The sequence below is a fragment of the Dama dama genome, chromosome 23 (assembly GCF_033118175.1).
Source record: "Dama dama isolate Ldn47 chromosome 23, ASM3311817v1, whole genome shotgun sequence".
Lineage (NCBI taxonomy): Eukaryota > Metazoa > Chordata > Mammalia > Artiodactyla > Cervidae > Dama > Dama dama.
The window spans coordinates 72,062,710-72,132,735 of NC_083703.1; the positions used below are offsets into that span (position 1 = coordinate 72,062,710).

General features: G+C 48.8%; 3 protein-coding genes across 4 annotated transcripts; 2 read left to right on the plus strand and 1 right to left on the minus strand.

Annotated features, from left to right (window-relative positions):
* Positions 1 to 4,908: 4,908 nt before the first annotated feature.
* On the plus strand, positions 4,909 to 30,419 carry MYBL2 (MYB proto-oncogene like 2). Of its 2 annotated transcripts, none has more exons than XM_061127313.1 (14): positions 4,909 to 4,974; positions 8,572 to 8,665; positions 12,365 to 12,436; positions 13,266 to 13,358; positions 13,485 to 13,705; positions 15,933 to 16,095; positions 19,917 to 20,159; positions 22,971 to 23,384; positions 23,788 to 23,927; positions 25,238 to 25,337; positions 26,621 to 26,734; positions 27,849 to 27,941; positions 29,142 to 29,291; positions 29,882 to 30,419. In XM_061127313.1, the coding sequence occupies exons 1-14, from the start codon at positions 4,955 to 4,957 to the stop codon at positions 30,008 to 30,010; spliced, it is 2,046 nt and encodes a 681-aa protein (XP_060983296.1). In that variant the 5' UTR covers positions 4,909 to 4,954; the 3' UTR covers positions 30,011 to 30,419. The 2 variants fall into 2 exon arrangements, with proteins under 2 accessions (XP_060983296.1, XP_060983295.1); XM_061127312.1 differs by having other exon boundaries at positions 4,912 to 4,974; positions 19,872 to 20,159.
* Positions 30,420 to 39,972: 9,553 nt separating this feature from the next.
* On the minus strand, positions 39,973 to 40,443 carry GTSF1L (gametocyte specific factor 1 like). Its single transcript, XM_061125902.1, has 2 exons — positions 40,159 to 40,443; positions 39,973 to 40,083 (listed from the first exon to the last, which is right to left on the minus strand). The coding sequence occupies exons 1-2, from the start codon at positions 40,441 to 40,443 to the stop codon at positions 39,973 to 39,975; spliced, it is 396 nt and encodes a 131-aa protein (XP_060981885.1).
* An 18,671-nt stretch (positions 40,444 to 59,114) lies between these two features.
* On the plus strand, positions 59,115 to 61,139 carry LOC133045130 (uracil-DNA glycosylase). The gene has a single exon (XM_061127316.1). It carries the CDS (start codon positions 59,168 to 59,170, stop codon positions 60,104 to 60,106), a length of 939 nt encoding a protein of 312 aa, XP_060983299.1. The 5' UTR covers positions 59,115 to 59,167; the 3' UTR covers positions 60,107 to 61,139.
* Positions 61,140 to 70,026: the final 8,887 nt, after the last annotated feature.

The window sequence follows — 70,026 nt, forward strand, 5'->3', positions numbered from 1 at the left end:
GGATTGAATGCTGATACTTGGCCTTGAGAGCACAGAGTCCTAACCACTGGACACAGTCAGAATTCCATGAGCAGAAGTATCTGAAAAACATAACTTTGTTTCAAAATCTCTTTTGATGGTCCTTATAAGATACAATTCCAACCCTAACATTCCAAGTTCCCCTAATTCTGTTCTGTGCCTTCCTAACAATTCTCCAGCCCAAATGTTAGCTTTAATATTTCATTCATTCATTCAATTAAAAACATGTAAAAGCCCTTCTGTGAGTACCTGCCAAGAGCCAAACATTATGGTCAACCTCTGAAGCTAAAAAAGTGAATGTGGGGACTTTCCCAGCAGTCAGTGGTTAAGACTAAGCTTCCACTGCAGAGGGTGCACATTTGATCCCCGGTCCGGGAACTAAGATTGCACAGGCATGCTGTGCAGCCAAAAAGAATGTGAATATGGGGTTGTCCCTCATCTTGAAAGAGCAATAAAATCATGGGCAGAGGAAGTATGGGTGGGAGGACAAGGATGATGAGGTGCTCAGTGGATAGTCCCTAGGATCGCAAGGAGTTGGACACGACTGAGGCAATTTAGCACACACATAGTAAATGGAGGGGAGACGCCTGGCAAAGGGACTGTGATCCTACTTATCATTTGTGACCCCGTGGACTGTAGCCCACTGGGTTCCTCTGACCATGGAATTCTCCAGGCAAGAATACTGGAGTGAGTTTTCAGAGGATCTTTCTGACTCAGAGATTGAAACCAGGTCTCCTGCACTGCAGGCAGATTCTTTACCATCTAAGCCACCAGGGAAGCCCACTTAGTGACATGTTATCAGTCAGTGTTTGATTTGTGTCCAGCCTGATGCTGTACCCGGAGCATTTAATAAGTAAATTTGATGCTGTCTTCCCAAGCAGGGGCAAGCTCTGGGTCTGGAGCCCGAGGTGGGGCAGATTGTGAAATGACCAAATGACTGAAGCCGCCCTGTCCAAAGAGGCATGTGCAGAAAAAGCTTCCCGGTAGAGTGTAATCTGTATGTTATCAGTCCTGGGCCTAGCGACCACTCCCAGCTGTGGCTGCACCCAGGACACTCAGAATCCTGTCTCCAGGGGTGTCTGTTGGCAAGATGATAACTGGAAAAGACACACTTGTGCAGATAACCAGATTCCATCTGGTACCAGAGTGACCTCCCTGCTCACTGACTCCAGGCTTCTTAGGTTCTGGTGTAGACAAAGAATGTCACCTGAGTCACTTCAGTAAACAAAGGATGTTGTGGCCATCAGCCACTGCAGCCAGCCCTGACAGTGTACCCTGAGAAGATTCAGGATGGAGAAATATAGGATACTAGCCCTAGATAGTTAAGGTGCAAATCAGATGAATAATTTCAGTACACCTAGACTTTTGGATCTTCCTCTACGTAGAAAAGTGCTAAATTCATTAACTCGAGATGTCTTTTCTTTAATTTAACAATAATCACTTGATGTTCTGACCCCTTGTTTGTATTTTTTGTTTTATAAAACTCCTGTAATAGGAAATTCCCTGACAGACCAGTGGTTAGAACTTGGCACTTTCACTGCCATGACCCTGGTTCAATCCTCGGTGGGGAAATAAGATTCCACCAGCTGCGAAGAGTGGCCAAAAACAAAAAATGAACAATTTCTTGGCTCCTCCCTTACTTCTGCAGAACAGTTCCCTCAGAGCTATCTGAGAGGCTGTATGCCAGTCTTAAGTCCTTAGTAAGCCTGCTGAATAAAATGTGATTCTCGACTTTTAGGTTGTACATGTTTTCTTCATTCAGTAAATGTATTGGTCACCTGGCAACTCGAGACAGCTGCTTCCTATCTCTGTCCTTGCCAGTGTTACAGCAGGTAGGTAGCTAGGTAAGTGCAGAGAAACAGGGGCAGGGGCCAAGTGGCAGGAAATCGCGCATCTTGTAAACAGCGGGGGTCCATGGACAGACAAAGAAAAGCAGGAACCTCCAGACTGACAGGAAACCACACATTTTAAGTGATGTGTGTCCTGGAAGCAGACAAAGAAAGGTGCCTAAAGGCGGGTCAGAATGTAACCTGTTGCTCATTAAGCTCTCATTACAATAACATTAGCCTTATTGAGTTAGATAATGTTCCCATCACGCACCAACGCCATGACTCTTCGGATCTAAGCTACATAAGGACAAAAATCCCTCTTCCCCTTTGGAAAATGGAGCTGGGATGAGAATCAGGGAATATGACCCCCTTACTCCTCCTTCCCCAGAGAATATTCCACCCTTTCATTTGTATCCCCCTTAGAGCCAGCTTGCCAGAGAAATCCAGGGCAGTAGCTCCTCACCTGTCTGCCTGCTCTCCTTCGGAGGGCGTATTCTTGCTTAAATAAATTCTCACTTTACTTTCCGAATCTCCTTGCTTCATTTCTAAATTCTTTTGAGACAAAGAAAGAACTTTGACCGAGAACACTAGGTTCTTTTTCCTAAAATGAGACTAATTAGCCGTGTGAGAGTATGTGCTGTGTGCAGTGCAGCTTCCTAGACCTGAAAGGACAAGCATGAGAGCAGCTGAAGAGTAATAATAATAATAATAATACAATAACAACAAGTAATATAGAGCTTATCACATGCCAGGGATTGTTCTCAGGGGTTTACATTATATCAAATTATTTAATCCTACAACCACCTCATAAAGTAGATAACCAGTGTAGTGATCAAGAGCATAGACTCTAGAACTAGACAGCCCAGGTTTGACCCCCTGCTTTGCCATTTATTAGCAATGTGACCTGGTGGAGGCCTGTGTCTCAGTGTCCCCACCTGCCGAAAGAAGAGACTACTATTGTTAGCTCATAGGAATAGATGAGTTAAAATTTGTTGTTCAGTCGCTAAGTCACATCTGACTCTTCCGTGACCCCATGGACTGCAGCACACCAGGCTTCCCTGTCCTTCACCATCTCCTAGAGTTTACTCAAACTCATGTCCATTGATTTGGTGATGCCATTCAACCATCTAATTCTCTGTCACCCCCTTCTCCTCCTGCCCTCAATCTTTCCCAGCATCAGGGTCTTTTCCAGTGAGTGGGCCAAAAGTATCGGAGCTTCGGCTTCAGCTTCAATCCTTCCAATTGAATGTTCAGAGTTGCTTTCCTTTAGGATTGACTGGTTTGATCTCCTTGCTGTCCAAAGAGTCTTATAAAGCAATAAACCAGTGGCTGAAGGTGAAAGTGAAAGTCATTTAGTCATGCCCAACTCTTTGGGACCCCATGGACTATACAGTCCATGGAATTCTTCAGGCCAGAATACTGGAGTAGGTAGCCTTTCCCTTCTCCAGGGGATCTTCCCAACCCAGGGATCGAACCCAGGTCTCCTGCACTGCAGGTGGATTCTTTACCAACTGAGCTATGAGGGAAGCCCAAAGCAGTGGCTAGCACATAGTAAAAAGCTATCTAAGGTCTTGGTAAATATCACTTTTATAGATGAGAAAACAGAGGCACAGAGAAGCTACTTGCCTGTGATCCCACAACTAGTAAACATGGAGTTGGGAATCAAATCCTGGGCAGTCTGGCTTCAGAGCCTGGACTCTTAAATACTATGCTCTAGCAATGAAGAGGGGATGTCCTTGTGAATTACTTTATAAGGGAAGTAGGTGGGGGAAGCCCTGAGATAATTGCTGAGGAAGCTTCCAGCATGGAACATGTCAGTGTTTCCTCTGTTGTGGTAAGTAAAGTTTGCAGCTGCTGGCTGGACTGTCCCCAGGTGGCCAGAAGTTTCTGGAGAGTGATCTGAGGCATAAGCAGGGGCTAAGAGGCTGAGGTTCAGCCCTGTGTCCCCAGGCTCCCATCTCATAATTCATTTACTTTTCTCTCAGCACTCCTTCCAGGACATGGCATGAAACTCATGGTAAAATGGCAACTTAAAATGGAAAATCATTGCTAAGACTCTAGGAGTTTAAGCATTGTGGTAAACTGAATTTAATGCAACCGCTGAATTCTGGGCCTTGGGGATACTGCTGTGAATTGAGGAGCCGGTTGGACTTCAGCAAGCCCATAGTTCAGATGAGGACGTCCATAAGTCAGCAAGTAGATTGTGGGCTGTGGGCTCTTAAGGATCAACAGGAACTAGTTTCGGTGGGAGAGGTGGGAAGTGTATCCGCCCCAGCAAAGACCAGGAGGCTGAAGAGTTTCCTTTCGCGAGGGGCAGGGTGGTGATCTGGCAGAGTACTATAAACCTGATTGCAGAATATTTTACCCGGAGGGAGAGGACAGAGATTTTAAGTTCTGGAGAGGCAACATCAGGTTTGCTTTTTAGGAGGCTTGCTTTGGGCTGCCAGAGCAGGAGAGGGGCAGGAGCCACTTGAGTTCGAGGCTGGAAAGGAAGAAGGGAGTGGGTTCCAAGTCTCAGCCCTGGTCTAGGTCTAGGTGAGGAGGCCTCTTGGGGGTGGGGGGTGGGGGTAGGGACTTAGGAGCTGCTTGGACTAGCGCTGGGCTCTTTGCACAGGTGGTTTCCCCCGGCCTGACTCTCCCATCCTTGCGGCTCAGTCCCTTTTCTCAGTCTTCCTTCCTCCAGGCCTGCCCTACGGCTCTTGGCCGGGCCACGCCTCAGTCGCCGGGTTGCGGGGTCAAAGCCGCGCCGACGAGCTCTCAGCCCTAGGAGCTTCAGTGTGGTGCTCTCAGGCCCCGCCCCGAGCACGGCCCTCCCGCTGGCCCCGCCCCGCGTCGCTCGCTGGCCCCGCCCCCGCGCACCAGCCCGCCCGCGCGCTGGCCCGGGCGGCGCCGACGCGCTTGGCGGGAGATAGAAAAGTGTTTCTGCGAGCGCCGGCGGCGGCCGCAGTCCCTGTGAGCAGCGGCCGGACCTGCGGTCACGCTGACGCCTCGCCACACGGCCCCGGGGCCCGGAGCGGCCGGAGCAGCTCGCACCCTTACCCCGGCCCGGCTCCCGCTCCGGGCTCGGCCGGCGGGCGGGCGAGCGCGGCGCGGCCCGGGCCGGGGGGATGTCGCGGCGGACGCGCGGGTGAGCGGAGCCGGGCGGCGGAGGGCCCTTCCCCCCTCCCCAGGCGCCATCCTCCTCAGCCCTGACCCCTACCCCCACCGCCACCCTCGCCGGGGCCCTTCCGAGCCGGGCCGTGCCGGGCGCGGTTGGGGTCGGCAGAAAACTCAGGTGTCCTGCGTCGCTCGACGCGGGGAGACGCCGGGGGTGCGCGCGAAGCCGGGGGGCTCCCGGGGGCCCCTCACTCGGCACCCCCGGGCCTGCTGGGCCTCGGAGCTGGGGCGGGCGGGTCTCCTGGGACCCGGGCCAAGCCTATATGATGTCATTTTGTCTCCCGCCTAATTGCGGGGTGGGGGTGGGACGGTGGTGTCAGCTGGAAGGGCCTTTACCGGGGAGGGAGGCGACCCCTGGAGAAGAAAAATGATTTTCGAAGTCGCGGCGGGTGGGAGGCCAAAGCCTGGCGGACGCTTGTCTTTCGAGCCTTTGGCGGGGGTCTGGTTTTGCCGGTGGGCATTTCTTAGCATTCGGGGAAGCACGGAACACTCCCGGCTCTCTCCCCTGACCTAGGAGGGTTGCTGGGGCCGGGAGGGACTTTTTGGTCCCCCACCACCTGGCCTCGGGGCCTTAGGTCGGTCTCGCTCCGGAGACCTTCTTCCTGTTCGACATGCGGGGGTTGGGGCAGCTAGGGTTGAAAGCGAGGGGAAGAGAGACTGATCTGTGCCAGCAACCCCTGGGGCGGAGGCGAGAACTGCAGTCTCCATTTTACTTATCCCCCCCAGAGTTTGAGTGGCAGAGAAAAGCCAGGAATCAGGTCTCTGGGCTCCACGTCCCTGTCTTACACCTGTTCCTTCAGTGTCTCAGTTCTAGGCTTTTTAACCAGTCTGGGAGTCACAGTACAGAGTCACGAGGGGTTCTGACCTGTTCCCTGCCAGGATTCATGCATCCCAGATAGCCTGAAATCCGCTTCAGGTGGTGTCTGCCTTCACAGGCTCAGCAGATAGATCTGAGAGGCGATGGTTGCCGCTTTCCCTAGAATTCTTCTCGGCAAGGAAACATCTGATCCCTGGGCAGATCAGGCACAGGGTGTGTCTTCCTCAGGCCATGGTTTCTCAGGGCAGCTCCAATTCCCAGGAGTTATTTTCTGGGCAGGCACTTGTCAGGCCCTGAATTTCTGGTTCAGGAAGTGTTCACTCCAGGCAACAAACCCAAGGCCCCTGACAACCCCCAGGTCCTCTACCATCTATGCCCTGGGGCTCAGTGGAGGAATCCCAGCTCCCAGGTGAGGGATAGGTTCTGCACTCTGGAACCCCACAGCATTAAGTTTGATTCTTGGTCCCTTGCTGTAACTCTTCTGCACCAGTGCCCTACTTCCTGCTCAGCTTCTGACTCACCCCAGCTGGAGCAGAGCCCAGCACATGGAAGGGCATAGAAAGGGTGTGTGGGACCTCCACGTGGTTGCCACCACTGACTTAGCCTCTGCTTTTCCCGCTGGGATTATGAGAAGAGGACCTGCAGGTGCAGGTTAACCCCTGCGAGCTCCGTGTGTGCGTGCTAAGTCGCTTCAGTCGTGTCTGACTCTTTGCAACCTTATGGGCTGTAGCCTGCCAGACTCTGTCCATGAGATTTTCCAGGCGAGAATACTGGAATGGATTGCCACGCCCTCCTCCAGGGGATCTGCCTGACCCAGGGATTGAACTTGTGTCTTGTATGTCTCCCTGCATTGACAGGCGGGTTCTTTGCCTCTAGTGCCACCTGGGAGCTCAGTTTTCACATCTATTAAATGGGAATAGTGAGGATGCACGTGAAGTAGACAGTCATTACTGTGATGGTAATATAAATATATTCAACCTCACAGAATCCTCCCAACCATCTGAACTGCTGTCCCCATTAAATAGAGTATTGGAGCTCCAGAGAGTTCACACAGAAATTACTTTGTCCTTGAAAGAACATTTGCTGAGTGTCTGTTAGAAGCTGGGTGTCAGAGAACCAAAGGTAGTTTCTGTTGAAACAGAGGCTGGGGGCAGTTGATGTTAAAGCCAGCTTCCTTCTGTTATTAGTATCTTGTAGAATTTTTTCCTCCTATTTTGTGATGGTGGAGGACTCCATGAATTGGGTTGGGAATGACGAGACAAGGTTGAATTCCAGCTCCCGTGACTTGTGTTGCTGGGTTTCGATGACGTCTGTCCCTTCCTTACCTAATTCTAAAAGTTGACTTATGTTAGCATTTCTGAACGACTAAGAGGCGGCAGCTTTGCATGTTTAGTCATTCATTCCTATATCTGGCCATTTCCAGAGCAAACATTTCTTAGGCATTTTGGTGCCATCCTCCGAAGGCAAATAGGGAGGTGGAGGTGACCTCTGTCCTGGTTGTCAAGGAGATAGGCAGTTGCAACCTAAGAGCCTATGTTATATGACAGGATTTCTGAGGTGCTGTGGGGAGTGTGGGAGTGACTGGGGAGATGCTGAGAAGGGGAAAGGAGCGTGGCTGCAGAAGGAAGTCCTCTTCCTTCTTTCAACACCTGACCTCTGCTTGGAGACTCATAGACTTTTCCTACTTGAAAATTCATGACTGAAGAATGTCCTGACAGAGATCCACTCGAGTTGGAAGGGTGCTCCAGTGAGTCCCAGACATCCCTGGGGGTGGATAACGTGATCTTCATTTTTCTAACCACATAAATAGGAAGATTTTGGAGTGACTTGGAAAATTACTTGTTAGAAAATAAAAGCATCCAGAATTCAAAGTCGCTTGTATTCTGATTTTTTGCTCCATAAATTAGACCTGTGTGTAGGCAGGGATTGAGAAGGGGTATGCAAAAATGGACATAGTTACTGAGGTAATATATTTTATTTTTTAATATATATTTCTTTGGCTGTGCTGGGTCTTAGTTGTGGCACGCGGAATCTCTAGGAGCTCTGACTTGCAGTATGGGAGATCTAGTTCCCTGACCAGGGTTCAAACTAGACTCGCTTCATTGGGAACATTGAGCCTTAGCCACTGGACGACCAGGGAAGTCCCTGAGAATAATGTATTTTAAATGGTTTTCTCAGATAACCAATATTTCTTAAAATCCTGGTGTATAATGATTACATACATCTTTGGCTTTAATCCTTAAAATATCCATGCAAGTTAAAGTTTAGTTACTGAAAAGGAAATATGAAATGGGTGTCTGGTGTTGAATATCCTAATATTCTTGGTGAAATCTTTTTTCTTGTAGCTTTTGAAGTCATAAGGGTGTTGGTGAAAAGACAAGAATAAAAAAATAGACCATAATTCTATTTCTTCTTTTAATATTTATTTGTATTTATTTCTTTGGCTGTGGTTGGTCTTAGTTGCCACATGTGGGATTTTAGTTCCCTGACAAGGGATCGAACCTGGGCCCCCTGCATTGGGAGCTCAGAATCTTAGCCACTGGATCACCAGGGAAATCCACATAACCCCATTTCATCAAAAACCTTTTAGAAAGGGGGAGGGTGGAAGTACCTACATTTGTACCTACAGTAGAAGCCCGCATCCCTGAAACCTTTCCCTTGAGGTCACTGGCCTCTGTCCACAGTGTCCATCCATCAGGTGGCAGACCTTGGAGACGCATATCCTTGACCTTTGACTTTTTTCCCCTGCAGTGAGGAGCTGGATGAGCTGCACTACCAGGACACAGATTCAGATGTGCCAGAGCAGAGAGACAGCAAGTGCAAGGTCAAATGGACCCAGGAGGAGGTGAGTGACACTGAGGGGCAGTTGCGGAGTGGAGGAGGGGAGGGCAGACTGAGAACCGAACCTGAGGTGTGTCTGCCTGATGCCCCGACCAGTATGATGAAGGCGGGGCGCTGTGGAAAGAAGCCAGTGGGCCCTCTGTTTCTCTCTGATGCTTCTCAGAGCATTCTTGGACCCTGTCAGTATTGAGGACTCTGAGAGGGATGTGTCTCTGAGGACCAGCAATTGCGCTCTCTGGGAAGCTGGTGTGTTCTGTATCCTGAACTTTAATCGTGCTGCTTGTCCTGTAACTGCTGGGAGGTTGAGTCCAATCTGCCAACCCCTACTTTATTATCATTTAGAAAAATAATGATTGTATTGAGTCTGTAATACCGAGCTCTGAATTGATTTTATTCTTTAATCATGTTTATGGAGTGTGTGTATATATATAGTCAAATGCACCTTTTTAAAGTGGACAGTTCCATTGCTTTTAATAAGTGTGTATTACTTACATAAGTGCCATCTTTCTGGCTTCTTTTGTTCAGCGTAATGTTGCATGATTCAGTACTTTGTTCATTTTTTCTTGCTGAATAGTATTCCATTGTATGGTTAGACCATGGTATGTTTCACTTGTTGATAGGCAGTTTGGCTGTTTATAGAATTTGCCTATAGTGGCTAGAGCTACTATGAAAATTCTTGCCTAAGTATTTTTGAGGATTGTTTTCATTTCTCTAGGCGGGATACTTTGGGATGCTCATGGGGTAGGTATATGTTTAGTTTTATAGACTGTCGAGTCTTTTTGTAACTTGACTGTACCATGTTAAACTCCTATTGGCCTTATCTTTTTATTCTACGTCTGTTTTCCTGGATGTGTTTAGTTGTGAGTCTCCCCCCCCCCCACCCCTTCTTAACTTACTGTTTGAGTTGTGAAACACTCTTAAATCATAAAAGATGTTTCTTGACAGGAGTGCTAGGCCAGCCTTTTCTGTTCATCCCACTGTAGACGAGGGACTGTATTCCACTCCTGTGGTCTTAGGAGACCAGACAAGATGGGGTCCTTACCCCAGAGCATCTCTCTCTGCCTGGGATGGAGAAATAAGACTGCACTCAAGGCCCGTGGACATGCTGTGGCCATCACAGTGCTGGCAGGACCGACGTCCTTTATGTCCACCGTGGTGTCTCCTGTCTTACACTATGCCTCCTAGACGTAAGAGGTGCCTATCATTGTCTTAAATGCCTTTAGAAGTTGAGTTTACTGTTGTCTGAGAGGTTAAGGAACGCTTCATGGGTGAGGATTTGGAAATTCAGCCATCAGGGAGGTATGCAAAATGGTGGATAAGTCAGAACAGGAAAGGGGTTGTAGGTGGGAAAAGGCAAGTAGAGGGGCCCTGGTGTGGCTGGAAGGAAGAGTCCTTGAAGAGTTTTTGAAAAGGTTGATTTAGTCGGAAAGATGGAACAGGGTCCAAACAGGAAGGCCTTGAAGGTTGGGTTCAGAGACCGAGGCTTGCTCAGCTGGCAGGGAGGAGCCAGGGACGATTTTTAAAGCAGATGAAGGATATAACCGTAGCCTGGCTTCAGGGAGCCGGTCTACTGGATGTGGAGTGGATAAGAGATCTGGGGGCAGCCTGAGGCTGAATGAGCAGGGGAGGGCGCTGCGTTGTTCAGACAGAGGATGGCTGTGGAGGGACCAGGGCAGTGCAGGTAGGAGTTGACAGGTGGAGGGGCCCGTGGGGTCCGGGAGGAATTGGAGAGGGGGGAAGTTGTCCACCCTAGTTGTCAGGGAGGATGGTGGTGCTGGAGATGGACACAGGGAACATGGGCAGAAGGCAGGGGTTAGCCTGACCAGGTGGGATGGGCAGCATGGTGTCCGGAGCCGACTATGTAGATGTGTGCTGGCCCTGCAACAGGATTTATGGGGACTTTAATCTAGCTGGTGCTGGGCTGTGGCCAAGCTGCAGCTGAGGGTCTGGATGTCTGTGGTGGCCTTTTTTCCCCCTGCCCAGGAGAGAGAGAGTGTGAAAAAACACCTAATGTTAAACCATTGTAACTGTTTTTAAGTGTATGTTCAGTACATGAAGTATATTCTCACTGTGCAGCAGATCTTTGGAACTGTCATCTTGCAAAAAAAAAGCTGAATTATTAAACACTAATTTTCCCCATCACCTCCCCCTAGCCCTTGGCCACCACCTTGTTTTACTTTCTGTTTTTTGTTTCTTTTTTTATTTGGCTGCACTGGTCTTCGTTGTAGCACATGGGGTCATTTTTTAGGTGTCACATGCAGAATCATTAGTTGCAGCATTTGGAATCTGGTTTCCTGATCAGGGATTGAACCTGGGCCCCATGCATCGGGAGCACAAAGTCTTAGCCACTGGACCACCAGAGAAGTCCCTGGTTTTTATTTTTGACTACTTGAGATTCTTCATAGGAGTGGGCTTAGCCTGTCTTTGTCCTTTTGTGTCTGGCTTATTTTGCTTAGCATAATGTTCTCAAGGTTCATCCATGTTGTAGCTTATAACAGAATTTCCTTGTTTTGAGGCTGAATAATATTCCACTGTATGGATAATACTACATTTTCTTTATATATATAAAGTTTAAAAAAAAACAGTTCGGGGGATTCCCTGGCCGTCCAGTGGTTAGGACTCCAAGCTTTCACTGTGAGGGCCTCGGGGTCAATCCCTGATCAGGGAGCTGAGAACCTATAAGTTGCAGGGGTAAAAATGGTCAATTTGCTGGAGGAATATTTTACACACAGTCAGCTAAAATTGTTGAAGTACAATCTAATGAGTTTCAGTGGATGTGCTGCCGTGAAACTTGGAGCTACACCACCTTGTAGGGTGTTTCCATCACCCCAGGCATCTCTTGCTCCCTGCTGTTCATTTCTCCCTCCCACCAACCAACCCTGACCACAGACACCACTATCTTTTTGTCCCTATAGCTTAGTTTACCTTTTCTAGAAGTTCCTCTGCACAGAATTAAGCAATGTGTACTCTTGTTATGTCTGACTTCTTTCTCTCATCCTAATGATACTGTGATTTTAATGTTGTTGCGTGAATCAATAGTTTATGTTCAGGAGAACGTTCTAACAGGTATTGTTTTCCCTTCCAAGTGCCCACATTCCCGCATCTCCAGGGCTGGGTCACTCGCCTCTGGCCTGGATGACTGTAATGGCCTCCTCTCCTCCATTCTGACCTCCTGCAGCCCTTTCTCATGCAGTTGCCAACATGAAGGTCACAACAAGCACGTTGGACCGTGACCACCTGTCAGTGGTGATGCTTCAGTGCATCAGTGGCTTTGCATAACGCAGAGGCCTGAATCAACCCTGTGTGTTGTCTGGTCCCAGCTGCCCCCCTCCCCACCCCCGCAAATCCTCTTGCCTCCCTCTTGCCTGCTTCCTGCAGCCTAGCCTCACTAGAGTTCCTTGGAGTCTGTCCCTTGGTTCCCCCATAGGCCTCACCATCCACCTCTCCATCCCCACAGCACAGGGTGGCCCTCCTTTTGTTTGCAGCAGCCTTTGATTAGCATCTGCTTCCCTCTAGACTTTAAGTCCCAAAAGTTGAGCAGCTCTGATGCTGGCGTGCCTGGTGCGAAGTTAGACGATCGCTTCATGATGTGAATGGATGAATGAGGCTGTTTCCTTTATTGGGGGGAGCAAGGGTCTCGGTCCAGAGCAGCCACTTTCTGCCCATGTGTGAGCTGAGCCCTCTGTCTTCCTGACTTTGGCAGGATGAGCAGCTGAGGGCCCTGGTGAAGCAGTTTGGACAGCAAGACTGGAAGTTCCTGGCCAGCCACTTTCCTGTGAGTGCAGCCCCTCTGCCGCCCGCTCCCCCAGACAGGGGGCCTGGGAGAGACTTGGTGTCAGGGAGAAGAAAGGGGAGTTCCTTACCAAGCCCCCCACCCCCACCCCCCAGCTCTCCCAACAAAACAACCTTCCAGCCTCCTGAGGCCATTTCTACCCAAACTGGAATCAGAGGTGCCCTGACGTAAGCATCCTCACGTGGCAGCCTCTGGGTGCCTGGGGGCCTTAGGCTCCAGGCTCATGCTTCATATCAGTGGCATATTTGTATTTCTTCCTGCAAGTCACTGACGAATTGCTGCTCGGTCTCTGAACCATGAAACTGAACATGAGAGGAAATGATGCTTGAGCAGGCTTCATGGTGAGGCCCCCGCAGAGCTGACTGGAGCCACCATGTCCAGCATCTAGAGCCTCCTGGTGATGTGGGTCCCGCTAGGGTCCCCCACCCCCAGTTCTGCAGGTGGCCGACAGGGAGGGGATGTGGCAGGAGCTGCTGTTCTCTTTCCTGGCTCATGGGCAGCTCGGGGACCAGGTCACCAGACCCTTTGGCCCCATTCCTCACGCCCTGTCCTCTACGGGTTCTGAAACCTTCAGGGAAATGGCCCCTCTCGGAAGCAAGCAAGAATCCCTGATGTATCCCGCAGGCTGGCACAGGGCGGTCATGGGCAGTGGTCCCACACAGGGTTCTGAGTTTGTCTGCTTCCATCCAGGCCCGCTTGTAGCAAAGGGAAGCGTGGTGTCCTAGTCTGTGGGTGTGTAGCATGTGGTGGTTCTGGGAACGAGGCGGGGCCACAGGCCAGGAGTTCTCAAGGATGCCTGTCCTCTTCCCAGAACCGCACCGACCAGCAGTGCCAGTACCGGTGGCTGAGGGTCTTGAATCCAGACCTCGTCAAAGGGCCATGGACCAAAGAGGAGGACCAGAAGGTGAAGCCTGGGCCTGCCACACCGTGGCCCTCACCCACCCCGGGGAAGGGGGTCAGGGGACTGAGGATGACATCCCCGTGGTGGGGGGTGGGGGTCCCGCTGGCCTCACGGCGACTTTCCCCCAAGGTCATCGAGCTGGTCAAGAAGTACGGCACGAAGCAGTGGACGCTGATCGCCAAGCACCTGAAAGGCCGGCTGGGCAAGCAGTGCCGTGAGCGCTGGCACAACCACCTCAACCCCGAGGTGAAGAAGTCCTGCTGGACGGAGGAGGAGGACCGCATCATCTGTGAGGCCCACAAGGTGCTGGGCAACCGCTGGGCTGAGATCGCCAAGATGCTGCCGGGGAGGTGAGCCGCCTGCCGGCGCCAGAGCCAGTCAGGGCATCCCCTGGCCTTTGTGGGGAGGCCCAGTCCGATTTCTCTGGGGTCGTTCACTTTCCCCAGAAGAGGAGTCCTTCGGATTCTTGCCTTGGGCGGTGCAGGGACCTGGCTGCTGGGAGACGGTGGGGCAGGGCGGCCTGGGGGGCTCCTGTTTACTGTGCAGGTTCTCATCTGGTCGCGCTTTCGGCTTCGTGCCCTGGCCATGGTTGCGTGCGTGCTTGGTCGCTTAAGTCGTGTCCTGACTCTTTTGCGACCCCATGGACTGTAGCCCGCCAGGTTTCTCTGTCCATGGGATTCTCCAGGCAAGAATACTGGAGTGGGTTGCCGTGCCCTCCTCCAGGGGATCTTCCCAACCCAGGGATCAAACCCATGTCTGTTGGATTTCCTGCATTGGCAGGCAAGTTCTTTACCACTAGTGATACCTGAGAAGCCACGTGGCCTGGATTGCCTGGTCTTTGTCTTTTTTTTTTTTTAAAGAGAATAAGTCTCTTTCCTCCTGCCTGTGAGATCAGGGCCAGGATCTGGATATCCAAACCACTGTCTGTTTTCACTCTAGTCCTCACTGGGCCTGGCCTCTCCAAACACTGGGCCTCTGGGGTTCTGTAGGGAGAACTGGAACAACTTGAGACTTGGGCTACAATCTTGCCAGATCTTCGTCCAGGGTCAACTCCAGTCTCCTGAGTTGCTTCCCATAATTGCTTTCCATCTTCTGGAAACCTATAAAAATCTCCTACTGCCCACTGCCTTCTACCCTGCTCCCCTTGTCTGTATACGTTTTTTTCTGTGTGTGTTGACCACGTTCTATAGCATGCAAGATCATCGTAGTTCCCTGACCAGGGATTAAACCCATGCCCCCTGCCTTAGGAGTGCTGCATCCTAATCACTAGCCCTGTCCATGTGGATTTTTATTTCGCTTTATTTTTAATCTTTCTTTACCATGGCATTGTGGTGCCGTGGTAGATGGCATGGAGAGAAAGGAGATACCAAATGGCCTTTTTTCCCTGGAGTCTGAAAGCATCTGTTTCCAAACTCTGACCCAAGTGTGTTAATCCTTTTGGTGCTTCCTCTAACCCTTGGAATGGAGACTCTTCCCCGTGTGGCCAGCCTGACCTGGCCGATGCCATGAGCCTCACCTTGATCCGCAGTCACCCTCACTCACCGTCGGCCTTCACGCTACTCTGCTCCCCTCGCCCCCACAGCCACGGAGCCTGGACGCCCCCTGCCTCGTGCCCACTGTGTAGCCGGCTCACGCTCGTCCTTTGGTTGTTGGTGGGGAAGGTTTGTCTGTCCTTCCCAACTGTGGTCAGTCCCTGGCCACCTCCCCGTAGTGCCCAGACCCTCCTCTGAGACTGGTGGTTCAGTCGAGCTGTTATTCTGGTGGAAAAGCACTCAGCTCAGGGCCCCGAAGAAGGCATTGTCTGTGTGTCCGCGCTTCTGCACTGCTGTGACCCGTGTGCTTTGAGGATGTTCACGCCGATGCCGACGTGTGCTTCCACGGTTCCATGTGTCTCCATGCCTTGTCCTGCCTGCCCACCACACCTGCTTCTCTGCTGCCCTGTCCTGCTCTCCTGCGCGCCCATCGGCCTATCTCCATCCGCCCTTCCCTGCTCTCCTGTGCCGCCATGCTGCTCTCTGCTTCTACAGGTCACTACTCTGATTTATACAACTATACGTGTTTCCTCTAATCTGTAACAAGTGATGGAGGAGGAAGTGATCTGATTCTCCAGATTAAAACGCCACAGCTCAGAGTAGTCAGAAGGGGACCCTTTGTCCTCTTGCTCTGCCCTCTCTGGCCATTTTCTATCTATGGGAGGTGATCAGGGCTCGTGTTTGAGGTCCCCTGAACCTCTGGACAGGTTCAGGGGCCGGCAGCCAGCAGCTTGCTTCCAGTTTCTACAGATGCCCAGTGAGCCGGGAAGGGACTAAGAGTTGCCAGAACACTTCAGTGTTAGGATTCTTACCCTGTCGACTGAATAAGATGTTTGCTTACTTCACAGAGGTGTGTGGGAATACTCCGTAAATCATGCCAGGCTGCGGGCCTGTCAGACTTCATCTTAGAGCGGAGAGCCCTTACAGGTCCTCAGGTTGAACCCTCCTTGACAGAAGCCAGAGCTCAGTTCAGGGAGGCTAATGGTGCACCCGGTGGGGCGCGGGCCACGGGGCTGGGGTCAAAGGTCCTGGTTGGTCCCTGCAGGACGGACAATGCTGTGAAGAATCACTGGAACTCTACTATCAAGAGGAAGGTGGACACGGGAGGCTTCCTGAGTGAGTCCAGAGACAGCAAGCCCCCCATGTACTTGCTGCTGGAGCTAGAGGACAAGGACGGCCGTCAGAGTGCCCCCTCCTCGGAAGGCCAGGTGAGCAGCAGGGAGTGGAGCTTGGGAGGACTTGGCCACGGCGCTTGGGGTGCTTGGGTGGGTTGGCTTGTTTTCACGTGTATCCTATGCCATCCCATCAACACCTGCTTCTCCCTTTTCACCCATTCCCACAGCTGTTCTTTAATCCTACAGGAAGGTCTCTGTGGCCACATGTCTCACGAGGGCCTTTCCCTGTGAAACCTGTGTCCACGCTTGGCACTCACCTGCCCAGAGATGCAGGATGCAGAAGCCAGCATCAGGGAGGGTCAGGCGGGGAGGTCTTCAGCGTCATCAACGGCTTCCTTCCCACCTGTTGCTCTCTCCAGCTTTTTCATAGTAAAAGCATGTGTACTTTAAAATCAGATGTGTCAAGGTGCAATCACAGTAAAATTCATCGTTTCCTGTGGAGGTCAGGACCGAAACAGTCATGTCACCACCACCGCAGTCAAGATGGAGAAGGTTCCCATCGCCCCCCAGGCTCTTGTGCCCCTTTCAGCCCAGAATCTCCCATCCTTAGTCCCTGGGACCCTTCATCAATTTTTTTAATCTCTGTAATTTTCTAAAAAGTCATATAAATGAAATCATATGGTGTCACATTTATCATTGTTAACATCTCACATCCCTTGTGGCTCAGCTGGTAAAGAATCCGCCTGCAATGGGGGAGACCTGGGTTGGATCCTTGGGTTGGGAAGATCCCCTGGAGAAAGGCTACCCACTCCAGTATTCTGGCCTGGAGAATTCCATGGACTGTATAATCCGTGGGGTTGCAAAGAGTTGGACACGACTGAGCGACTTTGACTTTCACATCCTACACCCTAGGGCACACTTTTTTAAAAAACTGACATTTCAGTTCAGTTCAGTCGCTGAGTCGTGTCCAACTCTTTGCGACCCCATGGACGACAGCACACCAGGCCTCCCTGTCCATCACCAACTCCCAGAGTCTACTCAAGCTCATAGCCATTGAGTCAGTGATACCATCCAACCATCTCATCCTCTGTTGCCGCCTCCTCCTGCTGCCTTGGTAGTAAATGTTGGCATATGCATTAAACAGTATATCTGTTCTCTCTGGAAGTTGGGATTTACAGGCTCAGTCTTGAGCCTTACAGGCTTGTTTCTGACCCTACAATGACCATTGTATTATTTTTGAAGCACGGAAAACATTTGTAATTGCAAGCATTGACCAGTGAGGTAATCCCATACACACAGAAAAGGCGAGCGTTTTCTGGCAGGCAATCTAGCAAAATGCATTCAAGTTTTTAAAGCATGTGTCTGCCTACCTCAAGGAACTTAAGAAGTGAGCAAATGAGCAGTGATTTAGCTACCGGGACAGTCATTAAAGTTCTGTTTCTAACAACAAAAAGTCGGATGTTAACCTTAGTTAAATAAATTACCAGCACAATAGAATCATTAAAATAACAGTGGAGAGGAATGGGTGAGGCTGGACCTGTGAGGTCCAGATCCAGGTCTAGGCACCCCCTTGGGCCAGCTCCCCAGACACAAAACATCAGGGGGTGTTTTGTGTAAAATTAGACCTTCAGTTTCAGTTAAGTGCTCAGCCGACTCTGCAACCCCATGGACTGCAGCACACCAGGCTTCCCTGTCTATCACCAGCTCCCAGAGCTTATTCAAACTCATGTCCATTGAGTCAGTCTTAGAAATGGGCTTCCCTGATGGCTCAGTAGAGCCATCTACCTGTATTGGAGACACAGGAAATGTGGGTTTGATCCCTGGGTCAGGAAGTACCCCTGGCGGAGGAAATGGCAACCCACTCCAGGACTCCAGTCCATGGGGTCACAAGAGTCGGACACAACTTGGTGACTAAACCACCAGTTTTACAAACATCTTTTTCTCCTTATATCTTCCCCTGTCATTGTGTGTATACAGACCTTTACCCCATTCTTGAATCTGTTGTGCCATCTGTCGTATCTTGTATTGATGAACATCTTGTTACCATGTATGCTGCAGTGAACGTCATCGTTCACATTCCTCGTACATGTGCCTTTTTATGTGTGTGGAATGCTTTGACGAACTGTGTAGACATTTGAAATTTTCTTAAAGTGAAAAGTGAAAGTCACTCAATCGTGTCTGACTCTTTGCAACCCCATGGACTAGACAGTCCGTGGAATTCTCCAGGCCAGAATATTGGAGTTGGTAGCCTTTCCCTTCTCCAGGGGATCTTCCCAACCCAGGGATTGAACTCAAGTCTCCTGCATTACAAGCAGATTCTTTACCAGCTGAGCATCAAGGGAAGCAAATTTTCATAAGGCATTGCCAAAGTCCCATCAAAGGGCAATGTCATTCTGCTGAAGCAGTAAGTGGAGCTGCCTGTTTTCCCACACTGTGGTCACAGCTGGCTCAGATTTTACAGAACGTCTCTGCCAGTTTTATGAGCAGCTGTGCGGTATCACTGCTTCACCTACATTTCTTTTGCTAGTGAGGTTGACCGTTTTCTCTTTTTTAATTAATATTTTACTTTATTTATTCTATGTTAGCCACAGTGTGCAGCCTGCAAGATCTTAGTTCCCCAACCAGGGATTGAACTTTTGCCCCTGCATTGGGAGTGCAGTCTTAGCCACTGGGAGTCTCACCCGTGCTGTGTTCACGGCTCCTCGGGCTGTCAGTTTAACCTGTCAAAGCTTGTTTCCAGATTCTGCAGGAGAACTGTTGCCACAAACAATCTTTGTCTATTTCTTTTTTCTTTTCCTGTCACAAAGTTACTATTCACTCCTTCTACAAACCTTGGTTTTGAAATAGTACTAAACATACAAAGAAGTTGCAGGAGTGCTCTCCTATACCCTTTACTGGGTTCATTCATTTTTAACATTGGTCAGATTTGCTTTTTCTTTCTTTGTATGCATATATATATATTTTCTAACCTGAGCTATGTGAGAGTTGGTTGCATACATTGTGCCTTTTATCCCTTAATACTTGAGTCATATTTCCTAAGAATGAGGACATTCACCAGTGTACCTTCAGTACACACTTGGAATTTAACTACTTTAGGAATTTTAACTAATCTTCCATACAGATTGCGTTTTTTTCCTGCCCAGGATCCAGTCGAGGATTAGACTCTGTTCTGTTGTCCTGTCTCTCTGATCCACTTTAGCCTTTCGTGGTACTGATACTTTTGAAACGTAAGGTTAGGCTTTGTTGTTGTTGAGCTGCTAAGTTGTGTCTGAATCTACGACCCCATGGATGGTAGCACGCCAGGCTTCCCTGCCCTTCGCTGTCCCAGAATTTGCTCAAGTTCATGTCTGTTGAGTTGGTGATGCCATCCAACCATCTCATCCTCTGCTGCCCCGTTCTCTTCTTGCCCTCAGTCTTCTCCAGCATCAGTGAATTATCTCTTCGCATCAGGTGGCTAAAGTATTGGAGCTTCGGCTTCTTTATCAGTCAGTCCTTCCAGTGACAATTCAGGGTTGCTTTGCTTTAGGATTGACTAGTTTGGTCTTGCTGTCCAGAGGACTCCCAAGAGTCTTCTCTTAACTCCACAATTCAAAAGTATCAATTCTTCAGCACTCAGCCTTCTTTAAGGTACAACTCTCACATCATTACCTGACTACTGGAAAAACTATAGTTTGTGACTAGATGGACCTTTGTCGGAAAAGTGATGTCTCTACTTAGTTATGTTATAGACCGTCTTTAAATTGCGGTTCACTTGAGTTTCCTTATCAAGTGATAAGGTTGATAGGCTTCAGATGGTGCATTTTTGCTGAAACACGGCACAGTTTGTATCTCATAATGAGAAACCCAAACTGCATGCCCTGTGTCCCCAGGGAAGTGTCGTGACCAGCTGGCCCCCGGCATTCCCTGCCCTGAAGGAAGAAGAGAGCAGCGAGGAGGAGGTCGCGGCGGCCGCCCCGGCCCAGGAGCAAGAGCCCGTCCCCACGGAGCTGGACGGAGTGCAGACCCCGGAGCCCCTGGAGGACTTCCCCAGGCATGAAGACCAGGAAGGCTCCTCGCCGGAGACCAGCCTGCCCTACAAGTGGGTGGTGGAGGCTGCCAACCTCCTCATCCCGGCTGTGGAGTCCGGCCTCTCGGAAGCCCTGGACTTGATCGAGTCGGTAATGTTGGTTGCAGAACTTCCTGGTGGGCCCTGAGCACCTCTGGCAGGGAGCACTTGTGCCCCTAGACAGATGTCTTTCCGTCTGCTCATCGTCTCGCTGACGTGGTTGAGCCGATGCCGAGCGCCCAGCTGGGGCCTGGCAGCCCCAAGAGAGTGGCGGTGCCGTCCCTATCTTCAGGGAGCTCCTGACTCACCCGTGAAGCCCGGGGTGGTGGGGGAGGCTCCCCAGCAGAAGTGGGGCGACAGAGCCCTCGGGGGATGGGGAGGGGGTGGAGTCCATAGCAGCACCACAGAGCACTGGCGTTCATGGTGGGGCTGACGGTCGGGTTTCCTGGAGAGGACCCCGGGAAGGGCGGGGGCTTGGGGCTGCGGCGGTGAGTGCATCCTGGTTACTCGGGGAGAGCCGCCCCGAGCCACGCTGGCTGTGGGCTGTGCCCCTTGGGGAGGGGCTCCGGCGCGGGCTGCACTTCGCAGTGTGACTTCACTGCTCCGTCCGCCAGGCCTGAGGCGTGGAGTGGGTTTCAGGAGGTGGTGGGCAAGAGGCTGGTGACTAGGCAGGCAGAGGGGTTCAGTGGGCAGCGCCCACACAAGCCTTCCCACTTATGCTTCCTCTTATTAGCTGAGCATAATGATGCTGTTGATTGAACATCAGCTGAGTGTCGGGCTATGGGCCTAACAAGTAGTCCACATGGTATCTTGGGAGGGGTGTCTTGTCTGTGTTTTTATAGATGAGGGTGAGGCTCAGAGATCAGATAGTGTACCCAAGTTCACACAGTGAGTAAGGTCTTAACCATCGTGCCCAGGGTCTTGCCCAGTGAGGGGTTAGACTGTGAAGTCGGTCTCAAGGGGCTGCCTGCTCAGACCCTCTGGCTCTGGGTTTCCCCGCTTGCCACGGTGGCAGGAACTCTGGTGTCTCCTCCACCAGAAGGGACTTCAGAGTTAGCTGGGTGTGTCAGTCTGTTGAGCGAACTGCCCCGGGGCCACCGAGGGCAGGCTGAGATGAGCGCTGTCCCGCCCTGCTGGTGCTGCCTCGGTCCATCCTGACTGTTCTTTCGGGCACCTGTCATGACCCCGTCCTGGTGCTCCTTCTGTGATGATAGTTTCTAACCCGAGTGCCTGCCACGTGCCAGGCGCACTGCTTGCTGCCTCTGTATGCTCTCCGTCCTTAAACAGCCTGTGAAGGGGGTTGGGTGGTGGACTCAGCTCAAGCTCAGAGAGCTTAGGAGGCTCATCCAGCGTCACATAGCTGGTGAGTGCTGAGCCGGGCTGTATCCATGATGACCTTCAGTGACTGATGGGGGGTCACAGTAGCTGCAGAAACACTGCTGTCCGTCCCGCGGGCCAGTCCTTGGCACATGTGCTCAGGTCTGTTAGATGCTGTGTATTCCGGGGCCCCCGCAAGGTTGGCGTTCGTGCTGGGAGGTGGCCCTGGAGTCAGCACTGCCCTGAGCCACCCTCCACCTTCGGGAATGGACTTGCCAGGTTCCTGCGAGCTCCGGGGACCGAAGTGGAAACTTGTGTCTCCAGAAGCCCTAGGGCTAGGTTGTAATTAACTAGACAAAGGCAGAAAGGACCCAAGTGTTCCTCTCAGAATTACTCTTAGAAACTTGGTGACCTTGGCAGGATCACACCCTCTCTGACTTGGCTGCCTCGGCTTGAAAGGGAGAGAGTAATATCCCTCAGGGTGGCTAGCGGGTGGATGCAGCTTAGCTGAAGCACCCGGTGAGGCGCCATGATGGACAGGCTCACGGAGCCCGGGGCCGCCTCCTCCCTGGGAACATGACTGGCAAGTGAAGACCCTTCATCCTGCTCATGGCCTTGGGCCCAGGTCTTCACTTCCAGGTGTCTATCAAGAAACAGATTTATGTCCAAGATGTTCATAAAGAACATCTGTATTTAATCTTTAAGAATTAGGAGGAAGAACCCAAATGTCCAACAGAAGGGGATTGAGTAACATATAGAGCGCCGAGCGCTCTATAACGCTCTATCGTTATCTAACGTTCTATAACGATAGAACATGTTTCAGCTGTAAGAATTATTATAAAAGTTAATGTTTTTATTATAACAACTAAAGTCTACTGATGGTAAACATTAAACTTCGGTAATAGAATGAGGTGCCTGCATTATTCCAGCTCTACTGAAATTTTAAGTGGAAAAAGAAGTGAAATAGAAATGATTTGTACTAAAATTAGGAACATTGAAAATACTAAATATTTAGGGACACATGTAAGTGTTAATTGATAAAGAAATGCGTAAAGATGGTCAATACTTAATTTCAGCACTGGTTTCCTGCATGCAGGCAGAGGTTTGCCAGGTAGACCTGGAGCTTTAGTGATAAGGTTTTATTTCTTACGCTTCTTGATGGGCATATGAGTTTTCTTTGTTTTCTTTCTCGGTGTTTTTTGTATATCTTAAAAACACATAGCACATTTTTTTTTTTTTTTAATAACAGCGAGCAGCCATGTGCATGATAGGATTTCAGTAACGTTTATAAATACAGATATACAGACATCAAAGAATCTTTGAGCAAAGGCAAAGAAAAGAGTGATTGTTCCTGGGCTATGGAATCAGGGTTTTTTTGTTGTTGTTGGTTGTGCCACATGGCATGCGGGATCTTGGTTCCCTGACCAGGAATTGAACCCATGCCCCCTGCAGTGGAAGCGTGAAGTTTTAACCACGGGGCCGCCAGGGAGGTCCCCGTGGGATCATCCTTGACGCTCTGTTATTTTCCAGTAGCACATGAGCCCTGTGGTTTATTAGCCACTGGGAAAGCCAGTTACTCCTAACCCTGCCTCCCGCCTCTGGGCAGGATCCCGACGCGTGGTGTGACCTGAGTAAGTTTGACCTCCCTGAGGAGCCATCGGCCGAGGGCAGTCTGGTGGGCAGCCCGGGGCAGCCCCAAGCCTGGCAGCAGCAGCAGCCCGCGCCACCCCGGCCAGCCGCCGCCACGGCGCCCAGCGTGACCGAGTACCGCCTAGACGGCCACACCATCTCCGACCTGAGCCGTGGCAGCCGGGGCGAGCTAATCCCCATCTCCCCCAGCACTGACGTGGGGGGCTCGGGCGTGGGCACGCCGCCCTCTGTGCTCAAGCGGCAGAAGAAGAGGCGTGTCGCCCTGTCCCCCGTCACGGAGAACAGCGCCAGCCTGTCCTTCCTGGACTCCTGCAACAGCCTCACCCCGAAGAGCACGCCCGTCAAGACCCTGCCCTTCTCACCCTCCCAGGTGCGTGCACCCCGCTCCAACCGCTCACTGGGAGCGGGTGACGGCCCCCCGTTGCCCAGGACAGGCCATTCACTGGGTGTCTGCAGGCCCTGTGCCTGGTGCTGGGGACGTGGGACCCTGGACCAGGTCTGGCCCTGCCCTCGTGAAGCTTAGGAAGACCATTTCAGAGCTACTTTTGTTTTTTCCTTCTGAAAAGAAGCTGCTCTCAGACAGCCAGCTTGCTTTGCCTTAAGTTCACGGCCAGCAGCACAGGGGGGTGGGAGGTGGACCTCCCGTCAGGCTGGCAAAGGGAGGATTGGGCGATGCCAAGCCAAGGGTCCACACGGACCTGCCTGCCTGTCCTGGCCTTTGCTCCCTGGCCCTGAGCTCATCGCCTCGCCTGGTTTCCTTGTCTTCCTGGCAGTTTTTGAACTTCTGGAATAAGCAGGACACACTGGAGCTGGAGAGCCCCTCGCTGACGTCCACGCCCGTGTGCAGCCAGAAGGTGGTGGTCACCACGCCGCTGCACCGGGACAAGACGCCGCTGCACCAGAAACACGCTGCGTGAGTGCCGGGCCTGCCCCTCCGCCCCGGCAGGGACCGGCTCTCGGGGCGAGGGACACCTTGGGAAAACACCTGGGACTCTCGTTTCATGAAGGCAGCCTCCTCCTGGTCATCACACCTGCTTCATCAATGTAGTCTGTTGCTTCACCTTTGTTCTAATTCTGTTTTTTTTTTTTTTCTTGTTTTGTTCTTTTGGCCACATGGCTTGCGGGAACATAGTCCCCAACCAGGGATTGAACCTGTGCCCTCCGCAAAGTGCCGAGTCCTAACCACTGGACCACCAGGGAATTCCTCTTTTTTATTTTTTTAATTGGATGGTTTTCTAAATTCAGAGATTAGACATGTGGAGAGTCTGCCTTGCCACGAAAAATGTAATGTTTGCGTCACTTTTGTAAGTTTCGAGTGCAGAGATCCACTGTGCTTGCGCAGCTCTGCGGGAAGGACCCAAGGCCCCCCCAATTCCCCCCGTCTTTCTGGTGCTCAGGAGGGACGGCTGTGTTTTGCCTTCAGGCCTCTACAGGTTGCTTGCCTGCTTCTGTGGAGGTGCTTTCACAATGTTTTCTTGTATCATCATGACCCTTGAATTCCAGGTAGAGTTGCTTAACTGGTCTTGGCCTTGGTACATTTGCTGGGTTGGGGAGAAGCATTGCTATTTATGTTTCAGGAGTCAAGCTGTAATGCAGGGATCTGTTCAGGAATTTTGGTTCTCGTAATGATAGATAATTTCAGATAAGATGTATGGATCCTTTCAGTCAGAAATCAGTCTTTCAACGACAGATCTAAAATTCAACTTAGATAGGTTTCATGAGAAATGATTCTCCTGTAAGGTTGAAATCTTGGTCTTCAAATCTTAACTCTTAGACATCTGGCACCACAAAAGGAGTTGCTGCTTCTCCGGAGAGATGTGGGGGAGGGGTGTGGTCTTCCTGGCCCCTCGCCCTCCTTGCCTGCCCCTTCTCCCGCTGGTGCTGCAGTCTGGCCACAGGCCGCCTTGTTTTATGGAAAATCCTAGTGACGGCAACACCGTCAGCCGTTCTTCCACCCATTCGGGTCTCCCGGCCTCCCGCAGGCTCTTCCTTTTCTTTGCTCTTTCTGAGGAGGGCCTTTCCTCTCTGCCCCAGGAAGTCCCCCTTGCAGATGGGGAGGTGTGTGGGTGGGCAGATGGGATGGGAACAGACCACCTCTGGGGGCTGCCTTTCTGCCACTGAGACCAAAGGTCAGTTGGGGGTGTGGGAGTCAGGGGCAGCCCACGGCAGAGCCCTCGCCGTCGCCCAGCGCCGTCGCCCAGCCTCCTTCTCCGTGCCCGGCAGGTTTGTAACCCCAGATCAGAAGTACTCCATGGACAACACTCCCCACACACCGACCCCGTTCAAGAACGCCCTCGAGAAGTACGGACCACTAAAGCCCCTGGTAGGTGGTGTGGCCGGGCCAGGCCTCCAGCCGTTCATGGTCACTTGTCCTGTCCTGAGATCCCATTAGCGTCTCCCGACTGCCCTGAGAAGTCGCGATTCCCTAGTTTGATAAACAGGGCCCCCTGTTACAATGAGTTACCAGCTCGCCAGACGTCTCTGGAGCAACCACCACGTAGGCGGTGCTGGCACCACAGCGGCATCCTGGTGGAGCTGGAGGTGGTGGAGGCCGACATCCAAGTGACCAAATAACTCAGCTCATGGCCGTGCCAGGCAGAACGCGGGCAGGCGTTGGGATGGAGAAGGACTTGCTTGGGTGCTGCGAGCTTGTTGGGGAAAGTGGCGAATTGCTCTTCAAGCCTAAGCCTGTTGACTGGCTAGAGACAGCTGGCCAGTGCAGACGTCTCCTGGGTTGCTTTCCCCGCAGTGTGAGGATGGCCCTTCTCCCCCGACTCCTCCCAGTTCATCAGATGGTCCTGCTTTCTCCCAGGGCAAAACAGGGCTGGCACCCTGGGATTTTCTGAAGCAAGCTGTTTCTGAGAACCCAGCTGCAGGTGGGAGGAAGGCAGGTCCTGGAGAAGAATCCCTGCAGCGATCTCCCCTCCCGGCTCACCACTGGGGGCCCAGGTGGGGGGCCGTGGTCTCCCCGTCCTGGCGTGGAGCTGGCGGAGTTGCACAGCCCCGGGCCAGGCGCAGTCAGCCCGGCCGTTTCCCGACCCGGACTCAGCTCCCAGATGCTGAAGTGTCTGTGCTCTCGGGACACATCCAAGAGGGCGGGTCTGACCTTGGCGGGATAGGTCAAGTAGGCGGGGGCTTTTAGAGCGGCCTCCCCGGTTTCCCAGTGCCCTACACCCCCTGGCCTCTGCCACCTGAGCACCCAGGCCCAGGAAACGGACGTGGAACTAAGACCTCTGTTAGCGTGGGGCGGAGGCGTGGAGGAGTTGGGCTCTGAGCGTGTCCAGGTTCTAAGCTCACAGCCATGTGGCCCTGGGCCAGCTCTCGCGCTCTCTGAGCCTCTGTACCCAGCGGAGGTTGCCAGCTGATTCCTTGGGCTGGGTGAGGGTGGCTGTGATGAAGTGGAGTGCTCCCACCCCTCAGGGAGCTGAGGACAGTTAACGGCCATGGACGCCGTGTGTGAGGCCAGCATCCCAGCTCCAGGCTGCCTCCGGCATCACCCAGGGCAGCAGAGGTGCGGCCTGTCTGTCCTGCCGCCCCCACGAGCAGTCTCAGCTGGTGTCCTCTGGCCTGGGCGCGGAGCCTCACCCTGGCCATCCCCACCCGCAGCCCCAGACCCCCCACCTGGAGGAGGACTTGAAAGAGGTGCTGCGCTCCGAGGCCGGCATCGAGCTCATCATCGAGGACGAAGTGAGGCCCGAGAAGCAGAAGAGGAAGGCCGGGGTGAGCGGCTGGCAGGGCGGTGGGGCGGGGGCCCGGCCATCCGTTCCTGCAGCCTGGGGGTCCGCAACATCGGCCGGTGCAGCTGCCTGCCACCCTTCCCTCTCCCCTTGAACTGGTTCCTCGCTTATTCCACGTTGTTTGGACCCTCCTGAAGTGGGCTCTGGGCCGGGCGGGGTGGGTAGAGCAATGATTAAGACCCAGAGCGGGTCGCTCCTGGAGTTGAGTGGGCAGAAATGGCAAACACCCTCAGTGACTCAGTACACGCAGCATTCGGGGACAGAAAAGGCCCAAAGAGGATTTCAAGGGGCATCCTTCAGACGGAGCCGCCGGCCAGCTGTCGGGGCAGCGTGAGGAGGTGGGGCCAGCCGGTTCAGGTGAGGTCGGGAGCGGGTGGGGACACTGCTCCGGACGTCTGGGTGCGGAGGGCCAGGCCGCGCTGGACAGGCCTGTCCCGCCCCCAGCCCACGTGGTTTCCTGACCGCAGGCGGCTCTGTGTCCCCTGTTTTGAAGCCCCTTTCTTCCCAGGCACTCTCTAAGGAGAAGGGAAGACAGGAGTGGGCCAGGGTGGTACTGGGTGGGGAAGGTGGGTGGCCAGGCTGGGAGGGGACCCTCCAGCTGGGCCCCCGGGTGTGTGGGCAGAGCATGACTGGGGCCCTCCCTGGCCTCTCTGTGTCTGAAGGTAGTTCCGAGCCAGGGTAGCAGCTATTTTGGGCACAGGGCTGAGTTCGGGGACAGGTGTCAGTCTCAGAGGCCCTCCCTGGGGTCAGAGCCACCCCCTGATCTGCTTATAGGGAGGCGCAGGGCTTGCGGGGTGGGCATTCCCATAACAGCCTGTGTCCCACGCGGTCTTGTGTGTCTGTAGCTCCCCAGCAGGTGGGTGTTCTAGTTGTAACTTGCCTGTGTGGGGAGTGTTCAGTGTGGTAGAGACTTGGGCTGCACTTGGTCCCCTTGGGGATGAGGTTGGGTGGAGGTGGCTTGGAGGTGGGGTTGCTCACCAGTGAGCAACTGGCAGGACAGCCTGCTCTATGGACAGAGTCTGCGACAGGGCCAGTGTCATCAGGTGCTGGGGGTGACGGGAATCCAGGCGTGTGACTTCACCACCACCTCCCCCCAGATGCGGCGAAGCCCCATCAAGAAAGTCCGCAAGTCCCTGGCTCTCGACATTGTGGATGAGGACGTGAAGCTGATGATGTCCACGCTGCCCAAGGTTGGTAAGGGGTCTGGGAGAGAAGCTGTCCTGTGAGGCCACCCGCTACTCCCCACCCAGCTGCAGGAGGCTGAGAGTATGGAGTTGCCCTGCGCCTCTGGGGCCCTTTAGCCTGGAGAGCCCTGGAGGTGGAGTCAGCGGGGCTTTCGTGTGCCGGGCTCAGTGGGGAGGAAGGGGGCAGGTGGCACTGGGCATCATTCCCCCACTGGTGTCGATCCAGGCCGCCCTGCTCTTGTCCTTCACAGAAGGTTCGGTTGGCAAGCGCTGGCTGCTAGAACTTGGTGGGCACGTGTGTTTTCTGAGTCCCCTGCACCCTCCCTTGTATTACACTGCTAGGGAAGACCCCGGTCAGTGAGGTGCCTCGGGGCCCCGCCAGGTGATCGGGGCACCTCTGCCCTGGCATGGGTGCTGCCCTGTTCCCAGGCCAACCTCTGGAGGGGCCACTGCTTCCACAGAGCCTGGGCCCCAGAAACCATGGCGGGCAATCGATCCCTTGCAGCAGGCAGTGGGGTGAGCTTGTTTTTTGCTGGTGGCCGGTAGCAGACAGTGAAGGCTGTGGAAAGGCCCACGAGACAGATCATTGCTTGGAAGCTCCTATAGGTCCGCCTGCCACTCTCACAGTCCTGGCAGAGAAAGCTCCGTCTAATGAGGCATCCATGGCAGGCCAGGAACTTGGTGCTCTCCAGCCAGACCCTTGAGTGAGTGAAATAACTAGTGGAAAGAAAAAAAAGTCAGGTGAAGTGGTTAAATGCAGAGGAGGTGGAGCGGAGGGCCTGGTCTCTGGCATCTCAGCTGCCTGTGCCTCAGGTTCTTGCCTGCAGGGTAAAGGCCTGTCCGGGAGGCGGCCCAGGCCTGGGGCTGCCTTGACCAGCCCCCCCATGGGTGCTTCTGGTCCCCGGAGAAGCCGGAACACCCTTGTCTCCACCTGAGACGGGGAGGAACCAGTTCATGTAAAAGGAGCCTGTGTTCCTAGGTGTTCATCAGGTGCCAGGCCCTGAAACAGGCACTTGTAGCTGTTTTCCTCCTTCATCTTTAAATGAAGCGGAAGCTGAGGCTCAGAGAAGTATCATCTCCTGCCCACATCTTCTGCCCAGACCTCCCGGAGGTGGTGGCGCTGGGATGTGCCTGCTCTTTTATGTTCTCCCTCCCACGGAAAGCCTGTGGCAAAACGCTGAGCCTCTGACTTGGTTTTGCTTTCAGCCGACCAGCATCCTCACAGCAGGCTCCTCAGGCCTCACCCCGTCGGGCAGCAGAGAGGACAGCAGCCTGCTCAACGAGGGCTTCCTGCAGGCCAAGTCTGAGAAGCCAGCGGCCCCGAGGCCCCGCGGCCACTTTCCCACCCCTGCCCCCGTGAGTGCTGCCCCTCGGGGCCTCACTCTGTGACCTCCACACCACAGGGCCTTTGCACCGGCTTTGCCTCTGCATGATGCCCTTCTGTGGCTCTGCTGACTGATGAATGTGGGCTTCACATCTCTGTCCCGATGCCACTCCCTCGGGGGACCTGGGTACCAGAGATCTCCCTCCACAAAGCCACTCCTTCACGATGTGGTCTCACTCGTAATTAAGACATATCTCTGTGACTTTGTCCTTGAAGACAGGGATCCCCTGCCTGTTTTCCCAGCCATCTGCAGCCTCTCTGCTGCTCTCCAGCCTGCAGAGCTGTAGCTTTTTTTCCTTCCCTGGGGGCTGTTGCCACATGATGGGCACTGGGGAGGGTGGGGGCTTGTGTCCTGGTCCAGCCTCCTTGCTCTATCCCTGAGGACGCCCAGAGATGGCACTAACTCCCCAGGTCCACCAGGAAGGTGCAGTGAGCACAGATTGTGGCTTCTAGAGGGAGGGAGCGTGATAGAAATGTCCCCACCCCACCCCAGCCAGGGTCTCCAGGCTTCCCTAGGAGCCCCGGCCACTGCCTGGATGGTAACCCCCTTTCCTCCTCCCAGATGACCAGCGCCTGGAAGACAGTGGCCTGTGGGGGCACCAGGGACCAGCTCTTCATGCAGGAGAAAGCCCGGCAGCTCCTGGGTCGCCTGAAGCCCAGCCACACGTCTCGGACCCTCATCTTGTCTTAGGGGCTTGGCAGTCACGAGCCCATTCTCATGTTTACAGGGGGCTGGGGGACCGATTCTGGGCTGTGAATTTGAGAATCACACTCAGACGATCGCCTGCAGGGAGCCTTCTGCCACCAGCCCCTCCCAGACTGCTCAGGTGGGGACAGGCAGGCCCACCTACTGACCTGTCTCCGAGCCCGGCTGTAGCTGCGGGCAGTTCCTGGTGCTAACAGAACAAAGTCCCACCTCTGAGCTGGCCTGGCCCTCCCTGAGTGCCATAGGGAGCCCCTCAGCTTCTCCCAAGCCCTGGTCAGGCCTGGCCTCATCTCAGACTCCTGCTTAGGACGGGGGACCTACCTAGCCAGCGTGCTCCTTCTTGCAACTTGTTGGTGCATTTTCTTCAAAGAATAAAAGTTGTCTTTTTCCTGTGCTCTGGACTCCACCTTCCTCCTGGATCCTGCTTGCAGTTACCTGGTGACTGTCCTTAGGGCCCTGAGGGATGGGGGGACCTGACTGTCATCCTCAGAGTGCCACCTTGTCTGCACAGCCCAGGCCTGGGGCTCTGGGCCGTATTGCCCCTGGGAACCCAAGGTGCTGGGAGGCAGTTTTCTCTGCACCCAAGTGTCTCAGGGCTCCAAGGTCTCTTGGCTGTTGGGTGGGGTTGGGGGAAGGTGGGACAGTGGTGGGCCTTTGCCGTAGGTGGCGGGACTGGCCTGTGATCAGCCCCACACCCAGATCAGGCTGGTAAAGCAGGAGTAACCATCAGCTGGGTGGAGCCTGGCCAGTGGTCCTAACTTCCCGAGGCCGTGGCAGCAGCTCCAGCCTGGACGCTGGCCCTCCCTCGTCATGGCCCAGTGCACAAAGACTGGGGCCCTTGGCTTGTAAGCTGGGAAGAGTCCCTGGGTGGGTAGACGAGGGGCAGGTCCCAGGTCCCAGAAGGTCTATATTGAGGAGCGATGTTTATATCAGCAGGATCCCTTGGATGGGGACTTGTGGCCATCCCCGGGGACTGGGATCTCAGTTCACCACAGGACAGCCTGGTATCCACAACCTGCTTCAGCGCCTCTGGTTCCCCAGGGAGACTTGGGGGCAGGGCATCTTGCCTGGGGTCCCCATCCTCTAAAGAGAAGAGGACGAGTTAGCAGGGTTCAAGTCTGTCTGACACACCGTCTCGGTCGAGGCTGTCACCCAGTATTGGCAGTCTTCCCCAGGTGGCCCCCATGTGCTCACACATGGTCAAGCCTGGCTTGAACCCTGACCTGCTGTACCTGATGCCTGCTTGAGACCTGGGACCGGCCTTCACTCTTCCCACCTGCCTCCCACAGTCTCACGTGGCCCAGCTGGACCAGCCAGGCTGGGCCATGCCTGCTTTCCACGCCGTCTGTGACTTCGCTGATTTCTGGGCTTGGATCACCCCTCTGCCCACTGCCAAATTCTTTCCCTGGTCACCTGCGGGACCCTGACTGCCCCGAGCAGGGCTGCTGGCTTTGATGGGCAACCTGCCCTGCAGTGAGGTGGGGGTGGGGCTGTCTTTACTGTGACTGGAACACCCATAGCAGACCCTGTGTGCCTTGGGACAATTTGCACACCATTTCCCCCACTCCAGGTGCATTACGGGGGGAATGGAGGTGGCGCCAGCGGTAAAGAACCCGCCTGCCAGTGCAGGGGATGTAAGAGACGCAGGTTCAATCCCCGGGTCAGGAAGATTCCCTGGAGGGCATGGCAACCCACGCTAGTATTCTTTCCTGGAGAATCTATGGACAGAAGAGGTTGGCAGGCTACAGTCCATTGGGTCGCAGAGTCGGAACACAACCGAAGCGACAACACGCACACACAGGTTCCTCATAAGCTCCCGGGGGGTGGTTCATAGTGACCTGGCCTGCAACCTGTCAGGGGCTTCTGCCCAGCACCCCCTCCCCGCAGTCCTGCTCACCCACTCTGGCTTATCCTGAGGTTCTTCGCTGTCCCCTGAAGGAGGTGGCCACAGTAACTGCAGATCTGTTAGCTTGCCCAGGAGCTGTTCGCTCTGCTTGAAATACACATCCAGGGTTTTTTCAACTCTTCCTACCACCCTCTGGTGAGGCATGGTTCTGCTGCTGAGCAAAAAAAGAAAGTACCCCCTGCCCCTACCACGCTACCCTCAAACAACCTCACTCTCCTGGGTCTTAGATCTTACCAGGGGCAGACAAATCCATACATAACATGCTGGGGGCAATAGGGGCTTAGAAGAAAAATAGCAGGGGAGTGATAGCATGGGGGCTGGGCTGTCTGCTGTGAGGTAGGGGGAGGATTGAGACGTTTGTCCACCGTGTGGAAAGGGAGGAAAGAGCCCACTCAGGAATGGGGGTATTGGGTGCCACTGAAAGGAGGCTGAGGGCCCTGCTTGAAGTTTGACCATGAGATTTGGGCCGCAGAGCTCCAGGGGGGCCTGCGGCTTTGGGGATCTTGACTATTCCGGCTGCTCCAGAGCCTGGTGTTTTCCAGGCCAGAGTAACAAGCCAGGAAGGAACAAGCCCGCAGAGGCCGAGCTGCTAATCTATATACCCAGAAGCAGGAATAATGGAAGAATGGTATTCCTATTTTTTCCTATGTTGAATTATGTTTTGCTCCAATTAGGTTTCTGGTACCTTGAAAAAAACTTCTGGATTAGTAGCACTTTTGCAACGATGATGCAACTCTATCGCCCCCTGGTGGCCATTGATGTGTTTGCGGCAGCAGGCAAAATGCGCCCATAGGAGTTTCTAGGTAAATCCTTGAAGCGTTTTTCTGATTTTTCAGACCCCTTCTTGAATATCTGCATCAAGCAGTTGTCTGGCCTTTGCTTGAACACTTCCACTGATGAGGAGAGGTGACTCTATTACTCAACAGCCAGTTCCATGGTGGACAGCAGTTGTGAAGAAAATGATTCTTTACCCAGAGAAAAAAATTTCTCCCTTGTAATACCAAAGCAATAGGAAAGCTGATTGGGGAACTTCCCTGGTGGTCCAGTGGCTAAGACTCCATGCTCCCAATACAGGGGGCCCAGGGCTCCATCCTTGGTCAAGAACAATCGAAGAGGCCACAACTAAGAGCTTGCATGCCATAACTAAATATCCCACATGCAGCCAAATAATTTTTTTTTTTTTTTTAAAGAAAGAAAAGTGATTGGTGGGGAAATCAGGCTCTCGGAACAGGTAATTGATAGGCCATATTAGCTTGGGACTGAGATTGTCTAAATGAGCCACTTTCTCAGCAGGCCCCAGTGTGAATCATTTCTATATTCCATCTATTTCCAGAGATCACCAAAGCTCTGATGAACGGTGATGGCAGTGATTTAACTCCCTGTAAGATGGATTTTATGTTTCCACTCTTGGCTGGATATGCTCGAAAGCAATTAAGTTGAATTTAGATATGAGCTGAAAATCGAACTTTTCACTGATACAGACCATGGTCTCAGCTGCGCAGGATGAGGGTGTTTTACGTGTTTATTAACTAGGGCTGGCCTATACGTATTTAGGTTATAGTCCATGATGAACGGGACAGTCTGACAAGGACAGGTGCAGACCCTGAGTCTCAAATGCCCTGCAGAAAGGCATGGTTGGGGGATGTCCTTCTGAGAGTAGCAGGCTTGGTACCCAGTAGTTGCTAACTAATATCTCATCCTGCCATGATGTGACGTGGCAGAGAGAGAAGCCTAGGGCAGCTAGAACTAGAAGGGTAGGGAAGGCTTCACCATTTTTAGTGTGAATTCTTAGCTTAATCCTCCTGTTGTCAGGGAGCATGGTCCGTGTGACTTTAAATCTTTGAAGTTTGTTGATATTTACTTTTTTGGTCAAGCATAGGATGGATTCTGTCAGTATTTCTTATGCTTTGGGAAAAAAATGTGAGGTCTGCTAGCATGGGCAGCAGTGTTCCTTTTGTTTTGTTTTGTTTTTGTCTGCTCTTTTTTTTGTGGGCTAGATTAACCAACCCCTGAATGACACATGGTAAGAATGTTGTTGGGACTTGCCTGGTGGTCCAGTGGCTAAGACTCCATGCTCCGAATACAGGGGGCCCAGGTTCAATCCCTGGTCAGGGAACTGGATCCCACATGTGCAAATAAGAGCCTGAATGCCACAACTAAAAATTCCAAGTACCGCAACCAAAACCCACTGCAGCCAAATAAATAAACAATTCTTTTTTAGAAAAAGAATGATGTTTTGTTAAACAGCATTAATGCGGCAATAACTAGCTCATAGGAAGGTCTGCTGAAGAACCTCGAGGAAAATGAAAAATGTCATGGTGGGCTCAACAAGGTGGAAGAGGAACTTAGAAGACTCGGAACTTTGTGGAAATGAGTGGGAGGCAGGATTCTGGAATCCAGAGCTACCGGGAGGCTGCTTGAGTCTTGACTGTCACCCAGGACATCTGGAAAACCTTCCAGGGCTCTCCTGGCAGCCATGGATAAAGCTCTGACTTTGCATCAGACAGACCCAGATGTGAATCTCAGCTTGTCTCTGAGCCTTGAAGTCCTTGGCTATAAAATGGGAGAAGCCTTAACCTTCCAGAGTTGTTGAAGAAGTTGAATAGAACACTGGCACACCCTTGGGGGCTCAGAAGACAGAGGCTCTTGTGATGTTATTACAACATGCTTGTTCATTTCTTTCTTGTGCACAAGAACCCTACAAAGGAGAAGTTCATGTCCAAGTTTCAGTTGACTGTTCTGAGTGGAAGTTACTAGAAAGTGGTCAAGTCAGGACTTGAGCCCAGTCAAGGCCAGCACTTCAGTGCCCTGCTCCATATAACCCATCCGTTTTGTAGCCAGGGAATCAGAGAGAAACAGTAGAGAAAGTATCTGCTTTAGGTATAAGTTCAGTTTTTCAGGACTTTTCATGGAAGTTCAAACTACAGGACAATACACAGATCCCAAGTGAATAGCTGGATGAATTTTCACAAATCGGACACACTAGGGTAACCCAAGTTAAGAAATAGACCATGACCAGCACCCCGGAAACTCCTCCTCCACCTCACCAAAGGTAACTACCATCCTGAATTCACACACCATCAATTTATCTTGCTTTTTAAAAAAAGTTTATGTAAACTGAATTTCACTTTACGTAGGATTTACCCTTGTTGACCAGGTAGTTACAGTCAGTTCATTCTCAGGACCGTAGCATGGTCCGTCATGGATCTTTTCTATACTATACCCATTTCTCCTGAAGGACAGGTGGAGTATTTGGAGACTGGCATTACAAATAGTAATATTCACTGAATATTAATAGTAATTAATAAAGTTTATCAATAGTAACATTCATTGGATATTCATTGGCAGGACTGATGCTGAAGCTGAAGCTCCAATACTTTGGCCACCTGATGAGAAGAGCTGACTCATTTGAAAAGATCCTGACGCTGGGAAAGATTGAAGGCAAAAGCAGAAGGGGGAAGCAGAGGATGAGATGGTTGGATAGCGTCACCAACTCAATGGACATGAACTTGAGCAAACTCCGGGAGACAGTGAAGGACAGGGAAGCCTGGCGTGCTGTAGACCATGGGATCACAAAGAGTCAGACACAACTTAGTGACTAAACAACATTACAAATAGTGCTGTTGAGAATAGCTGTCCTCATCTTTTGGCAAACTCATGTACACATTTCTGGTTTCTACAAATTTAGGAGTGGAATTGCTGGGGATGGGTTCATTAGGCTACTCATCACTTACTAACTTTATGAACCAAGGCAAATTATTTAGCTTCTCTTAGACTCACTTTTCATATCTGTATATTGGAAACAAAAATACTTTCCCCTCAGGATTGTGGCTGGGGCTTAATATCGGCAAGGCAACTGGCGCCAGGGTAGCTCCCCCCAACTTTTTTCCCCCAACCCTGCTGGGTCCTTGTTGCCTCACAGAGGCTCCTCTAACTGTGGTGTGTGAACTTGGCTGCCTCACTGCATGTGAGATCTTAGTTCCCTGACCAGGGATCAAACCCACATTCCCTACAGTGCAAGGTGGATTCTTAACCACTGGACCACCAGGGAAATCTCTAGCCCCCCTTTCTTTTTTCCTTCCTCTGCTGTGCCAGAGCCCCCTCTGCCTGAGCACATGGCTTTTCATGCTAGGCTCTGCCTTTGCCAGGATCCTCACCCGGAACTTCGAAAGTTCACCTGCTGCCCAGGGCTCCTGGGGCTGCCTTTACACCCAGCCCATTCTCCTCTGTGATCCAGTTGCTGGCACCCAGCCCAGCACTGGCTTGCTGCGGTCACTGTCACTGCTAACATGTGTTTTAATGATGGTCCCTGCTAGAGGCTGGCTTGCCTGGATGTCTCCCCTGGAGATAGGCCCAGCAGAGGTAAGGGATGAGGAGACTGAAGAGCTGGCTGAGATGTAACTCGGGAGTTTAGAACAGACATTCCTCTCTTGCCTGGTCTTTCCTCTAGATTTCCAGGTAGGATGTTTTCTTAGGCCCCTGAATTTCTTTATTCTTTCTGGAACACGAGTTGGAACATCAGAGAGCATCAAGTAGGGAACCTGCCTAGGGGTGGATGCTGTCAAGACAGAGCTGACGTCTGTGTAATAGCAGCCTGGAGCCTTGTGTTGAGAAGGATTCCGAAGGTATTGTCCAGGCTCAGGAAAGAATGCCACGATCGATTGGTTATGTCTGTTAGGTGTCTGCGAGGTCGTGGTGGAGGTGGTGGTGGCTGAGTCACTAAGGCGTGTCCGACTCTTTGCGAGCCCGTGGACTGTAGCCCGCCAGGCTCCTCTGTCCGTGGCTTCTGGCAAGAATACTGGAGTGGGTTGCCATTTCCTTCTCCAGGGGATGGGAGCTGGTGGCAGCATGTATTTCTTAAAATCTCTGTTAGTTAGTATTGATAAAAAATGGACATATATTTGATTTAGAACTATAAATAGGATTTTTAAATTGGTAAGCTAAATCCTTTTACATCTATATGAATATTGATATATTTGGGTTGGTTTCTACCACTCAAATTTTTGTTTTCTCTTTACTATCTATGCCTTTTTTCCTTTTCTTCATTGGATTTGTGAAGTTTCTGTAATATCCTGGTCTCTTTTCTCCTCTTGGCTGGCTTGCAACATAGAAAAAATTATTTTGGGGGCTACATAAACATTTTTAATATACACATTTGCTATTCAGTGTTTCTTTCCCTCTGAACAATGCCCCTTCCTAGCTTATTTTTATCATGTTAAATGCAACATTGATGGTTTTTCTGAGTTGATTAAATTTGTTTATATATTTTATAAATTGACTTGCTCATCATTTTTTCCCTTACCATATGGCATTTTCTTTTTGCTGAATACCTCCACCATTACCAGCACTAGCAGTTAACATTAATCCAGGGCTTCCTTTGTGGTAGACACTGTCCTAGTAATCCTGCATGTGTTAAGTCCGATAGTCCTCCACAACATCCTGTGAGCGTATCATCTCTGCTCTGCGGATGAGCAAACAATCGCAGAGGTAGGCAACAGTTGGACATGACTGAGCGACGAACCATGAGGCAGCTGCCCAAGGTCAACGGGGTTGCGGAGAGTCCAGAACTGTGCTCACTGTGTTGCTCTTTGCTCTGTGTTTAAATTTTATTATTTTAAAACCATTTTAGATTTACAGAAAATTTGCATGGGTGGTACAAAGAGTTCCCCTAAACCCTCCAACCAGCTTTCCCTAATGTTAACATCTTGAAAGACCATGGTGCACCCAATAAAATGAAAATTCACACCAGCAGAATGCTGTTAACTAAACTACAGACTTTAATTGTATTTTACCACGTTTCCACTAATATCTTTTTCTGTTCCAGAAGCCAACCCAAAATACTATATTGCATTTAATGTGTGTGTATATACATCTCTTTATCTTACTATTTTTATACAAACTTGAAATATTCATAATATAATACTTAAAATAGTGCATATAAATATATTTATATATTTAAACTTTTTAATTAAAAATGTAATATATAATACACATTTATATGTCATATATAATATATGGTTTTTAAGTTAAAAAATTGAAGTATAGTTAACTTACAATATTGTATTAGTTTCTGTTGTAACAGCAAATTGTTTTATATATATATAATATATAGTTATATTACTTACATTATTATATATTTATATTATTGTATATATTATATACATTATTACAAGATATTGAATATCGCTAATATATTTATATATATATTATTACAAGATATGCGCTATTCAGTAGGACCTTGTTGTTTATCTATTTTATATATAGTGGTTTGTATCTGCTAATTCCAAGTTTCTATCCCTGCTACCTCAGAGGGGGCAGTTGCCTTTGGGCTTCCTTTGTGGCTCAGCTGGTAAAGAATCTGCCTGCAATGCAGGAGACCTGGGTTCAATCCCTGAGTTGGAAAGATTCCCCTGGAGAAGGGAAAGGCTACCCAGTCCAGTATTCTGGCCTGGAGAATTCCATGGACTGTATAGTTCATGGGGTCGCAAAGAGTCAGACATGACTGAGCGACCTTCACTTCACCCATTAATATATATATATATTTATAATATATTAAGTATATCATAAAATATATTTAAAGCTATTTTTATTATGGAAGACTTCAAGTTTATATATAATACATATTTTTAAAACTTTTTATTAAAACATATAACACCTAATATATATAAAATATATAAGATTGTATAATGTATTTATATTAAAATATATTATAAATATATTAAAATACATTTAAACTATTTTTATTATGTAAGATTTCAAATTTATACAAAAGTAGAGAAGGCAATGGCACCCCACTCCACTACTCTTGCCTGGAGAGTCCCATGGACAGAGGAGCCTGATGGGCTACAGTTCATGGGGTTGCAAAGAGTCAACTGAGTGACGTCACTTTCACTTTTCACTTTCACACATTGGAGAAGGAAATGGCAACCCACTCCAGTGTTCTTGCCTGGAGAATCCCAGGGACGGGGGAGCCTGGTGGGCTGCTGTCTATGGGGTCGCGCAGAGTCGGACACGACTGATGTGACTTAGCAGCAGCAGCAGAGAATAATAAAATAGTAAAATAAACATTTAAATAAAAGTAGTATTAAAATTTATTCTTTACTCAGCTTCAAGAATAACTAACTCATGACCAATTTGTTTCATACTCCAAACCATTTTTTTTCCTTGTCTTGTTGACCTGAATTTCATAGATATATATACCTTACATACCACTTTCTTATTTTACCTACTTCCTACTTCCTACCTACTTCTCTAGTCCAAGTATTTTATTAACCATAGAGTTTCTAGGGCCAACACTGGGAACTTCTCTTTTTTTTCCCCAAGAAGTCTTTGCATACCACTTTGTAGAAACAGTTGAAGAGGCTAGGGGTGACAAAGTTACAAGTACTTAAAAAAAAACAAAAACAATTTAGCACCAAAGGTTAGGACACGTGGCCTGGGGACTGACTCATCTCTGTCCTTTGCTTTAGGTTATATTCCCCTGGCCATGCCATTTCTTTTGTTTAAACCCCAATCTCCTAATTTACAAAGTGTGGATACTTAATCTACCTCATTGAATTCTTGTGGGGATACCATTAAATAGTATATTTTAAAGCCATTTTAATATTGCATAGTTTCTATGCACATATAAAGTCTTGTACATCCCTGGTGGTCCAGTGGTTAAGAATCCGCCTGCCAGTGCAGGCGATGCAGCTTTGATCCCTGGTCCCAGAAGATCCCACATGCCGCAGAGCAAATAAGCCTGTGCACCACAACCACTGAAGCCCCTGTGCCTAGAGCCTATGCTCCACAACAAAGAAAAGCCACTGCAATGAGAAGGCTGAGCACAGCAATGAAAAGCAGCCCCAGCTCGCCGCAACTGGAAAAAGCCCGTGTGCAACAAGGAAAACCCGCGCAGCCAAAAATAAATAAAATGAATGTTAGGTAGGTTAAAAAAAAAAGGCACCCCAGTGTAGTTTGCTTTGTATGCCTTTTATTCTGGTGAATTGCACCTCCCATCATGCATTTAAGAGGCTTGTATCTTCTTTCTGCTGCTGGCGGTTCACTCTCCCGGTCTAATGATCTTCTGGGGGGCGGTCAGGAATGGGGTATAGTCGTCTGTCTCTGACTGTCTGGTGTCGCTTTCACAAACAAGCTTCTGGGGAATGAAAGACTTAAGGACAAACATGGGGTGGCAATTTGTGCTATCAACATTCCAGACGTCGGGGCTGGGGAGACGGGGGGACACCGGAGAGGCGTTTCCGTTGCCCTTCTGCCCTGCATTTGGAAGGTTGACCTTCAGGGGACTCAGGCTGTCCTCTTCCTCCACTGTGCTTCTGTTGACACAGGCAGCCTCGTGCTCCTCCAGCTTCTTGATGGGGACCACGTGGCAGGCGTTGTATTTGCAGCTAGCCATCTTTTTGGCTTTCTTGGGGTTCTTTCTCCGGCATGATGCCAGGTGGTACTGAAATCTGCTGAGTGGGATTCGGTGGTGAGGGTTGTAGGGGCAAATTTCTAAGGCTTCTGGCTCCATGGGAACTAGTTCTTGAAGTAGGGTCACCCACTGCCTGGAGTCACAATGAAATGCCCTTCATGGAAAAGCCCTTTGGTAAGAAGGATGGAGCGGTCCTCCGTGCCAGCACTGCCCCTTGGAACTCTGGAGCCGCAGGTCTGAACAACTCGGGCTGCCTATTCTCGGGACCACGAGCGGTGGGTCGGAAGAGGGACAAGGGGCTGAGAGGAGCCACTGCACAGACAACAGGCGGTCATCAAGTGGCATGTGAGACGGAAGGACCACTCAAAGCAGATGCCAGAGCCCAAACCGCAGTGGCTGCTCAGGGAGCTGAAGAACGAACGTGCCAGCCGGCCTTTGCCTTTAACTCTCACTTACGTGCTGCTGCCGGGCAGACATGGACAGTCACAATGGGCATTGTGAGTCACCAGCCGAATTCTTGTTGTCCTTTACTTTCAAGGCGTGAGGTGGGCTTGGGGAAAGCTGCCATTTACTACTATTGGTGACATGTCATCATCTAGCTGTCTATTTTGTTTTTTTGTTCCAGTTGAAGTCTATGTTAGTTTCTGGCACACAGCCAAGTGATTCAGCTATATACACACATATATTCTTTTTCAAATTCTTTTCCATTATGGTTTATTACAAGGTGATGAATATAGTTTCCCGTGCTGTAAAGCAGAACCTTGTTGTTTATCTATTTTACATATAATAGTTTGTATCTGCTAATCCCAAACTCCTAATTGATCATTTACCTGTCTTTAAACCTACATGTTTAATATCATTTGTGATACATTTGGGTTTAAATCTACGATCTTCTTTTGTGCTTGGTTCCTCTTCTTCTATCTTCCTTTAAATAGACTTTTAAAAGCTCCATTTCTTTCACTAGTTTGTAAGTTATACACTGTAGAACTAATCATTTCGTGGTTACTCTACAAGTGAAAACAAAGATAATTTATCAAGGCTTAAAGTTAATAAGTATTAGCTTCTTTCTGGATAATACAGAGCTTTTTCTTCATTTACTTTCCTCATGACTTATTATGTTATTATTCCCTGTATTTTTTTTTTTTTTTTTTAGCCATACCACATGGCATGTGGGATCTTCCTTCCCTGACCAGGGACCAAACCTGTGCCCCCTGCAGTGGAAGCACAGAGTCTTTAACCTCTGAACCACCAGAGAAGTCCCTGTTCCTTGTATTTTAAGCCTAATTTTAAAAAAAGCTTTGCAAGACAGCATTGCTATTATCAAAGTTCAATTACACTTATGTTCACATTTATTTCTCTCTCCTTTTGCACTTCAACTCACTATGTGGGATCACTTTGTTTCTGCTGAAAGTTTTCAATTTTTAGAATTTCCTCTTGACACATACTTCTGATTTCATTTGTCTGAAACCATCTTTATTTCACCCCCATTCTTTTTTGTTTATTTATTTTTAACTTTTATTTATTTATTTTGACTCCACTGGGTCTTCATTGCTGCACGGGCTTTTCTCTAGCTGCCGAGAGCCGGGACTGCTCTCTAGTTGCAGCACGTGGGCATCTCTCTGCGGTGGCTTCTCTTGTTGGGGTGCACAGGCTCTAGGGTGCTCAGGCTTCAGCAGTTGCAGTTCCCGGGCTCTGGAGCACAGGCCCAGTAGTTGTGGTGCATGGGCTTAGTTGCTCCCCAGCAAGTGGGATCTTCCCGGACCAGGGATTGAGCCTGTGTCTCCTGCATCGGCAGGCAGATTCTTGACCACTGAGCTATCATGGAAGCTCTCACCCTCATCCTTGGAAGGTGTTTTTGTTGACAGTAGTCGTGCTATTTTCTTTCTTCGTATTGAATCAGAGCCCAATTTCTTCTAACTTCCGTGTTTGAGAATTCAGAATCTCAGTTACCTCACTTGTTTTGAAGCCCATCTGTGTCTTTTCATAGGTCTGTTTCAAAGAACTTTTATCTTTGATTTTCCTACAATTTCACTAGGTTGTCGACCTGTGGATTTCGTTATACTTAGTCTCTCCTTATGTTTATTGGCTGCACTTCTGGGTTAGTGTCTTTCATTCAGTTTGGAAAATGCTCAGTCATTGTCTCTTCAAATATCTCTTCTACTTTATGCTTTTACTCCCACTGAAATGACAATGTTTTCATTCTACTGACATTTCATGTCTAACGTGAGTTTCATGTTCATACCTAACTACAGGGATCAAGGAAGTCCAGGCTTGTCACATGCGTAGAAGGGGGAGAATAGAAACTTTGACAAGAGTCCTGACAATGTCCCCATTCTGTCTTTTTCGTCACCAGTAATTTTTCCCCCTTTTCTCTACACATGCAGAGTATGCTGCCTCCTCCCCAAGGAAGAAAACCCCCCAGACTGGGAGAAGATGCTCAGTCAGTGCCCACTGGGACCTTCCCAGGTTCCAGGCAGGACCTTACTCTGCATGGGTGGGAATTCTAGCACCTCCAGCTAAGCTATCCCCTATGAGGAATGAGAGGCTTGCAGAGTTATGCTCACTGTACCCCCGCCACCCACTGGAACATCCTCTACACAAGGACAGCTCCTGGTATATTTTGCTGAGAAAGGGTCCTTGGAAAACTGTAACTTCCATACCATATGCAACATAGAGTCCGTTTTCTCTAAGCCTGAAACCCAGTGTTGAAGGGCCCGCGGGGAGTTAACAGATGGTTCAACACATGCTCTGATGTGTCCCCAGAGCCCAGCAGGGTGTGTACTGATGATGCTGACAATGTTTGTTTTTTGTTGTTGTTCCCATTCCCATAGCCTCTTTCATGCCCAATCCAGAGGTAGCGGAGACTTGAGTGATTTAAGCATCTATAAGTCTGTGAATGAAATTGAAAATGAAAGCATTTCTCCTGTCACTGAAATTCACATAATAGGGAACAGGGCATTAGCTGTTGTAGGTTTCTTTGTGGCCAAGAACGCATTAGTGGGGCGGGCTAATGTTTAGTCCATTATGGAGAGAGGGAAGACTAAGCTCATTAATGCTTCTAATGGACCTCTTGAATGGTCCTCCAGCTTTCAGCCTTCTCCCAGCATCTACTTCATCTCCGGGATCCGACAGGTCACTCACCATAGCAACCAGATGGGAGAGAAGGATGCAGATACACCTGTCTGGGCTACACTTCTCAGGCCTGTACATGTCAGAGACCAATAATGAAAGCAAGGTCAGATCTGCCTTCTGCTCGCTCCCTCCCCACTCTGATCATCTTGAGAGATGCTGCCGACAGCTGGAGATGCAGGCGTGGAGAAGGGGTCACAGAATGTGCAGAAACTGTTTCCTGAAAAAGAAAAACTATGTGTCCTGGGCAGCCAAGTCAGCAATCATCATCATGAGGTGGGATGGAGGATCAGAGTCACCATAAATCCAAATCCTTCAGCCTCGGAGAGACTTCAGGTCAGCTTCTCTCTCAGGGCCAACATCCCCTCCCAGGCATCCCTGAAGGATGATCACGTAGTGGCAGGGAGCTCCCTGTGAGCTGCCCCGCCCAAACATTCCCTAGTTAGCCTTATCCTGCTCACTCACTCAGTCGTGTCTGACTCTTTGCAACCCTATGCACTGTAGCCCACCAGGCTCCTCTGTCCATTCTCTCTCTCTCTTTTTTTTAATTACTCTTTTCCCTCTCTGTCCATTCTTAGGAATTCAGTGGCAATGCAGGAGACAAGGAGACATGGGTTTGATCCCTGGGTCGGGAAGATCCCCTGGAGAAGGAAATGGCATTCCGCTCCAGTATTCTTGCCTGGAGAATTCCAAGGACAGAAGAGGAGCCTGGTGGGCTTCATACAGTCCATGGGGTTGCAAAGAGTTGGACACGACTGAGTACACATACAGACAGTAGTGTACTAAATGTGCAATAGTCACACAATTATGTCTAAAGCAACAGTCTACACACTTTAAAATTACTTTATGGCTAAAACATTTCTAACCATTATCTCAGCCTTCAGCAAACTATAATCTCTTTACAACAGTAACATCAAAGATCACTGATTACACAGATCACCAAAGGACATTTAATAATGTCTTAAAAATTCAAAATACTGCAAGAATTGCCAAAATGTGAGACGTAGGGACATGAAGTGAGCAAATGCTGTTGGAAGAATGACTCCAATAGACTTGCTTGATGCAGGATTGCCACAAGGTTTCAGTTGATGAAAAACACAATAAGGGCTTCCCTGGTGGTCCAGTGGTTAGGAATCCCCGTGGTTAAGCCTGCCAACCTAGGGCACACGAGTTTGATCCTGTCTAGGAAGATCCCACATGCCTTGGGGCAACTAAGGCCGTGTGCCACGACTTCTGAGCCTGCAACAGAGAAGCCACCACAATGAGAAGTCCGCACGCTGTAACTAGAGAAAGCCCTGACACACCCGGGGGACCCATCGCAGCCAAAAACCAAACAAAACAACACAATAAAGCAAAGTGCCATAACAATGAAGTATGCCTGTACCAGGACGCTTCATACATAGTTGACCCTCAAGAAATAAGAGAAAACATTAACATGGAATTTCCTGAAATATGTTCCATGGAAAACTAGCTGCTCGAGGCAGTGTGAGGAGTTGGGAGCAATGGCTGCGCTCAGGAGACAGTGAGCGGAGCCAAGGTCCTCAGTGACTCTGACTGAGGGCTTCCTGGGTCTGCACTGGGGGCACCGGAATCCCAAAGCTACTCATAGGATCCGTGCTTCAAGGAAAGTCAGCTTGGAAGAAACAAGCTCTGTGTCATAAATGAATACGAACGGAAAAGACATTTCATTCAAGCATCTGTGAGGAACTGAAAGAAAGATGCCATTCGAGGCCACAGAGACAACCTCTGAGGTGCTGACAAGCTGCCCTTTTCCGGCCGCATTATCTGACCACAAAACAGAAGTTAAAGACGAAGGGATAAACAGAAAAAAATTAAACCGCTTGGAAATTGATTCCTGAATAAAGAACAGAACAAAACTGCAATTATAGGCCATTCAGAACACAACAATTGGAACGCCACATAGCAAAACTCATAGAATGTAACAAAAGACTCCCATGGCTCAAATGTTTGTGTGATTAAATGGGGAAGACTGAAAGTTAATGAAGCGTCCAACTCAAGAAGCTAGAAAATATGCCACAAGATAAACCTAGGGAGAGAATTAAAAGTTAGGGTAAAAATTAATGAGACAGGAAACATAAAATTGGTAAAACTGGTAAACCTAAGACTCAGCTACTTGCAAACTGCTATAAGACATCTAGACTTATAAGAATTCCCTAAAGGGAGGGGGTAGGAAGCAGGTGAGAGAGAGGACATGAAAAGAGAAAGAAAAGGAAAGAAAGAAAGAACAGGGAGAGGGAGGGAGGAAATTAAGAAAGAATAGAAAGAGAGAGAGAAGAAGGAAGGAAAGAAAGAAAGAAAGGGAGGAAAGAAAGACAAGAAGAAGGGAAAAAAGCAAGTTAAAGGAAAGTTAGTTAAAGATGCAGAGACGAGCCCTCACATTAGGCAAGAATATTAAATACATATGGCACACTAGTTCATTCGGAACGTTCAATGGAGAATGCATGTCAACTCAGGCTGCCATAATAACATGCCAACGAAGAGAAGCTAAAAGCAAAGGAGAAAAGGAAAGATATTCCCATTTGAATGCAAAGTTCCAAAGAATAGCCAGGAGAGATAAGAAAGCCTTCCTCAGCAATCAATGCAAAGAAATAGAGGAAAACAACAGAATGGGAAAGGCTAGAGATCTCTTCAAGAAAATTAGAGATACCAAGGGAACATTTCATCCAAAAATGGGCTCAATAAAGAACAGAAATGGTATGGACTTAACAGAAACAGAAGATATTAAGAAGAGGTGGCAAGAATACACAGAAGAACTGTACAAAAAAGATCTTCACGACCCAGATAATCACGATGGTGTGATCACTCACCTAGAGCCAGACACCCTGGAATGTGAAGTCAAGTGGGCCTTAGAAAGCATCACTACGAACAAAGCTAGTGGATGTGATGGAATTCCAGTTGAGCTATTTCAAATCCTGAAAGATGATGCTGTCAAAGTGCTGCACTCAATATGCCAGCAAATTTGGAAAACTCAGCAGTGGCCACAGGACTGGAAAAAGTCAATTTTCATTCCAATCCCTAAGAAAGGCAATCCCAAAGAATGCTCAAACTATCGCACAACTGCACTCATCTCACACACTAGCAAAGTAATGCTCAAAATTCTCCAAGCCAGGCTTCAGCAATACGTGAACCGAGAACTTCCAGATGTTCAAGCTGGTTTTAGAAAAGGCAGAGGAACCAGAGATCAAATTGCCAACATCTGCTGGATCATCGAAAAAGCAAGAGAGTTCCAGAAAAACGTCTATTTCTGCTTTATTGACTATGCCAAAGCCTTTGACTGTGTGGATCACAATAAACTGTGGAAAATTCTGAAGGAGATGGGAATATCAGATCATCTGACCTGCCTCTTGAGAAACCTGTATGCAGGTCAGGAAGCAACAGTTAGAACTGGACTTGGAACAACAGACTGGCTCCAAATAGGAAAAGGAGTATGTCAAGGCTGTATATTGTCACCCTGCTTATTTAACTTATATGCAGAGGACATCATGAGAAACGCTGGGCTGGAAGAAGCACAAGCTGGAATTAAGATTGCTGGGAGAAATATCAATAACCTCAGATATGCAGACGACACCACCCTTATGGCAGAAAGTGAAGAGGAACTAAAAAGCCTCTTGATGAAAGTGAAAGAGGAAAGTGAAAAAGTTGGCTTAAAGCTCAACATTCAGAAAACCAAGATCATGGCATCTGGTCCCATCACCTCATGGGAAATAGATGGGGAGACAGTGGAAACAGTGTCAGACTTTATTTTTGGGGGCTCTCCAAAATCACTGCAGATGGTGACTGCAGCCATGAAATTAAAAGACGCTTACTCCTTGGAAGGAAAGTTATGACCAACCTAGATAGCATATTAAAAAGCAGAGACATTACTTTGCCAACAAATGTCCGTCTGGTCAAGGCTATGGTTTTTCCAGTGGTCATGTATGGATGTGAGAGTTGGACTGTGAAGAAAGCTGAGCGCCGAAAAATTGATGTTTTTGAACTGTGGTGTTGGAGAAGACTCTTGAGAGTCCCTTGGACTGCAAGGAGATCCAACCAGTCCATCCTGAAGGAGATCTGTCCTGGGTGTTCATTGGAAGGACTGATGCTGAAGCTGAAACTCCAATACTTTGGCCACCTCATGCGAAGAGTTGACTCATTGGAAAAGACCCTGATGCTGGGAGGGATTGGGAGCAGAAGGAGAAGGGGACGGCAGAGGATGAGATGGCTGGATGGCATCACCGACTGGATGGGCATGAGTTTGAGTAAACTCCGGGAGTTTGTGATGGACAGGGAGGCCTGGCGTGCTGCGATTCATGGGGTCGCAAAGAGTCGGACATGGCTGAGCGAATGAACTGAACTGAACTGAATTAATTTTTTGGCCTTGTTGGGAGGCATGCAGGGTCTTAGTCCCCTGACCAGGGATGGAACCTGTGCCCCTTGCAATGGAAGTGTGGATTCTTAACCACTGGATCCCCAGGGAAGTCCCTGGATCTCATTTTCTAATACGCCTGCTCTGGTATGCTGGGTTGCCATGTAAAATACAGGACACCCAGTTAAACTTGAATTTCAATTAAACAATGATACTTTTAAAGCTCAAGTTGGGCTCCCCTGGTAGCTCAGACAGTAAAGAATCTGCCTGTAATACAGGAGACTTGGGTTCAATCCCTGGGTCCGGAAGATCCCCCAGAGAAGGAAACGGCAATACACTCCAGTATTCTTGGCTGGAGAATTCCACAGACAGAGAAGCCTGGCAGGCTACAGTCCATGGGGTCATGAAGAGTTGGACATGCCTGAATGACTAACACTTTCACTTCATGTCCCAAATATTGCATGGGACATACTTATGCTGAAAATATATACTTATGTGTCCAAATTGGATCATGTTTCAATGCATGGTGGCTGCATTTTCCCCATGTTAATGTTAGAAGGATCCTGGTGAGAGGATCTTTTTTTTTTTTTTTTAAGTTCTTAGAGGTCTAGCTCAGACTCCCCAAGGATAGAAATTTATTTCTCCACGATGGGAATGGGATGTTAGTCTCAGTCACACTACAGGGGCTGAGATAACTGTGGAATTTTGGAAGCTTAGACACTCAAGCTTCCAAAAACTAGTAGTTAAAGCTGATGCAAGAGCAGATAAAAATAATAAAATTGATTTTTTTTATATTCATTAATAAATGCTGTTGTGCCTGGAGATGATCTATCATATACATGTCAATTTGGGGAGGTTTACTTTTTTTATTTTTTTGATCATTTATTGCATGACATATTTCTCCAAAACTAAGTAAATATTTTTATTAAAAAGTTAAGAAACAAAAAATTCTTTGGTGTTCATCTGAAATTCAAATGTAAAGGGGCAACCTGCATTTTTACTTGCTCTATCTGGCAACCCGTGAGCTGGTGACCTTGTCCCTGTTCTGGTTCAGGCCTAATGATAATAGTGTGGAAACTTTTGGTTTGTATTTTCTTTTTTTTTTTTTTTTTTGGAGAATCTGCCCCTTGGAAACTGCATGAAGAGGGCTGGTTGGCAGAACAGGAATTGGTATTCCTGGGTGCGCCAGCAAACCACCATCAAACATCAGGAAAATCTTACTTTGAAGTCTAATAATTTGGATTTGGATTTGGGATTCAGTTTAAGTCTCTGATGAATATAACCTGTGCACATTTATTGTCTCACCTATTTTGTTTGGCTTAATTCTGTCATTTTGTTTCTAATGAGCCATGTTTTCTCTAGTTAGTTTTCTTTGGTGGTTTAGAAGTCATACCTCTTATTTTTATAATACAAGACATTCTTCCTCTCATGTATCATACTTTTTGGGGAAATAATTTGGGATTTTTACAGGCAGATGATTATGATCATGGTTATTCAAAATAAATTATTTTAACATATTGTGTATCTTCAGCTTTAATAGTTATTTCTGATAAGTATTTAATGCTTATCAGCTTTAATACTTATTTCTGATAATTGGGAATAAGTCGCATGCCTCAATATTTATAGTCAGCATATTTATAGTATGTTATAAATATAGCAATATTTAAAGTCATATTTGCATTGTAGTTGTTAGTTTCTGTTTTCTTTGTAGTGTTTTTACCCTACCCTTGAATTTGCTGTTTGGATTCTTCAATCTTTTTTTTTTTTTAATCACTTAGATGTTTTTGCTTGCACTGAGGCCTTGTTGCTGCACGCAGGCTTTCTCTAGTTGTGGAGAGCAGGGGCTACTCTTCGTTGTGGTGTGTGCACTTCTCACTGTTGTGGCTTCTCATGTTGCAGAGCATGGGTGCTAGGGTACAAGTGCAGTACTTGGGGTGCATGGGCTGAGTTGCGCCAAGGCATGTGGGATCTTCCCAGACCAGGGCTCGAACCTGTGTCCCCTGCATTGGTTGGTGGATTCCTATCCACTGCACCACCAGGGAAGCCCTGGATTCTTCAGTCTTACTCTCTGCCACCAGGCCACTGAACTCAAGAGTCCTCTGGGCTGTTTTCTCTTTTCCCTCTTCCTGTCTGTATTGTAGACAACTCACCATAAGCAGCTCAAGATCCAAACCACCGCTGAGTGCAAACCCACGAAGCCACTTTGCCAACTGATGCCTCCCCTTGGACGTCTCATGGGACCTCACACCTAGCCTGCCCAAACTGTCTGAAAACAACCTTCCGCCCTACCAGGCGGAAGTTTCTGTCTCAACTGACCATGCCGCCGCCTGTCCACTTCCATCCACTCAGCAGAACAGAGGCTCTGATCCTTCCTTTCCCTCACTTCCACCCCAGTGTCGAATCTACCACCATCTCCTGCCACTCTTAACTTCGGGGCAACTTTTGAATCTATCCAGTTTTCCTCACCCCATCTCCAGTGCTCTAATTCTAGGGACGACTGTCTCTGGTCTGGTCTAAGGTCTCCTAACTGGCCTCCCCACTTTCTCTCTGGCCTCTCTCTGGACCAGACCCAGAGGGAACATCCAGAAATCCAGATACACTGCCCCCTTTCTGCTTCCCACTGCTATTAAGATATTGGGGAGGGGCAAGAGCGGGGTCGAGGATTAAGGGGTACAAGCTGCTATGTATAAAGTAAATAATCTACAAGGACATCTTGAACAGCACAAGGAATACAACCAATAGTTTATACTAACTTTAAATGGAGTATAGTCTATAAAAATTTTGCCTAGCCATATTACACACTTGAAACAAATAAAATATTGCAGATCAACTGTACTTTAATAATAATAATAATAATAATAATAATAATAAAAAGAATCCTGATACAGTCAGGATTCCTAAGGTGCCCACGAGACCCTCCACACCTGGCCGGGCCTGGAGCATGTTTCTGCTTCTCTTCTCCTCTCAGCCTGGCATGGGCTCTGCTCTCTGCCACCACGGGCCCTTGGCATCTCCTGCTTTGAACATCTGATTTTTGTCTTTGTGTGTGATTACGCTCCTACTCACCCTTCAGAACTCAGCCTCCCCTGAACTCCCTGCGAGGTTAAATTCCTTTATTCTTTACCCTCGTAGTCCCAGCGCCTTTCCTTCACAGCACTTTATGACAGTGTCACTTTACGATTCGTTACTGCCCCTCTTCTGATGAGCTCTTATGAGCCCCTCTTCTTATGAGCCCCCAGGAGGCTCTAAGCCCCCAGAGGCACGGATCGGTCTGTATCAACTCCCTACTGTATCCCCAGTGCCCGGCAGAGCACCTGGTGCCTAGTGGTACCCGAGAAATATTTGTTAACTGAATGAGTAAGTGGATCTGGTCAAGGCTACCAGTGACACTGAAGGTCACCGCTAGTACTAACAGTGGATCTTGTGGCTGAGACCCCAGGGGAGGGAGGATGCCTGAGAGACCTGAGGGACTGAGCGTCAAATGTTAGTGTTTTGAGTTCCAGAGTGCTCTTGAAAGCTAAGGCTTTTGATTACAAGAGCCAGAAGCAGGAGAGACAGAAATGTTCCTGTTTGCTTGTTTTTGTTCTTTTGTTGTTCTGGAAGCTTGGCTTGGCATATCGCACACAAGGCCAAAGGGACCCCATAGCACTACCATTTACACCATAAACCACAGAGTGGGGAAGCATGCGTGGCGATGAAGAATATTTCCCAGCTCTAGAGGAGATGAGTTGAATTAATGAATGTGGAAGGGCCGGATGGGGAGGCTGGGTCAGGGTTTAGAATTACCAGGTTCCCGGAGAAAGTGTCCGGGCAGCCCATCCTCCAAGGTGAGAGCAACCTCAGTCAAGGTTGTAGGGATCCCAGAAAAGGCCTCACAGAGAAGCCCAATATGGCGCCTGACTAGTGGCGCCTAGTGGCCAAGGGAAGTGTAGAAATGGACTGGCCTGAGGACAGACAACGTCAGTGAGACCAGCGACCCCAGCACAGCGGAGAGGAGCAGGAGGGAGTCCCCCAGCCCCCAGAGAGGGTGTGCTTGTGGCTGACAGTGGACGGACGCTGTCCGAGCGGGCTACAGCTTACCGCTGCTTCGTCGCTTCAGTTGCGTCAGACTCTGTGCGACCCCATGGACTGTAGCCCGCCAGGCTCCTCTTTCCGTGGATTTCTCAAGGCAAGAGACTGGAGTGGGTTGCTATGCCCTCCTCCAGGGGGTCTTCCCAACCCAGGGATCGAACCGGGGTCTCCTGCTTTGCAGGTAGATTCTCTACCAGTGAGCCACCAGGGAAACCCCGTGGGTTACAGGGTCCCAGGAATTATCGGGGGACCACGGCCGAACTGTGGTTCCTGCAGCCGGAATCGAGGGCTGAGGGCGGCTCGCGGCCGGACGACCCTCCCAGATGCTGGTGCGGTGGGTAACCCCCTCCCACCCCAGCTTGGCTTGCCTCTGGGTGGCGTGTGTGCACGTGTGTGAAACCTGAAGACACGTGGCATTTACTGAAAGAAAAGTTGAGTGAAGTGGCTGTTCTACTTGATGTTTGTCACGTTGTTTCCCCACCTTCAGGGGAAACTGGAGCTTACAAGCTAGAATGAATTTAAATAGGAGGCAGTAGGGAAATTAATAGTGTTTTTTTTTTTTTAATGTTGGATTTGCTTTTATGGGGCGGGCGCGGCAGACCCGCCCATGGACGGGTTAGCGTTCTGCCCCTGGAGGCGGCTGAATCCAGGCACGTCCATACGCCACCTACCTGGGTTAGTGGAACATGCAAAGCTCAGTCTGACGGTAGAGATGGGGAGTATTAATAGGTTTTTAATCCCCGAGGAATGTGTGGTCAGGGGAATTTATACTTACTACATAGACTGACCAACGCCTGTGTTACTTGAGCTTCCAGCAAGAAACAGAATTCAATTCAGGTGGATTTAATGAGGGGGGTAATAGTGGAGAGTGGGTGGAGTAAAGGGACCCAATTACCTGGGCGTCAGGGTCCCTTTGGAGAAGGAAATGGCAACCCACTCCAGTACTCTTGCTTGGACAATCCCATGGATGGAGGAGCCTGGCAGGCTACAGCCCATGGGGTCACAGCATCAGACCCAACTGAAGCAACTTCGTTTTCACTTTCACAGGCTCCCAGGGAAGAGCAACAGTGAGAAGACTGGGGGAGGGGGCAAGGGCAGGGGGTTCCACTGAGGACTGGAGGCAGAAAGTAGGGGCCACTCAGCAGGAGCTGTGGTCATGTAGGGGCTGAGCTACTGCCGGAAGGGAGACCCAAAGAAGGGAGACAGCAGGGAAGAAATACTGCCATTTCTGGCTGCTCCCAGCTCTGGGACCTGGAGGCCAGCCAGCAAGGGTGTCAGGGTGGCACAGTCCACAGGGGCCAGGTTTTGGGGCACAGAGCAGGGTGGGAAGATGGGTGGGATGGAGTGGGGGTTGAAGAAGAACTAGCACACCCTTCGGATTGACTGGGTGGGGAGACTGAGGCCCAGGCAGGGGAAGGACTTGCCCAAGATCACTTAGCAGCTGAAGGACAGAGGACTCTCCCGGGGACCTCATCCTCCTCTTGGAGCTCATTGTCCCAAACTGCTCTGCAGTTATTTCCTTAATACACAACTGAATTTTCTCATTTCCAAGCCTTATTATAAAAAGGAATCAGAAAATGCAAAAATATAGAAAGAAGAAAATATCAGTAACATGTTGGTGTCTATTCTTTTAGATTTCCTCTGTATGCTTGAATACACACATTCAATAAAAATGAGAGTGGGCTTAATAAGGCGGGACAAGGAGGGGCGGGCACTCAGTGAGTGAGCAGCTGGTGTCCTTGAAGGTGAGGAAGAGGAAAACAGAAAAAAACCAAACACAAAAATCCAGTGGAGGAGAAGGATGGTGGTCCTGGAGTGGCCTCGGTTTCCCCAGCTGCTCCTGGGCAGGGGTGTTGTGAGGATTAGAGATGAAACAAGCAAACAGCAGAGCACTCATGAGTTCCCCCGGGGAGTTCCTTTCACCCTCTGGGCCTCAACTTGCTCAACCATACAGGGTCATCCCAGCTCCCACGTTCCTCTGGCTTGGGCTCCGTGCTGGGAATTGCCTGGCTCTGACGTTTGCATCCTTAGAGTCGCTCTGGGAGGGGCCGGGTAAAGCCTCATGTGCCCCGAAACTTGGTACAGGCCCTATCGGAGGTATGTGAGTGATGTGTGATGGTGTTTCCGTGGGTATTGTTTCCCTTAATAGTTACATACACGCTTTAATGAACGTCAGCAGGGCTGATCATAAACATATTTAAAGAAATATTTATTTTTGGCTGCATGGAGTCTTAGTTGTTATGCACAGGCCTTCTCTAGTTGCGGAGGGTGCCTGGGCTCAGGGCGCTTGGGCTTCAGCAGTTGTGGAGCACGGGCTTAGTTGCCCCATGGCGTGGGAGATATTCCTGGACCACGGACTGAACTCGTGTCCCCTGCATTGCAAGCTGGATTCTCAACCACTGGACCACCAGGGAAGCCCCCATAAACATATTTGACAACTGGCATGGCACAGGACCCAACCAATCAGGATGGACTATGGCAGTAAATGACCCAGTACGTCGCTAGTTGTCCATAACTGAAGCAGAGCAACTGGCCTGGTGATTGGGGTGCTGACTGTCCCCCAAAAGTGGTTCACGTTGTTTTCAGCACACAGGCTCCAAGACCCTCAAACAGCAGTCCTGGACCCCAGACCTACTCCAAGCTTTTGAGCTTTAATCACAGCCCTGTCTGCCTGCTAAGAGGGTGGGGGGGGCAGGAAGGGATTTGGGGTGGTGTGGAGAGACTGGGAGACCCCTTGTTGGTCAGGCTGTTTCTGAGGCATTTATCCAGGTGGGGCTTCTGGCCCCACCCAGCTGTTTTATTAGGAGGCTAGGGCCTCTTCAGAGGATTCTAGAGCCAGGTAGACCCCCTGCACCCCCTACTGCTCACTGTCATCCCCCTTATCTTCAGGTGTGCATTTGTAAATTACTTGTGTTTCACTGCTTTTTTTCAATTTTCATCAATTTTTAATATGGGATAAAAATACAGGAAAAAAAATACATACAGCTCATAGATTCAGGTTAATATGATTGTAACTGCTTTCTGGGACCCCCTCCATTCTTTCCCAATTACAGCCTCCTTCCTTCACCCAGAGATGACCCATATCCTGACCTTTAGCATAATAATTTCTGTGCTGTTCTTTATAGTTTCACCACTTGGTCAAGTCATTGTTTATATTTGTTTGTAGAATGATAATCTTTATTTTAAAAAGCCTTGGGAATCCTTGTTTTCTTTTTTTCCCCACTCCATGTTTCCCCCTCCTCCTATTTATGGTAAATGAATTTTTTTTCTCCCTTCTACAGTAGGGATTCCAATTTCTCTTTTAAAATGAGTTATTTTATATACAAATATTTAGAGGAAAGAAAATAATAGTTCGGGTGTCATATGAAATGGGAAAACCAAAGTTGGGGAAACACTGTGTTCCACTTACAAAGGGAGAGAAGTCCTGGAGAGTCACTGTAGACTCATCGTAGTCACTGTAGAGTCAGGGATGGAAGGAAGGGGCACCCTCGCTGCGGACCACGGTCCTCCTGGACGCCCGGCAGCTGCAGCGCCACCGTGACCACCAGAGGGCAGCATGGCCCCAGTTTCTGCTGCCCTCGCAGCTTCGCCCCTGGGCAGCTGAAAGGGTGGAGGGCTGGGCGGCTCACCCCATCCCCACCCCTCCTTGGGATTCACCGGAGTTTAGAGACCCTGAAACGGAGGTCTGGGACACACGCCTTTCAAAATTACCTGGGTGCACGTTAACAATGTAGATTTGGGGGCCCTTCTGGATCCATTGAATCCATACCTCTGGAGGTCCAGACATGTGGGAGATGGGATGGTGTGTGTGTGTGTGTGTGTGTGTGTGTCTGTGTGTGTGTGTGTCCAGATATGTGGGAGATGGGATGGTGTGTGTGTGTGTGTGTCCAGATATGTGGGAGATGGGATGGTGTGTGTGTGTGTGTGTGTGTGTGTGTGTGTGTGTCCAGATATGTGGGAGATGGGATGGTGTGTGTGTGTGTGTGTGTGTGTGTGTGTGTGTGTGTGTACACGTACGTCTGCTGCTGCTGGTGGGAGTGGACGATTACCATGACGATTACCATGAGGGGCAGAGCAAGTTTGACAAGTTGGAGGCTTTGGGCTTGCATTTTGGCCCTGTTTCTTATCCCGATGGATGGAAATTTTTGTTTTGTTTTTTAGTATTTTGTATTCATCCATCATCCAACCATCTGTCCATTTATCCATCATCCGTCCAATGTAGTACCTAAACTCTCAGGAGTCCTTTTTAAGCATGGAGACAGAATGATGGCCTCCAGCTTCCTGCAGTTCATGCTTTTGTGGGAGGGGCAGATAATAGCAAATAATCCCACAAACATGAAATTACAAGTTGTAAATAGCTGCTTTGAAAGGAGAGGAAGGCAGGTGTGATTCGAGTAAAGAACTATGGGACCATGTGGGAGGGTAGGAGGAGCTCTTCCTTTAGGACATTAGGCTTGAATTGAGACCTGAAGGGTGAGTAGGAGTTACCTAGGCAGAGAGTCAGGAGGAAGAGTGTTTCAGGTGAAGGGCCCTGTGTGTGCAAAGGCCCTGGGGTGAGAAGGATTCACTGCTTTTGAAGAACTGCAAGGAGGTAGCAGGGAGAAAGGAGGAGAGAGGCTGGACAGTAGATAGGGACATTTAGGCTCTAAAGTGAGGCAGTAAGGCTTGTCTTGGGTCCCCAGGTGGTGCTAGTGGTAAAGAACTCGCCTGCCAGTGCAGGTAGACATAAAGGATGTGGCTTCGATCCCTGAGTCAGGAAGAGCCCCTGGAGGAGGAAATGGCAACCCACGCCAGTATTCTTGCCTGAAGAATCCCGTGGACGGAGGAGGCTGGCCGGCTGTAGGGTCTCACAGTCGGACACAACTGAAGCGACCGAGCACCCATATACACATGCAAGGTTTGTCTTGCAAAGATGATTAGTGTAATAATGAGTCCAAAACATCTTGTTTAGTACACAGCTGGTGTCATAGATGTGGAAGAGTGTGAGGGGAGGGCACCTAGAGGGCACAGCCGAGTTAAAGACTGAGCTGTGGGAAAGCCCGGGCAGGTGTGGGCACTGGAGGTGTCTCGGTTGACGGTCCATGGCAGGGCCCAGCTGAGAAGCGTGTTTTCACCATGGTGAAAATTACCGTTGGCATCACTCTCTTGCTGAAAACAAAGTGAAATTGGGGAACAGGCTGTTGTCTTGAACTAGGCCAAGATGACTAATTATTAGATTCGTTTTCTGAAGGTTACCATATACAGACATGCGATTGGAAGGAGAGAGGAGAGTTTGGAAACCTGACTCATTCTGAAACTCCGATTACATGGAACGCGTGCGAGGTTTCTGAGCAGAATGACTGTGAACATTCAGTTTCACTCAGCTGTCACCACAGGCGTGACACAGAACAAAATGTTTGCATCAGCTCCAGCAAGCATCTCGGGGTAGGTCGCGGCAGCACCTGGGCGAACCTTGGCCAGGCTGCAAAGGCTGTGAATGTGGGAGTGGTATTGAGTTAGGGAGGGAGCACCAGACCCCCAGTCCCAGCCATGGCTTTGACCCTTAGTGACCATGCGGCCTTGGCTAACGCTCTCTTTTCTTTTTTTAATTTATTTTTTAATTGGAAGATCATTGCTTTACAGTGTCGCGTTGGTTTCTGCCATACAACTCGACTCAGACATAAGTATACATATGTCCCCTTGGTCTTGAACCTCTCTCCCTGTTTCATCCCCATCTCACCCCTCCAAGTTGTCACAGTGCACCCAGCTGAGCTCCCGGTGTTAGACGGCAACTCCCCACTTGCTAGCTGTTTTACACATACTACGTCATTGCTATTTACTCAGTTCATCCCACCCTCTCCTTCACCCGCTGTGTCCGCAGTCCATTCTCTACATCTGCATCTCCACTCTTTCCCTGCAAACAGGTTCATCAGTACCGTCTTTCCAGATTCCATATATGCATTGATATATGGTACTTGTTCTTCCCTTTCTGACTTGCTTCACTCTGTGTAAGAGGCTCTAGGTTCATCCACCTCGGTTCAGCTGGTTCACGTTTGCTCCTTTTTCTGGCTGTTACCCTCTCTTTCCTTTGGAGCTGAATTCTCCATCTGGGAAAAGGAGGGCCAGACCAGCTGCATGAGCCCAGTGTGGTCCAGTCTTTCTGAGATGCGCAAGTCCACTGGGGTCCAAATATTCCCAGATCCAAAGGGCCCCTCAAGGCCCTTGAACCCCTTCAAAACTCACTTCCCAACTCTGGGACTTGCAGTGCAATATTCGTGAAGCCAGTATCAGGGTTGAACATGGCTGAGGGCTTTCTAAGAGCCCAGTGCACTGCTGGACACTTGGACATACCTGTTATGATATTAGATCATTGTTAACGATGATATGATTGTTAACAAGGACATACCTGGTCTATTATCCTTTTCACTTGGCTTTTCACATGAAAGGTACCTTTATTCCTAACTCTGAGGCTCAGAGGGGCTAAGCTATTTTCCCAAACCCCCCCAGTGAATACAGGGCAGAGGTGGCTTGTTCCTCAAGTCAATTTGATTCCAAACCCTTCCTGATTTTGGAAACTGACTCTACCATCTCATTTAATCCTTACAACAACAAAGCCATGAACAGATATCCAGGTTGAAAGGCTTCTTAGCAAAACAGTGGAGGAGACCTTGTCTGTGAGCAGGAGGCTTGGTGGTTTCCACACCCATCCTCCACTTCCCAGCCTGGGACATGAAGGCAGAGAGGTTTCATTGCCCACGTGGCTGCATGAGACTGTCCATTAGCCCCTTGCTGTGGTCAAACTCATTGGTGCCAGAGCATCACTGAATAGACCTGAAGCCATGTTTAGTTCACTGGGTTGGTTGTCTAAAAATCTCCCAATGGTGGTATTAAAAACATACAATTTTTGCCTTAAACCTTGGCCTCATGGCTAAGCCAGACCAAGTCAGATGTGTCTTCTTGGGTACTTCCTGAATGTACTCACTACCATGTGGGTATCTGATACCAAACAACTAATTGGTTATGTCTGGACCTGAACCTCACCACCCTACAATGGGATTGCCCAAGAATCAGTCATCCTATAGACCCTAAGCTTGTCATTCTTATCAAGACGAGAATGGTGCTAAAACTGAATGCAAGCCACTATTCATTATCAGCAATATATTTAAGAATATAATGCATAATTTAGGGGCCGCTTGGCGCCAACTGTTGACCACCTCGGCTGGCGCCAAACTCGCGGGACCCTGGGCGGTGTGCGTTGGCTTCTACCTCGGCTTCGGGATGATCGGCCAGAAGACGCTCTACTCCTTCTTCTCCCCGAACCCCGCCAGGAAGCGAAGTGCCCGCAGTCCCGAGCCGGCCGACCCGGGGACCGGCGTGGCGGCCGTAGCTCAGAGCGGGGATGTGGCGGCCAGCCCCGCCAAGAAGCCCCGGGCCGGGCCGGAGGAGCCGGGCACACCGCCCTCGTCGCCGCTGAGCCCGGAGCAGTTGATCCGCATCCAAAGAAACAAGGCGGCCGCGCTGCTCAGACTCGCGGCGCGTAACGTGCCGGTGGGTTTTGGTGAGAGTTGGAAGAAGCACCTCAGCGGGGAGTTCGGGAAGCCCTACTTCATAAAGCTTATGGGATTTGTTGCAGAAGAAAGAAAACATTACACTGTTTACCCTCCCCCTCACCAAGTCTTCACATGGACCCAAATGTGTGACATAAGAGATGTGAAGGTCGTCATCTTGGGACAGGACCCATATCACGGACCCAATCAAGCTCATGGGCTGTGCTTCAGTGTTCAGAGGCCCGTGCCGCCCCCGCCCAGTTTGGAAAACATTTATAAAGAGCTGTCTACAGACATAGATGGTTTTGTTCACCCTGGTCATGGAGATTTATCCGGATGGGCCAAACAAGGTGTTCTCCTGCTCAATGCTGTCCTCACGGTCCGGGCACATCAGGCCAATTCTCATAGAGAGAGAGGTTGGGAGCAGTTCACCGACGCCGTCGTGTCGTGGCTCAATCAGAACGCCCATGGCCTTGTCTTCTTGCTCTGGGGCTTTCACGCTCAGAAGAAGGGCAGTGCCATTGATAGGAAGCGGCACCACGTACTGCAGACCGCACACCCCTCACCGTTGTCGGTGTACAGGGGCTTCTTCGGATGCAGACATTTCTCTAAAACCAATGAGCTGCTGCAGAAGTCCGGCAAAGAGCCCATCAACTGGAAGGACCTGTGACCTTGTGACCTGGATCCTGGGGGTGACGTTGATCCTGGGGATTGGGGTCTCTGAGCAGTTTTTTAGAAGCTGCGAAATGGAAGTATTGGTTGTTTATGAAGTCGAAATAAGAAGAAAATCTCCCTCATGATTCTTAAGCACCCTGCACAAGGGAATGTGTTTCAGGTGGAGCAGCCATGAGCCAGGCTGCCTGGGAGTGGCGACTTTATTCAGCTAGAGATAACTGGACCACACCAGCTGTGGCTCAGGCTTCCCGGAAGGGACCTGAGGTCTAGTACTGACTTTTCCCCTTTGTTACTGTTACCACCTTCGTGGTTAGAGCAGGGAGAGAAGCCCCTTCTGTTAAAGCCAGCTGCTGCTTGTTTTTACCTGATAGGTTAGACTTTAGGTTTGGGGATGCTGACTGTTTTTATTTGGAAAGGCCCCCTTTGCCTACCCTGGCATTTCAGTCTGATCTGTGGTCTTGCATGGAGCCCTCAGGAAGACTGAGGATGTTTTGCCCGTTCCCAGAAATTAGGGATCGATTTCCTGCCTGTAGTAGAGGTGAAAATTGCTAAGGAACCATCCTTGGTGTGAACTTTGAGTGAATAGAAGCTGGGAAAAGCAAACTTGGTCTTGTTTATACAGTAATTCTTCAGGTGTTTCTAAGGAGTAAGCTTTGGAGGTTGAACATGAAGCAGAAAGTGTTTTTAGGAGGAAAGAAATGCTTTCTTCCTGGGTACATCCTGAGTTGAAGTTTTTGAGCCACCAAAGACTGCCAATGCTGTTTTTTCATTTAGAGGGGCGGGGGTTGGACTGAAATCACTTTAGGATTTTTCTTTTCTGCAACACTGGTGAATTTTGCTTTTTTAAAAAGATACACAGATATGTATATATATTTTTAATCTTCTTTTTAAGAGACAGCCTTTATTAGGTGTGCACCTCCATCCCCAGATGACATGGTTTTGCTGTAAGCTGGGTTTAAATGGTTAACCCGGCTGGGTTTAAAGCTGCCTGAGTTTGATAATAAAAGACTGTTGAAGTTTCAAAAAAAAAAAAAAAAGAATATAATGCATAATTTAAAGTAATTTTAAAGAGTTTTCTTGATATGGACCGTTTTAAAAGTCTTTATTGAATTTGTTGCAATATTGCTTCTGTTTTGGTTTTTTGGCCATTAGGCATGTGGGAATCTTAGCTCCCTGAGCAGGAACTGAACCTGCACCCCCTACACTGGAAGGCAAAGTCTTAACCACTGGACTTTCCCACAACCGGGGAAGTCCCTAAAGTAATATTTTAAATCAATGTAAAAGGCTCCACACAAGTAAAAGTTTCTTACTCCAAGTAGACACCTGACACCATCTAGGGATGAAGGTGACCCCCCTCCCATCCCCAGCATCTGAATATGGTTTTTTATACTGTTTCCCAAATCTGACCATTTCTGACCATTTCCACGTTACCACCTTGGTTATTGCAGGAGTCTCCTCACTGGTCTCCATCTCCCCCCACTCCCCCAGCCCCCTATCCGACCTTCTTTCCCTGCAGGTTATTCTCTGCACAGCAGCTGAAGGATCCTGTTAGAAGCTGGAGTCAAATCACACCCGTCTCTGCTCACCGCCCTCGAGTGGTTTCCCTTCCACTCAGAGTCAGAGCCGAGGTCCCTGCGGTCGCCTGGTGGCCTCAGATCTTGCCCTGCTCCCTCTCTGAGCTCGTCTCCTGCTGTTCCTCCCTTTGCTCACCTTGTTCCAGCCGCTCTGGCCTCTGTGTTCTTCTTCCAAGGGTCTTCCCACCTCAGGGACTTTACACTTGCTGTTCTCTCGCCTGAAATGCCCGAGCACATTCCCCCAGGTATCCATGTGGCTCCCTCCCTCTCCTCGTCCAGATTACTGCTCAGCTGACACCTTCTCAGAGGCTGTCTTGGCCACTCTACCTAAAATACCAGCTCCTGCACTCTATCTCTCTGCCTGCTTACTTTTTCTTCATGGTCTGTCTCCACCTGACGTAGGATGTGTTCCTGTATTGTCTTCTTCAACTAGACAACAAGCTTCCTGAGAGCAGGGACTTTGCTCTGCTCACTCTTACATCCTCAAGGCCAAGACCAGTGCTTGCGTAGCCGGACATCAGTAAAACTGGTTGAATTAAATGAAGGATCAAACAAACAAACTGAGTTCCCATTTGATGAGCATTTTTGTCTGTGAAGGAAGCACTTTCTGAAGTTCATGAGTCACATTTTCTGATTTCCATATTGAATGTACTACATTGAAGTCATTCATATGGTCGATTTGAACTATGCTATAATTTGATATTCCTTTTCAGTATATATAACTCTACATCATCACTTTCTTGGATGCCTTCCCTTTTTCTTCATTCTCTCTTCCCTTCTATTACCAACATAAGTAGTTGGATTTATTTTGGAAGCATTTCTCAAAAAACCAAAGTTCCATTACTTCTTGGGAGTAGTTAGGGGACACAAAAGGAGCAGGAGGGAGCAACAAACCCTGCTGAAATGCACCTGTGGTGGACTTGGCTCACCCACTCGCCAAGGGACTCTTTCAATACCTCCTACACCCAGCTCTGCCGTGCACGTAATTTGAGTTCATTCCTCAATGAAATAACAGGTAATCTCATGTTGACATGTTTGAAGATGGCTTACAAATAATTCACAGTGACTTCATAAATGCCAAAGAGTCTGTTGGGTTTCTCTATTCAATCTCTGCTCAACCTTGGTGTCTTCCAGGCTTCTGTGACTCCATCACATTCTGAAACTCTCTTTGTTTACTCTTGGTTCTAGACTCCCAACCACCAGACTTCCATCAAAATCTCTCACTGGGAGCAGAGAGACACGTCACTAGCTGTTAGGCAGTAAGATGGCTATGTTTAGTCTCCCACTGTTCTAATGGACTAAGCTTTTAGCCATGTTCTCCTTCTCCCTTGATTTCTCTCTTACACTGTAGAAAAGTAGACAGTGGTCAGGATTGAAAATTCTGAGATGCTTTTTTTTACCTTTTAAGCTCATGGAGGATTTTGCCCTTGTCCTCTTAATACGTGATCTGCTGTATTCCAGCTGCATGTATTGAAGGCTTGTGTGAACCATGGCCCTCCATGGGATAGAGGAATGAGCAAGATAGAACTCTTGGTTCTCAAGGATGTATGGTCCAGGAAGGGGGTGGAAGAGGCGTGGCAACACCTGTGGAATAAGGAGAGTGACATGCATGCCATGGACCTGAGACTGTAGTTAGGGTAGGGCCAGGGAAGGACTCATTGCTTTCATAAAAAATAGTGCATAGGTGTTAAATTGCAAAAATACAGACGGGTGCAATAAATAAAAAGACTGCCTCCAGCCCCCTCAAACCATCAAACTATGTTTCTATATGGAGTTTCTATATGGAGTTTCTAGGTGGAGAGGTAGGTAGCAATACTTTTGTGAAATGGGATACTTTTGAAAGTAAGTCATTCAGTGTAACTTTACTTGACTGTGATAGAAGAAAAGGAAACCAATGAAACCAAAGGAATTTCTGAACCTCAAACACATATTTCGTCAGTCATTACCAAAGAAATTGTTTCCTAAAATATGCTTCCAGGTTCAACAAGAGATTAGGGAAAGCATTGTGTTTGGAGTCATCTTTTTTAAAAATCTGTGTGTTTTTTGGTTGGTCTTTTTTTTTTTTTTTGGTTTTTGTTTGTTTGTTTTGGCCAAGCCTTGTGGCTGGCTGGTCGGACCTAGGTACCCTGACCAGGGATCAAACCCAGGGCTCCAGCAGAGACAGTGCCAAGTCCTAACCAGTGGCCTTCCAGGGAATTCCCAAAATCTATGTGTTTTATCATTAGCACAATTAACAGTGGTACTCCCAGATAAAATATCTACTTAAATTAATTCAACAATGGAATTTTTGAGAAAGCAACATAAAATTGCCTGTTAGATCAAAAGACATGGCATATTTTGTGAAAAGTCTGTGAGTACTGTCTGCATTCCTGTCCTAATGCATTTTTCACAGAGCAGTGTAGAGTCAGTTCTATGAGTTTTAACAAATGCATAGTCGTGTAGTCACACCATAATCAATCAAGATGTGGAATGGTTTCATCAGCCTCCCTGCACATTTTCTGCACCCCTTTCTTCAGTCAACCCCTTCTTCCACACATGGACCTTGGCATCCACTGATCTCTTTTCTGTGCCTGTTGTTTTGCCTTTTCCAGAAAATCATGTAACATGTACAGAACATGCTTTTCAGTTTGACTTTTTTCACTTAGCATATTGCGTTTGAGATTAACGGGGTCATGCATTTTAGTTCACTCTTTTTTATCGCCGAGTCCATTATATTGATGTTTGTGTGTGTGGTCAGTTGGTAAGTCATGTCTGACTCTTCACCACCCCATGGACTGCAGCACACCAGGCTCCTCTGTTCTGCACTCTCTCTCGGAGTTTGCTCCAGTTCACGTCCATTGAGTCAGTGATGTCATCTAGTCATCTCATCCTTGAGATCTGAGTGTTTTTAAATGACATATTTGCATGTTAGGTAGAATGGAATGTCCTATTCTATAGGACACTACACTGGCCTTCTTCCATTTCTTTCCTACTTCACTCCTCATCTTCATGATTATTACTGGAATTTAATTGCTTTACAATGTTGTGTTGGTCTGTTTTGTACAATGAAGTGAATCAACCATATGTATACCTATATGCCCTCCTTCTTTCATCTCCGTCCCCCATATCCCACCCCTCTAGGTCATCTCAGAGCCCAAGTTGAGCTCTCTGTGCTATACCTCAGGTTCCCACTAGCTGTCTATTTTACACATCATAGTGTCTATAGGTCAGTCTCAATCTCCCAGTTGGTCCCACCCTCCCCTTCCCCTTTTGTGTCCACATATCTGTTCTATATGCCTGCACCTCCATCCCTGCACTGGAAATAGGTTCATCTGTACCATTTTTCTAGATTCCATATGTGCATGTTAATATATGATATTTTTACATTGATACATTTTAGAACATTGATATTTAAATGAAATGACAATTAGTGTAAACTCTAATTTTGGATAGACCCATTTCTCATGCTTAGTCCTTTTCTCTCTGAGTTTTCTGTTTTTTTATTTATTTCTTCCTTGCTAGATTTTATTATTAAGTAGTTTTTCCAAGAGAAAGTCATAAGTAAAGTAGACTCTTAGTTAGCTGATGCCCATTGTCTTTGTACTTGAACAACATCTATACAGGACAGAAAGACCTTGGCTCACATGTATTTTAAACTGAAGCACCATTTTCCTAAATCTTCTGGCTTTGATTGTTGCTGAGTGGAAGTCACAGTCCAGCCTGAGGCCCTTTCTCATTTGTAGATGATTTGCTTTTCCTGCCTGAATGCTTGAAGATTTAATGACTCGAAAGTTTATTTTTCTAAAAAAAAAAAACAAACAGTTTCCTTTTAAAAAAAAAAGTGTAGATGCACATAGTTTGAAAAGTCAAATTGTTTTCCCAGTTTCATAAGGAATATCAACTCTCTCCTACTTTTCTTCATTCTTGCCAACCTCCTTCAAGTCTAAGCTATTTCTTCCTAGTCTTACTTCCATATTTCTAAATAACATCTTACATTGCTCTTATTATTTTTTTTTAAATTTACTATTGAGTTACCCTTGTAATTTTACTTTCCCTTTTCTCATCCTTCTTCAGTTGTGTTGGGCTTTTGGAAGCTATGTTCTGTTTACTTTGTTCTTTATCTTTCAATTTTCAAGTTTTCCTCCAACTATCTGGTGATCCATGGCTATCTGCTTGAATTTAAGAGGAGGCACTAAAAGGCTTATTGGAGTCTCTGAGTGAGTTTGGGATTGGGGTGGTGCTTGTTGGCTGGGTACTTCACGTTGGGGTAAAGAGACAGAATTAAGATGTGCCCTAGGGAGGCCTAAATGTCAGTATCTCTAAGTATTTTCTCTTGGGCTTGTTTTCTCTGAGAGAAGGCCTTTGCTCTCCCACCTCAGGGCACCAGGCTGTCTGCCAGTGTTCTGGGGGCCAAGCAAGGATAGGACTTCCATCTTCCCCTGTTTAGTGTACAGTCTTGTACTAAATTCTAGTGTTTTCATTACAGCACGCCAGACCAACTAGTTAGCTGTGATTGATGTTCATACTTGAGCCTCTGACCTCAACCTTTCCAGGGAGAAAACGTCCCACTTTCTTCTGCTGCTTGGTGGGAGACACCATCACCTGGATTTGCAGGGTCAAGAAAGCAGGTCAGGAGCTCTAAATGCTCGTCATATAGCCTTTTGGCCACTTCTGTTTCAGTGTCTCCTGCATCCCAGCCTCACTGTACGCTGGTCGATGCAGAGTTCTGTGGCTTCTATCAGTTTACTGTTTGCAGGTTCTCCACCCTGCAGGCACACACACACACAAATCTCAATTTTCTCTTTTTCTGGGTCAATTACTACTTATCCTTTCACTTTTTAACTCTTCAAAATTTTGATGTCTCTGTCATTTCTTTCATTATATTTGTTATTGAGAGTTTATGCTTTTAAAATATTTGTATTCTTATTATGCAGTTTTATAGCAGCATTTTGGTAAATTTTTCTTTTCCTTTAGGTTATATTTTCTTCTAGACTGGATACTTTGCCTTTAGATGATTTTTTTCTGGGGCTGTTAGCTGAAGTATGTTTGCCTTATGTCCAGACATTTCTCATTTCTGTCCAGATTTATTATTATTATTATTCTGCTGTTATACAGAGTGGCTTTGAGACTCAGTGTTCAGTATATCTAAGACAGGTTAGTTTTTCTTGCCAAGTCATAGTTTCAGGTCTTGGTATTTTGTGTTCTGAACACTTAGAAAAAGTGTGACTTGGTGGGATGAGGGGCAGGAAAAAAAATGGGAAAGCACATGCAGATCAGTATACAGCCTTTGGAAGAAATAGCTGGTGTAGGTCTCTCACTTCTGAGATTTTTGCCAGCACATTATGCTAAGTTTACAACCCCTTGGGGAAAAGAATAGTTTTTCTTTACAATCTGGGATAGTTAATATTCATTGCTCCCAGTTTTGTTGGGGGTATAGACACTACATGTTGCATCTATTAGAAAATAAAATTTAACTGAGTGAATCAAAGATCTAATTGGCTTTATTAAACAATTAGTCAGGCAGCATCTCATCTGGCAACAAGGAGATACACTGAGGGGTTACACAACATGGAAGCCTTTTATAGCAAGGAGGGCAGGGCAAGGAAAGGCAGTCATCAGCAAGGAAAAAAATTCAAGTTCATTGGAGGACAGTAGGAAAAAAATTCAAGTTCATTGGAGGAAAGTAAAAGTTTAGGTGACCACAGTCTCTTATTGGCTGGACTTGTTGCTGGGCAGGAAGGAAGTCTTCCTTCCTCCTGCTGCAGTAGTAAAATAGTGGCACTTCCTGTCAGTGCAAGGTAGGTATCTTCCTGTTGGGGTCAGTAACTGAGGTCTTCCTGTTGGGGGTGATTGTTGTCTTCCTGTTTGAGGTAATTGATGATGAGTCTGAGTTGGAACTAAACAGCCTCTTGATGGTGAAAGAGGAGAGTGAAAAAGCTGGTCCAAGGAGATCAAACCAGCCAATCCTAAAGGAAATCAACTCTGAATATTCACTGGAAGGACTGATGCTAAAGCTGAAGCTCCAATACTTTGGTCACCTGATGCGAAGAACTGACTCCTTGGAAAAGACCCTGATGCTGGGAAGGATTGAGGGCAGGAGGAGAAGGGAGTGACAGAAGATGAGATGGTTGGATGGCATCACTGACTCCATGGACAGGAGTTTGAGCAGACTCAGGGAGATAGTGAGGGACAGGGAAGCCTGGCGTGCTGCAGTCCATGGGGTCACAGAGAGTTGGACACGACTTGACATCTGAACAACAATGAGTAGGAAAGCACCATCTATAGGCCTTCCTAACTACAAGTTTAGTTGCGATTTCCTTTTATCAGTTTTCATACACCCAATATCTGAAACAAATGAAGGTGGGCGGTGAGCCCAGTGGGGCAGCTGATGGCTGAGTCAGGCTAGTCATTTGGAATAGTTAGGACGAGGTCCCCCGAATCTGGACCATCGCTGGTCTCCTTAATGGCCATTATGAGAGTAAGCAGGTGGGGCCAGGTGGGACGGCCCAGTCTGCAACTGGTGGGAGTGGACAAGAGCCCCCGTGGCTGCTTTTGGAAGGTCAGGATCAGAATCCTGCAGCTGAGAATCTAGAAGGCTCTGACCCAGCGGCTAGAGAGTCCAAATCCATAATAAGGTCGAATCACCAGGGACCATTTTTTGATGTTTCTAGGGAGAAATGAGAAAGAATATATCAATTGACTAAGATGATGTTCGTTTATTACATCCATGGTGTCTTTCAAGGCTTTGAAAAACACTCTTCTTTTGTCTAATTAGTCATTGTGACCAGGTCTCCATGGAAACCATTATGTTTGTACCCACAATAGACACGTGTGCATCCATTAAAGGGACACAGTTGCCAAATGTGAGCCAGGGGCCCAGGGTGGAGTGGCTTTTTACAGCACAGCCATCAGAGCTTCTGTGAGAAGTGTCAAAACGCGAGCAAATAGCTGTCCCTGTCCATAAAGAGAGACGCTCTCTCTGGTGTCAGGCCCTGAATTTAGGGGAGTGTGAAACTCAGGAAAAGTGAGTGCCATGTTCATGGTGTGAGCCCACGAGACAGATTATCTTTTTTTTTTTTTTTTTAAAGTGTTAAAAGATTTTTTAACCCATTAATTACTGAAAAAAACTAATAAAGTGTTAAAAACTGGTTCAGAAGAGATTCCAGAGAGCAGGTGTGAATATAGGAAATTAGGAAAGTGGAAATGAATTGGTTAATAGATGCAAAATTAGCTTCTTTCAAGAGGGGTAAGGTGAGCTGAGAGAAGATTTAGGTTTTCATTAAAAAAATGTTGAGGGAAAAATCCCTGGCAGTCCAGTGGTTAGGGCTCTGTGCTTTCACTGCCGTGGGCCCCACCTTCATTCCTTGGTCAGGGAACTAAGATCCCATAAGCCGTTTGATGTGGCCAAATATATATTTGTGTGTGTGTGTGTGCACGCTAAGTTGCTTCAGCTGTGTCTGACTCTTTGCAATCCCAAGCACTGTAGCCCACCAGGCTCCTCTGTCCCTGGGATTCTCCAGGCAAGAATACTGGAATACCCTCTTCCAGGGTGATCTTCCTGACCCAGGGATTGAACCTGGGTCTCCCACACTGCAGGCAGATTCTTTACCATCTGAGCCAGCAGGGAAGCCCATGTATATACAGAGAGAGAGTAAGAGCCAAGTACCCAGTTGAGATAAGTGAGAGCTCTGATGGAGGGGAGGATAGGCTAGGATGGGACCATGCTACTCAGACCTGGACTGTCCAAGAGGGCTTCACAGCACAGGAGCAGGAGGCTGTCAGGGGAGGAGGCTGGGTGGGTCCCATCCTGCTTCTATGATGCACGCAGTGCAGGTTCAGAACCAGGTAAGTGCACCGCAGACCTCGGGACCTGAGTGTGTGGGAGGGGCCTGCCCAAGGAGCGGGGAGCTGAAACAGACCCATCAAAGCCCAGGATTACAGGACCCCAGCTCTGCTCTGGGGTCAGGAACCAGTCCCTCCCAGTATCACTTCAGCACTCATTTCTGCCTCAGAGCCAAGAGCTGCAGAGGCATTTGTGTTCCTCTTGGCTGCTTTGTCTGATGAGATTTCAGGACTACAAAGACCTGAGCTAACTTGTCAGGCACAGACCATCATCACAAGCTACAGAAATACTACAGGAGTGAAGTCCTCAGACCCCAACCAGAAAACTTTTAATTAAAGCATTCAAAATGAGAAAAAATGTACTGGAGAGGCCCTTGGCTTATTCTAGATACCTCATGTCTGTAGACCTAGGAAACAAACAGAAGTGAAGCTATCACAGATCTCACTGTCTGTAGACCCATGTGAGGCAAGCCCTTATTCACAGCCATTATCTCTTGTTTTGCACACAGTTCTAATAACC

Coding starts and splice junctions, on each gene's coding strand:
- MYBL2 (XM_061127312.1), top strand. CDS start 4,955: ATGTCGCGGCGGACGCGCGG. Junction 13,359..13,484: donor CCAAAGAGGAGGACCAGAAG/GTGAAGCCTGGG, acceptor CTTTCCCCCAAG/GTCATCGAGCTGGTCAAGAA. Junction 13,706..15,932: donor GCCAAGATGCTGCCGGGGAG/GTGAGCCGCCTG, acceptor TGGTCCCTGCAG/GACGGACAATGCTGTGAAGA.
- GTSF1L (XM_061125902.1), bottom strand. CDS start 40,443: ATGGAGCCAGAAGCCTTAGAAATTTGCCCCTACAACCCTCACCACCGA. Junction 40,084..40,158: donor GCAACGGAAACGCCTCTCCG/GTGTCCCCCCGT, acceptor TTTGTCCTTAAG/TCTTTCATTCCCCAGAAGCT.
- LOC133045130 (XM_061127316.1), top strand. CDS start 59,168: ATGATCGGCCAGAAGACGCTCTACTCCTTCTTCTCCCCGAACCCCGCC.